This window comes from Capronia epimyces (assembly GCF_000585565.1).
Source record: "Capronia epimyces CBS 606.96 chromosome Unknown aczIQ-supercont1.6, whole genome shotgun sequence".
NCBI classification, from domain to species: Eukaryota; Fungi; Ascomycota; class Eurotiomycetes; order Chaetothyriales; family Herpotrichiellaceae; genus Capronia; species Capronia epimyces.
The window spans coordinates 1,902,368-1,969,201 of record NW_006912909.1 but is presented as its reverse complement, the minus strand read 5'-3'; the positions used below and the strand labels follow the sequence as shown (position 1 = coordinate 1,969,201).

The following is a 66,834-nucleotide window of genomic DNA, read 5'->3' as shown; positions in this document are numbered from 1 at the left end:
ACAACCTGCGCCGTTGTTTCCGGTGGCGCTGTCGTATTGGCAATTGTTGCCGTTGGAAGAACCTGTCATCTGGAATGAGCTCTGGGAGACTACGCAGGTGTTTCCCGTGTGCGCAGCGGGGAGATCTTTGGCTTGGTTGTTCGCGCCCTCTAATATATCGATCTCGCCATGATATGGCCAAGTTCCATCACCGAGAGTCCAAAAAGCAGGCCAAGTACCACAGCCTTGAGTTGTGAGCGTGCTGGGCATGTGCTTGATGTCGGCTATGAAGAGACCGTGGGTCCATTTGGCCGCGCTCTCAATCCTCACACTTGGTCGACCGACACCGTTGATCAGCCAGTAGTTTGCATCGCCGTTATACAAGTTGGTCGAATCGACTCTCATTTGAACAGAGCCACCATCGAAGGTAACAAGACCCGAGTTTACCGCAGTCGATTCACCCACATAACTATGTAAGAGTTAGACCTGCCATGGCGGGGGTAGTAGGTATCAAATGAGGTAGGTGATGGACGTACGTGACGAAACCATGGCTATAGTCGGCTCCCTACAAGTCATGTCAGCCATCAATCCAGCCTTTGAGAGCGCCACCTTGCACCCACGCTGTAGAAGTTGAATCCGTCGAAGAACGATGTGCCGGAATATTCGGTGTCCAAAGCATAGTAGGTATTAGAAGCCGCAGAAACAGATGCAGAAAACAAAGACAGGGCAGAAACGAGTGTGGCGCTCGACCTCAGAAAGAGTGATGAGGACGGCATGTTGAACGAGTGACTGGGGCGAGCGAAGTAAAGAGCGACGACGGCGACGACAAGCACGAGACAGAAAGGAACGGGACCAAGACAGAGCAGAACATGTTGACTATATCCGACTCAGATAGGGCGTTGCCACCATGCCCATGTGGGAGATTCTCTCTCATCTAGAGGGTCCCAAGAACGGCGCGCTCATAGTCCCGGCATCAAACGCGCGCCTTTCGGTCGAGGGACTCATAAATTTCGTGTAGGGAGATGAGCTGGCTCAGGCAGCGTCAACACTGGCGATTGGGACCAATACCGTGTAAAGCCAGTGTGCAGCCAGACACAAGTCTGGCTAGACTGGCAAAAACTGACACCTGCCTCCCGCCGTCAGTCAAACCCGTCGAAAATCGATCAGATGGTCGAGGCCATCGACGCCGCAATGGGGAACCAGGAAAATCGAGCAAGCAATAGTAAATCGTAGCGTACCCCACCAAAGGCTGAAGCTAAGCGAGAAGCCTTAACAGCGAGCTGTTCACGTGGGCTAGAGACACGCGGCGAGAGAGATGCTGCAAGGGGCCAGGGGAAAGGAGGCACCGATATACGGATATATTGTTATTACTGTCGTCTTTAATGTTACAATTAGGTTAAGGCTTAAGCGGCAGGATCCTGCGCTAATCCTCAAAAGGCCCCAAGCCGTCTCCTAACTAAGGGGCTGACCAATGGAAATGTCACCTTGCACCTAGTTGCTGCGCTAATTCCGAAAGCGGAAGCATTCTCATTTCCACCACGCTTACTGACAGGTCTGTCTCTCAACCGGGTGCGGATTTCTTTGGTCTGTGGCGCAGCTGGGCCTTGTCCAGGTCCATCTCGCAAATTCTGGTAGCGAACCGAGCATCGCTAAGGATGGTTTTTCTGGTATTAGTGATCCCAGGTGTCTGCAACACAACGGCCGTCAACGCAGTTGGCCCACAGTTCGTTCCAACGGTCAGCCAGCCTTCAAGCTCGGCATCTCCGGGTTACGGGTCCTCGACAATTTTCACTCCAAACGGCAAAGGCATACGTAAGCTGGTACAAGTAAGAATTACTGTATCCGTACACCGTATGCCAGAATGTTTACAATGTGAGGTGTTGACTAGGCTGCTATGAGGCGTCTTGCCGTCGGCGGCGCTTTTCTTTCGACTTGACGTCTACAGAGTCAGTAACTGTCTCAAGGCAAGCCGCGCAAGCAAACGTCGCTGGTCATCAGCAACCACAAGCGCCAAACCCACCAGCACCGGCACAGACCCCGAGATTGAAGACCGACGCCCCATCCATCGATTGGCTAGTCGGACTGGTCCTTCCACCCCATCTTACCACGAGGAACCGTACAACCTATTAGAGCTGCAGAAAGCTGCATGAGAATCGCAAGACCGTACACATCATCCTCATCCTCAGAAACAGCGTTCTTTCAACGCGAGACATAGACACGTGGCTGGAGAGATCTGGCTCTCCCCAGGCGGTCAGCATCTGTCTACTTCTGCCATAATCACTGACCTGAATGTGGTCGACGACAGGAACAAGAATTGGATTGGGAGGAATACACGCCCCAGCGTGTGATACTTGGCTCTGCAAATTCGACTGTTGGGGAAGTCCCGTCTACTCGATTTCCACAGTGCAGGATCTAGAGTACAATGCCATGATGTTCAGAGTAGATAAAGCCAGAGCGGGATTGGTTCAACCTGAGGCATGAGTCGATGCCTTCTACTCCCGCCATTAATGTGCCTTCGTTGTGCAATGTCTCCCACGTTGCCCTTCTGAACTTTGACACTCTAGGAGGGGTTTTTATAACACCCCTCCAATAAGAGATATTGATAGGGTCGTGAAGCAGGAGGAGACAGTGGGTGAGGTGGGCGCATCTCAAAAGTAAAGGATTGATAATAATGTTGCATCCAATTCATCATGTCGCTATCCTCAGAGTCGAGATTTGGAAGGAGTGTCTTCATGTACTGATGCTTGATGGACCCAACAACACCAGTCATTTTCGAACCACAGAGTAAAGGCGATAACCGCGGATTCCTAGTAGCTCGGGTACCAACCGGCGTTCTGCAATCTATGAGGACAGTCTCTTCCGCCCTTATTAGATTCACAATATTCTTCCAGTGTAAGTCCCCGTACGTTAGGACGGGCGGCTATCTGCGCAAAGTCTTGGGGAGGGCCCATCAATAGAGATCGGCCTAGCCTCCAAAGCCTCAGACATACTGCATTTCTTGACAATGAGTTTGTCAAGGAACGCTTCGGTGTCGGATCGGACGTCACAATCGCACAAAGGACTCGCGGAGATCGGATCGGGAGGTGGTTGGCTATTTAGACTGCAGAATAGACCAGGTAACTTTATTCCGCGAAGTTCTTGTAGGGATCCCTTTAGTTGCTTCTAGGTCTTTGGAGAGGAGAGGAAGCCACTTCAAGCTGAAGGTATCGAGACGAGTGCATTCATCAAGCAGACCACTCTGCCTAGACAAAAGCTAGAGCATCCATGTACTGGAGACAGTGTTGCAGAACGCAGTCTATGAGACTGGCCAAGAACAAAAAGAAAATGGTGCTTACCCGATTGATCTCTCACGGAGCCAGGAGATAGGACGTCTCACGGGGCCGCGTCTCCGGAGCTTTCAACTTCCAATAATTGCCCTCTCAGATGAACCTCTCATTATTGTTTGAAACCCAGTGTCTAACTGGGAGGGTACGGTAGGTACCTGAAGGTAGGATGTGTACTCCGTAAACGCTGAAACAGTGATGTCGCAGGCCAACGTTGCCGCTAGCTGTAATAGTACTAGAGGTAGTTGCCCCTCCTTCCGTCATTACCAGACACCGAAGCACAGAAGCGCTTCCATACAACACGCAGCTGCAGCTGCGCCCGTTGCAAGCCAAAAAGTTGAGGTTGGGCGCAGTTTCATGGCCCCCAGCCCCCAAGTACAAGCACATGATGTGTTGGGAGCACTCATGCAGTACTTTGACCTTTCGGGGGTCGTTTCGCTCCAAGCCCAGGCTTCCCCCATCTGATCTTGGACCACATGTGTCTTCGGGTTCCATGGCAAAAGCACCAGTTTTGCACTCTGCTTTGTTGTCCTATCTTTCTGCCTTGGATTGACTTGGGGGCAAACCTGGACTAGCCCAGTCAAGCCTCAAATCCCTACGGACCATCTTCAACATACAAGGCAAGGCGTCATTGTCATTGGCTACGCTGTCCAATCCTTCTGTTGGATCCTCTCTCCCTGCTGCGATTGCCCGAAGCCCACTGCATATGCGCCCCATGCCAGGCACCAGCAAGCCTCAGCCTGGTAGGTCAAACCTGATTCCAAGGCTTCAACCCGAACCACACCCTGCGCGCCATGTCACTAGATTAGGTCACATTTCGGCTCTCCGCGCTGAGCCTCGTCGAAGCGAAAGGTTGTCAAGCGCCAGCTCGCTCCCTACATATCTCTCTATGCCTATACCTCATCCTACTCGAGTCCTCTCAAGCTAAGCCGATCCGACCGGCGATAGACAATGCCGCCATACAGGGCCACGCTTCTAGGAAGAAGCCCAGGCTGGCGTCGTGATGAGAAGAACCGTCTGATTTTGTTGAGAATACCACCGCAGGTTAGTAAGATAGTTACCGGCGCAGATATCGCGATAACAGATATTTTCCTGACGCTGGATCGCCCGGCAGGTGAACTTGAACCCCACTCCTTTGGACGACGACAAGGCCAATGATGCTTGTCTCGACGGTGGTGAACCCACTGATATAAAGACTGCTATCATCCCTCTTCCAAAACCAGTCAGCTTGGTGGATCTACCTACCGAGATAATCCATGAGATCGCGAAGAAGCTCCATCCTGTTGATCGTGTGTGTCTCGCCTTGACATGCAAGCGTCTCGCCCTAGCAATCGTGTCTGCCCCTCGCCTCAGCCCAGCAACCTGGTCCCTCTTTTCCGATCAGCGCTTCGGATGGCTGCCCCCCGAATCATTCAGTCTCATTCTCCGTCTCGCACACGGTTGGATCCCAAAGGACAAGCTGCGGTATTGTTGGAAATGCCACAAGATCATGCCGCGCGAGGAAGCCTTCTTCCGCAGAAGGCTGACATACAAAAAAAACCCCAAGTGGAGCGTCAAGGTCAACCTTCCGAAACATGAGTGGGATCAGATGAGGAAGAAGGATAGATACAAGCACCTCGTCCAGACGTGGTGCACCTCTCCGGCCGAGGATAGCAGCTGTCTGTACTGTGATGTATGCCGCAACATGCATCTCGAAGCCAGTAACGCTCAACTTCCCCACCCGGTCGAGTGCCCAACGTGCCTTGAGAGAGAGTTGACATACGTGTGGCGGCCTAAGCGCAAACAATTGCTTCGGAGGTGCATGTGTGATCTTGTCAGTTTATGCTGCGGCCCGATCAAGTGGGTTATCGAGCGGATTGCAATCTACCTGCTTTCGGGCTGCTCTGCGGTTGTCAGAATGGTGTACAACCAAGGCTGTAGATGTTGGAGGGCGATCTACTGAGTCGGAAATCCCAGAATCCCGCTTCCGTGAGGGCCAGAGTCCTGCAGCCTCATGACAGAGTCGAGGCGAGGTCTTTTGTCTTTCTTGTGACAGCAGATAGAAGGTAGAAACATCCGTGGTGGGCACAGATGGACGAACCTGACATGACATTTGAGTTAGAACTACAATGAAATGACCCCTATGTATCACGTATCGTTTGTTTCCACTATCTCTATCGCCACATGACAAGGGTATCAACCGTATGGCGACCATCCGTGGCCCGCGCAGCTGCGAGCTGAGAGGAAACAGTTCATCTCTCTTGCCCCTGTCCGCCCGCTTCAAGGGCTCACACAAGGCTCACCTCACCTCACCTCACCTCATCAGGTGCAACGCTCTCTGATTCGTCATTATGGACTCGATGATTGTGCCCTGTTGTGGCGGCGTCATAGTATTTGGTATGTCCTCCTCCAGTGCCACTGCGAGGAGCTCCAGAGTCTTGATCAAGGGTCGAGTGGCTACTGGTAGCATTGTCGCTGAGGCCGGTGCTGCCAAAGCTCTCAGGTGGCACCTCGGGTTTGCTTTCGATCGGAGCGAGCTTATCACCGTGATAGCCGCTGTGTGAGGCCATAGCTGCCACGACGTCCGGGGCTACAGCCGAGCTGCGACGTCGAGTGGCTGCGTCGGACGCTCCGCTTGCAACTCCAGACACCGATCGTCGGTGGCGGCCGGCAACTAGGTCGAAAGGATCACCTGAGAGCTGGAAGAGCGATTGCTTCCGTTCGCGAACCTCGAACTGCTCGGCAGGGGTCATGCCAGTCTCGCCGACCCCAGTAATCTCGGCTTCTGCAACCGTTGCTCAGCTCAGTCCCCAAACCATGCGAAGAGGCAATATTTACTTGACACCCGTTTCCGTGAATAGTATGGGTCGTCTTGAGGCTCCAAGCCTCCCTTCCTGCTTGTGCTGAACTTTCTGACATCCACGCCGTTGACGCTGTACTTCCGTTGTCGGTTCTGGTACTCCTCATCTTGTGTTAGACCGGTCTGTCCGACACCCTCAATCTCAGCCTCTGGCAGAGAAGACAGTTAGTGTATGGGGCGATGTCTGCAACGGATAAACCCACTTGACAGCCGCTTCCGACTATAGTACGGATCGTGAAGTGGTTCCAGACCACCCTTTTGGCTGCTGCTGAAGCGCCTCACATCTGCTCCATTAAGACTGTATTTTCGTTCACGATTCCAGTACTCGTCTTGCGGCGCGAGACCAGTGAGACCGACGTCTTTGATCAGGTCATCTAGTTGGAAGATAATCAGCACTTGCAGACTTGACATCTGAACCTCGTATGTCAGACTCACCAGGGATGGGCTTGCGGTTATAATATGGATCTGCCGTTCCGACCATTTTGTAAGCTGGAAAGTGAGATTCTGGGAAGACCAAAATATCGAGGAGGATATGGAGCAGAACAGGAAAGGGAGATATTTATGAAGGTTCGAGCCAGGAAGTCACCCAGCTGAATGTTTGAGGGGCCTTAAGCCTAGCCTTCTGCTGGAGCGAGTCATCGAAACCACTGCAAAAGGCAGCTTGCCTACTAGTAGGGAGGCAACTTGGGGTATCCATGGCGAGAGTCGATTCGCAAACGCCAGGTAGGTAGGCAGGTAGGTTCTGTGAACGCGTTCTCCGGCACATCGATCGGCTGACCCTGGCTGATCTCAACATCGACCCCGCCCGTGGTCCTGAACAGGACGGGCGCTGGGCCAGGGATTTGGGCGCAGGAGCTGATGAAGGGACCTTAGCCTGGAGGTGAAAGGGCCAAGAAAGCCTGGGTTATTTTGGCGACGAGCCAAATGACGTAGCTGGGGAAAAGGTGGGTACGTGCAGTGGCAGGTGGCACCGGGCATCGCCCAATAGGGAACGGGCAATAGGCATACTCCTCCGTACATTTCCCATGCTCCCCGCACTTTCCTCGATTCGGCTGTCCTACTCTAGCTGCTGGTCGTCCTCGACCCCAGATGGAGGATGGAGTATCCGTACAGAGTACGGAGTAAGGTAATACACTTCATGGTCTTTTCCGTCCGTACTTGTCTCTTACTTTACAAGCCAGATGGCATCGAATGTTCTCAGCTCTCGATCAGCCTAACTTGGCCCCTTAGGTCGCGGCAGAGAGCTGAGAGAACAGGGAACCCTCGAGTCTCGCCCAAGTTTTCGGCCAAACTACGATACGATGCTCGGACCAGGGCATCCGCTAGAAAGGGCCGATTGGGATCACCAGCCAGGGTCTACGGGCCACCACCTAGGCCAGCAAACTCCTGGTTGGCTGACTGTTCTAATCGCGCAGTTTTCAGCGTCGACTTTCCTGGCCTGCAAGCCACGGCAAGCCCGATTGAGGAGCAAGGCCGGAAGGGTCAGTTACAAGAGAAGCAGATAACGATAAAGTTTGGGGTGTTCGTGGGTCAGTTGCAAAGAACAGCTTAGAGAAGAGAAGGTGGTAGACTCTAATTACTTGATTCAAACTTGAGAATGGAAACCTACTAAAATAATTATTATTATCACTTCCTCTGAGACCAACCCCCCTGTAACTGAACTCGAGATAAGTACGGAGTACTGCTCTTCATCTAGTAGACTTCTATATCTGCAGATAAATGGTCTATAGTCTTACTTAGAAAGTAAGCCCCTGCAAGCTTTAACGTAGAAGTACGGTTGAGTCTAATTAACAGAGTTGACTACCATGTCACCTCTGCATTCATCATAGATATATATATTCAACGTCCTCGTCATCAAATTCCACCTCCGAGTTCTCCAGGGGCCTAGATCTCGTCACCACACAGTCGCTGATTAAAACAGTTCTGTTGTCGTTCGAGTGTGAAACACCTTTTCCCTCTTGGCTTGTGTACTACCTACATGTACGTTACCCTTTTATTCTTATTCCGAGTCAACTAATGACATTTATTGAAGGTTGGCTTTAAATCAAAAGGGCACCTCTGGCCCGTCGAACCTGGGACAGGGCGCAGATCAAAGAAACATTTACGCAGGAGCTGAGCTAGGCTTGCATTGATTGATTGACAGACATTTAATTGAATGGGTATCTTGCCCCTTGGTTTTCCCTTGCAAGGACGCAAAAGGAAAGCAAATCTAAGGCAGACCTCGCATACACGCCTCGAGTCGTGCCCGCACATAAGCTAAGGTCTTGCTCGATAAGCATTGCGAAAAGGCCCTAAAGCCCCAGCCGAGCCCTCTCTTTATGGAGGCTCCGAAGAACAAGCTCTACCTGTTTGGCCAGATTCCCCATGGCTTAGTGATCACAAATTCGTTTGACTCCTCCATACCTTCTGAACCAGTTTGATCACTTCCATATCCACCCGAAGACATCTTTTTGGTGGGATTCGACAGTGAATCCACGGAAACGTCGGCATTCCGACCGACCGGATTTGATACAACCCTCCTGACTGGATTAGGGAACGCTGCGAATACCCTCGTTTCCATGGTTTTGACAAATAGTTTCATGCTGAACAGGACGCTTGCAATGCAAAAAAGAATTCACAACCCATGTGATAGAACACGGTGGTGACAGACGATGACCAGGTATCGTGTATTGAGGGGACAATCAACATTTGACGTGCAATAGTCATGACTACTCCCTGGGTAACAAGTCGCCTCAATAGGTTTCACCGCTCCATTGCTGGATCGTAGCCGGGTATTGTGAGGAATATTGATGACTCACTGTGTTGGGTGTGGGCGTGGGAGGGACGTATTGGTTTGGTGCGTTGAAGGTCTTTTGAGTGACTCCGAACATCTCTCCTTCAGGGGTGATCGGGGGTGTGTACAGACCATGCTGGACCACCGAAGGGAATTGGGGCTTCTGGGGCGTAGCATATGTCCGGAAATATGCCGGTCCTGCAGGCTTAGCCGCTGCGGAGGGTGGAGTGAGCTCGTACGTCGGTGTGATCGGTGTGTGAGCTGAGGCAGACATGGCAGCCTTCTGAGCAAGATAGTTGCTCAAAACTCGAGAGACTCCAGAGTACCGAACCGATGCATATTTACGGGACAAAATTTTGGAGGGTTCTCCGACCTTCTGCAACAATTCCAGGACGGTCGTACTGCAATAGCGGGAGCTGAACTCGGTTGCGCGTGACTGTGGTCGGCCGAGTATATGTCGTGCAAGGGCAAGGGCCGAGAGGGCAAGAGTGGATGCTTGCTTGGACACGAAGTCCCGATGGTACAGGGCGATTTCGAGGATGTAGAGGGTCAAACTCTCCGTCTCGGGATCATACACGTTGTCCTTAACAGCCAGGCGCATGAAGGAATCAACAGTGGGATGGCCAACAGTCCAGCCCAGGGTAGACAGAACGTGCCACTCCATCTGCAGGAACATGTCATCGTCGTAAAGTGAGCAACACATTGACTTCAACTCCTTGATTGTCGGGACCTTCTCTTTCTTGTCACCATACTTTGCCGCGATGAGGAGGGCGGCGCAGCCAACAAGTTGATAATGGCGCTTGTAGACGACTCTCTTGGAACAGTAACGGTCGAGAAGATTGATGGTCAGGAATAAAGTCTCGGGCAAGAGTTGAAAGGCCGAGTGTGCTTCGACTAGGAAATCGAGCAGATATGGTCTCATGAACCACTGGATTTCTGTTTGAATGTCAATTGCATCGACATCAGGCATGGTTTCAATCTGCAAACGTGTGTCAATTCGAGTTCCATGTGCGGTGGGAGGCTAGGCACATACGTCCATCTTCAGCATGTGCTCAAGCATGTCCTGCTGATATTCCTCTGCATCTCTCCTCGACAACTCAGAAGCCATGAGGTGTTGTCGATGTCTTGCAATCTCCTTCGAATGATCGGCAGTCTTGATGGCGGGGCCTGGTTCGTCGAAAACCTCGACGATACCACTATCGTAGCCGCTGTCGTCGGAGCCGAAGGAGGGGATTCTGTTGCCAGCCATGTTGTAGGATATTGAGAGGGGTTTCAAACGCAAGCTGGATTCGAGTGGAAGAGAAGATGTTCGGTTGACAGTAAGGGGAAGAACGACGGATAAAAGTGAGTGACAGTCGTAAAATGATTCAACTTGAAAAGGAGTGAAAGTAATTGATGCAATCAAGCGTTGCACAAGACTGGAGGTGGCCAGGAACCAGAAAGTCAGGAGTCTTCTTCTAGACTGGGTGACTGGAGCGTGCGCAGGATGGTCAGCCCAAGATGATAGGAGGAGGACCTGCCAAACTTACCGAAAGGGAGGAGATCGCACGACGATTGCACAATCCTTGTTACTAGGGATTACCACGACTGCTTCATCTGGTAAAATATTGGAATGGCAATCAGATTGGCTGCTCGTGCGTAGATGCAGCAAAGGTCGAATGAACGCCTCCGCTTGCCTGAACTTGGAGCCCGGGTCTGGAATGTGGCCAGAGGAAGACCACAAGAAGCCACCAGCTTCTGCACTCTGAATCTGCATCGACGTCAGCTAGGCTGTAACACAGGGATAGCAAGAAGCTCTGACCTTGGAATCTCAGAGGCACGTTGACTATTCTAGACTTCGTTGACCTTGTGGTGATGGGGCGAGGCTAGCTAGAGCTTGCCAAAAGACGTGAATCTGTCAGAGGTGTCGGTCAGTCATAGTCAACCAGAAAGTGATTGTAAGCAAGAGGCAGTAGAGGGTATAGTGCGAAGGTCTGAGTATGGGGTAGGACTGGTCCATCCATGCCCAAGATTGTCTGCAGATGTCCTCGTTCGTCCGTCAGCCAGGAGGTCCAGTAATTCCACATTCCTTCTGATGTCGCGTTGTCTGAGGCCGTGTCATCCCTTCTCTTCTTGCATAAGTGCCGAGGATTGTCATCGTCCTGACCGTAGATCGGTAGATTCCTCCTCTTTCCACCGGAGAGCATGACATCGCCGCAATACTATCCCTTCCCTCAACAGGATTCCATGGCACCACTGAGAATGATCTGAGCCTCCTCTTCACTTCCTAAACCCCCATGTTTCATGTTACAACAGTTCAAGTCTCGGTGAGGTGGTCGTGGTCGTGGTCGAAGGGTCCAGAATGACTGCGGGTGTCCCAAAGACACCGTGGAGGCAGGAGGCATGAGGCCAGGATGATGTGAAGTGGACTATTGTTGAAGACCACGGCGACGAAGTGAAGTCCAGAAGATCGACAAGCTCAAAGCTTTGGTTCGTTGAAGGCCAGATGTCGTTGTCATGCAAGAGTAGAGGATGTGTGCAGGCACACTTCCCCGGATATACACAGAGTAGGGATTCATCTTACCTTTTTCTTGGTATGAGAAAGATCGACGACTCTTTTCTGCTTCCGATAACCCAAGGCAGGACGCTATCCAGAACGTTCTGCAAAACGAGTGCAGGTTGTCGAGCAGGGGCAGGCTCAGGTGGACCTCGGACAAGGCTTAGGAGGATTAGGTGAGAGCTGGAAGGGGTAGGAGGAGAGTCGAGGACATGCAAGATACTCAGGCTGATCGTGAAGTATCTGATTGTCCTACGACAGAGAAGGGGGAGGGGGAGGATAAAAGGACGAGGTCAAGGCCTCATGGGATTGAAGAAAGACAGTGGAGGAGGAGAAAGGAACAGGAGATGGCTCTGCAAGTCGAGATGAATGATTGAATGAACGGGAGTGAGAGACGAGTGGAGAGTGGAGTGTGCGAGAGGTTGACAGCTCTTCACGCTGGTGATTGGGCATAGGACCAGCCCAGACGCTTGCAGGGGTGACAGGCAGGGGACAGACGGCGGCGACGACGACGACGTGCAGCAGAGCGACAGCCAGCCTGTGAGCCAGACGCCCTCCCCAGCAAGCCCCAGCCAACACTGCAGCCAAGTGGGAAGACAAGAACACGCCCGCCACGCACCAGGCGGAGCTATACACGGCACACGTAAAATGATGGTCGAGGTGTATCAAACCGTCTCAGCATCAAGCCTCGAACTCGGGGGCCATTCTGCAGCCTGTTCCCGTCTCGTATTGCTGGGTTAGACACCTCCGGTCTCAATTGGTTGCTCGAGGCCTCCTTAGCCCTGGGTCTCACTGGCCGCCCGGTCCCCTAGGCACCGGGTGCTGGGCACCGGCTAGGGCCTTAGGCTCTTCGCACGGTGGTTTTCAGGCACACCACCGCAGCCTAGAAGGCTGTCTCCTGGGGGAGCTACGGGGCAGCTACGGGGGGTGCTTGACGTGCAGGCCACCTAATCAGCGAACCTAATGTACCACCTCCTATTATTATGGTGCTTACCGTACTCTGTCAGTGTCCGGTGTAAGGATCAGTAACAGTAGTACCGTGATCATCCCTTCCTCATTCATCTACTGTACACACCATTTAGGTTCGCCCGGTCATACCTCAAACAGCTGTCAAAGACGACAGTTCAAAGTCGATGATCAATCTCGCTTGGTCCCTTTCTGCTGCTAGACAACGTCTACCTGAACTGTATTGCAGTCTGGTTTCCGGTCCACGGCACCAGGGCACCAGGGCTCCAGGCCAGTAATGATAATACTGGAATTATCCAACGGCCCTCCCCTTGTAACTGTTACAGCGCATCAGCACTGGCCGCTGGTCGCGCGGCTGGTGGTTTGAGCAGAAGCGCGTCATGTCGCGTCGATTGGTCCGGTTGCTGAACAGGTTCCTGTTTTTCACCTGGCCTAATGCAAGCCCACATCGTGCCAGCTGCTCGGGGCCAAACTTGGCTGGAAGGCTTGAGCGAATGTCATTGCGAGGACAGAAACATCATTGACAAGCTCTACCCCTGCAACTTGACGTGAGTTTATTCCTGTATGGCGACCCGTCCACAGTCTAGCCAGCACGGCCCTGAGTCGGCTTCAAGGTGCTGGGGACCCTCCCGCTCCTTTCGGCTGGCGCTGACTCTCTTCCACAAAGCAATGGATAGCTACGTCTATACGTTATCAAACGCCATGCTGCAAGACGGATGACCACAGACGCTGACGCCGTGCTCCATGACCCCTCTGCTGTGTTGCATCAACAATGGGCGCTCTTGAGAAGGGTGCAACTGTAACAGCATCCGCAGGGGTTGGCCGTGGCAAATGCCCCCCTGCCAGTGGCCAGTGTTCGGCTGCACCATGATGAGATCCAGAGATCTGCCCTATCTGATCTAGGGTAGTGGTGTCCCCTAAGCTAAATGGGACAGTACTATCTCCAGCCTCTTTGCGATGGCTCCAACTCTACAAGCGAATCTGCTGGGAGGGGAGGCCCAGCCAGTACGGGTACATACTCCGTCCGGAGACTCCGTACCTAGTGAGCAGAGTCCAGGCACCAAGCTCTGTCAATCTGCACGCGGGTGCTGCTGCTTCTGGCGTGCTCATCTTATTTTACATACATAACGACAGCACGTCGGCCGCAGCCTCTCATAGCAAAGCCAATAGCCGGGGTCCCTCCATCTTGTGACATGTATCAGTTCTATCAGCCAAGGTGTTCCGTTTGCCTTCGATCAACATCCGACAAGATAAAACAAATCTGGTACAGAGCCGGTCACCCACCATTGAGTTTCCGGTGGCTCAATACGCTGTACACTGAGTGACTGTACACTGCCTGCTGTACACTACAGATACTCCATATCTCCATACCTCCATCCACACAACGGTTACCGTACATGTCCCGTGTAACCTGGCCGTCCATAATACGATGTCTTCGTTACTCTTGGTGATCCGAAGAGATCCACTGCCTCTGCTTTGACATCACTACGCATGATACTAAACGGCCGCCGGTCAGATGGAACCATTGAACCGGAGAGCATCACCTGCAGTCACCATTAAGTAACAACAGTATAAGTCGTGTGCAGACGATGGGACGAAAAATGGCTCTGGATGGGTTGGTAAACAACACATCGATCCACGCACGCGACCAGGCAGTCCAAAGTGAAGAAAATTTTCTAACAACGCGTTCGACGGAGATGAAGCTGAGACACGAAACTAGATCGACAAGCCGGTCGCCGACAGCAAACTCGTCCGGCTCTGTGAGAAGGCCGTACACTTGCTGTTGCAGGACCTGTGTTGATGAAAGATATTGTACAATCTAAATGTATAGATATTAGAGTATGCATTCACAGTACTAGGTAGCTATCCTGGCCAACTGGATTTTCGGTTTGCTAGGGCTCGAGCATGTCAACGGTTAATGACATACAATGTACATACATAGTACAGGGTACGGATACACACCAGCTGATGCGAGAAGAGCCCCAGGGCCCCGTACAATAACGGACAGAATGGTATCAGCCCAAGACGAAGACCGGGCCAGTTCCACCCCGGGCCTACAGCACCAACAGTATTTTTCAGAGCTTATGCAAGAGAAGTCCCCAGAAGGGTGGAAGTGGTCGGAGATATCAGAGCCACTTCAATTAATAGCCACATGTGCAAACACACGAGACGCGCAGCACAATTGATCTGACTATTGACACGCGACTCGGCTTGAGATTGCAGGCAAATTTTGCCATGCCAAAGTGATTGCAGCTGAACTGAACGCGTGGAAGAGTCGTCCGCGGGTTCCCGATACGGTCAGCAGAGCAGGGATGTTTCGATCCGTCATGCACGCCATCAGCTTTTGCTTGTCCCCGCCTTTACTGGAACCGGGAATTGCAGTGCTGGGCTTAGAGGGCTTCCTTCCCCCTGCTTTTTCATCCTTACTCTCGATGACATCGACGACTCGAACGTGAGGCCTCGACCTGGCAGGCCGACAGCGTTCAAGAGTCGGGTGTCTTGCATCCCCAACCTTCACCCCAGCTCGGGCAGCAATGTTACCAATGGGCAGGCGTAAGGAGCCATGATGTCTCCATAAAAGCAGGCTGGTCGCCCACCCATCAGGCCAGGAGGAGATCAGCACCTCAGTGGGACATGCACAATCGACAATCGACAGCCTTTCTGATTTCATGCCAAACCAGGTCGACGTCCGTCGTCCGCAGTGAGCAAGATTTATCGCGGAGATCTTGGACTCGTCTGGAAGTCATCAACCCTCTCGACTCTCCGACGGCTGGAGGGTTCGCGTCTCGAGGTGCGGACACTGCACGGACAGGCTTGAATGATTGCTCCTACCAACGGCGGTAGCCCGTGCCTCTTTTCAAATACTAGTATGCAATGCAGGTATGCAGTTTCTCTTGGTAACCGTCCATCCGTTCCTTTCGACCGTGAGCATGTTGATCCATCGCCAGCATTGTCTGGGCCATCTCGACACTCGGGTCCACCGAAATCTCCCCCATGCATCTGACAGACGAGGCTAGATCTCGCGTTACGATGACCAAATTTCCTGCCTCTGCTGCTCGAGAACTTGGACCCTGCTTTTCCGTCTCAAGGCAAGCCGACTCCTGGCATGTCAAGATACAGTGGACAGTGGACTCGTCCAGCTGTATTGGACATCACGAAACAGCGCGGCGGCAGAGAAGAGATATTCCACAAGCAGATCTCGGGGGATCATCACTGCCCGTGCCTGTGCCCCGTGCCCGTAGGGTAAGCTTGTTTCTTCGAAGCCGGTGCTATATCGATCGACGCGATGATCTTTGAAATTTGGATCTGGGCACTGTCCACGTCCGGTATTGACGACAATTTGATTACCTCCGCCTCCTCCCTTGTCGTCGCCCTTGGGGACCATGAGTTATCGTCGACGCCGTCACTGCAGAGCTTGTCTAGACCCAAGACCCATGCCGCAATCATGGTACCGGACTCTTTGTTTACACATAGGACCCAATGGTTCTTATCTTTCCTCTGCATCAATTTCCACGACCAGAAATTTGCGACCCTGATACAGACACTGATCTGTTTCAGCCCCGAAATCTTGTCCGAGCCGCTCTGCTGGCGGGACCAAAGTTCAACGTCTTGTCTTGCTAGGAGCACTGTCAACCTTCAAGAGTCTCTCCCGAAACACAACAAAATCACAATCTTTGGAAGTTGAAGGCCAGGCTGCTCTGAACGACCACCTGCAGGGAAATGACAAGGTCCCCGACGTCCCACGCTCCATTGGGACACGAAGAGCCTGAACTTCCATCTTCCTTCATTGTTGACCCGGCTTCGTCGACCTGTCCCGCTGCAGGCCCAACTGGTCCGTTGCCCTATGCAAGATGGGCTCCTGACGCCCGTCGGTGCGAACCCATTTTCTATTCTTGTCCTCCTTGCAGAACTCTCGACTGGTGTCCCCAACGCTCCCCAGCCTGCGACTGATCGGGCTTGAAAGCACGCCACCTCGCCCTGGTTCCTGGAGAAGCTGCGTCAGGTCGCATGCATTCCTGCATGGTCTGCAAGGTACGCAGTACATACGTAGGTTTGTCTCTGCCTCTGTCATGGCACCTTGGCAGCCCGATTGCAGTTCTCACCCTCGTAATGATGTGTGATAGACAGGTCTGGATACGCTGGCGCCCTTAAACCTAGTTAGAAGCTCGCCATGGGGCGCCGTATGTATGGAGGGTTCTGTACAAACAGCCATCACGTGGGCCTCATCTACGGGAATATCGTAGAACAGGGAAATGCAAGGTCCACGATTTGTAAGTCTGAATATTGGAAAGGAAAGAATCGATTATTGGCCAGAGAGTCTTTTTCTTTTTCAGGCGCACTTGAACGGAACTGTCCCCTGGACGGAGCGTGAAATAAGCAATTGTGATATCTCAACCCCTTCTGCGGCCGCTACTGCTGCCTGGTCTTGCCGTCGTCGTCGCAGAATCAGCTTTCAACTTGCTCTCTTCCGTGGCCAATGCAGCATTTCCCTTCTGGCCCACGCCCTGGAGACCCTTCTTGTTATCCAACTCCTTTCCATGTCCCGCGGTTGTCGGGCTATTCCAGTAGTAGACCACCTGCGCAGCCAGGACCGCATTGAGAACGAACCCAGCCACGAACCCGTACAAGATGAGCTTGTCATCCACCTCTTGCAGAGTAGTGTAGATCCGGCTCAAGCTTCCAACAAGGTAATTGAAGACGGCAAACGCCGACAGTTGGCCCGTTCCACCCTGGCGATAGATGGTGAGAATTTGGGGGATTTTGCTGGCGATGCTGAGTGCTCCTGCGCCCGCCTGCAAGCTGGTCATCTGGCTGGCGCTGACAAGTGTATCCGAGATCATGAGCGCATAGACGGCACTGCCCACTGCCGCGACAAACGCGCCCGCCTGCGCCGTCTTGTGCGAGTACACCAGGATCAAGACGCTGATAACCACGTCTTGAATGGCGATCAGGCTTGTCTCGCCGTACGTGCTGAACGGGAACCCGTTGCGGACGTTGTATGCCAGGCTGATGACGAAGCTGGCTGTTTCCAGCAGATAGCTCGTGAAGGACAGGCCCTCTGCTGACTGCGACTTGACCAGTTTGATGATCTGAGGCACCTTGACAATGGATGCCGCAGTGATGATGGCGATCCCCAATGCCTTGGAAATCGCCAGCGACATGCATTCCGGGTGAGAGATGACGTCGACGTCGAGCAGGAGCGCGCTGTGGCAGCGCTCACCTAGGAGGCCGATGATCACATCGTTGACCTGGTCGGGGAGGTTTGTGGTGATGGGTACCAGGTACGGCTTGAGTGGATTGAGGACAAGTTGCTGGATTTGGTCCATGGTTAGGTGTAGGAGTGTTGTGGTCAGGGGGTCGAAGATGAAGAAAGAATCGCTCGTTGGCAGTGTCCTTGGTTTGGGAACAAATACCACTTCCTTGCAATTATTAGACTCGAGAGTTTTAGCCGTCAGGCCAGAGTGGCGTAAAGGACAACGGGACAACAATGACAACAAGAAAGAGGATCATAACATACCCGGGACAAAATTACACGGAGTTAGGACGTGCTGGACGGAGGAAGTCGGGAGCACGTGACGCAGCTCGTCTTGGCACTGGCCAGCGATTCAGATTCAGATTCGGCAGATTCAGGGGATTCAGCCTCGGAGCAGTTTTGGTTGTTGAGACGAACAACTGCGTGCTTACTGTCGTAGGAATGAGCGCTCAGGCCCAGACCAAGAATTAGGAGTACGGTGTAGGCAAGAGAAATTGTGGACTTCGCCTTTATGCCCTAGACCTACACAAAAAATATATTTTGAATGAAGAGTCCAACTATGCCCAGTATTCTCGAGGCTCCAGAATCTGCTCCATCCTACGCCTTGAGTGAGATGGGGGGACGGACGTCGCCAACAGTGCTGTCTACAACAGCAAGGTGATAGGTCGCAAGTTGGTCTTCTGTCAGCTCAGAAGGCGAGCCGACAAAACGATCTTGGCCATCAGTGTGCTTTGGGAAGGCAATGACATCCCGGACACTGGCTCTGTCCGTTAGGATCGCCACCAATCGATCGAAGCCGAGCGCAAAACCTGCGTGGGGAGGACATCCACTCCTCAAGGCATTTAGGAGATGCCTGAAATCTTCCAGACGCTCCGGCCTCATTGCTAGGACATCTCTGAAGATGAGCTCTTGCATTTCCGTAATGTGGATACGCCGGGAGCCACCACCGATTTCCACCCCATTGATAACTAGATCATAGTGATCCCCAATAACGGCCAATGGATCTGACAGTAACAGTGACAAGTCTTGACCCGGCTTAGGAGCCGTGAAAGGGTGGTGAGTTGAGCATATTCCCGCCAGTCCGCCCTGTCCTGGCTCAGATTGTTCTGTGGGCGAAAAAAGTGGAAAGTCGGTAACCCAAAGAGCCGAAAATCCGGTCGGTGCAGGTGTCAGACCTTGAGAGATTGCGCTTTGATAGATATCTCGACGTAGATTACCTAGAACTGTTGAACCACCGCTAAATGGTCTGCGGGCGCGAGCTTGCATAATGAAGATGTCTCCCGGCTCGGGTTGAAAGTGTTCTTCGACCCTCGATGCCCCGTCGTGGCCAAAGCTAGCAAGTCCGCTCAACGGCTTACCCTGATCATAGACAGACACACCAGGTATCCCATCTGGGTTGTTCACGTAAACTGACGCGGAGGATGCGTCCAGGAAAGACGTGATAAATTGACCGCTCTCGGACGGACTACATCCACGCATGTCAATCTTGATCATTTCCACGATCGGATCATCTAGGGAGGTAAGCATTCCCTTGACATTGGGCGGCAGCCAATCGTCAATTCGACAAATCTCTGAGCCAAACCGCGTGTCAGGCTTGTCCGAGCCATAGCGAGCCATAACCTCATTGTATGTCAGTTGTGGAAAGGCCAAATCGCCCTGTTCCAGGCCACTGGTCGATATCACAGCGTTGTCCTCTGATATGGCTTTCTGTAAGGTAGAGATATCTGGTACGCTTGGCCACACAGCCTTCAAGATGATATCTTCCACAGTCCTCATGACCTGTGTGGCCCCAGCGAATGACATTTCTAGATCGAGCTAGAGACGATTGAATCAGTGACCAATCATGAGGGCATTTCTGTAGAACGAGTCTTACCTGAGTGAACTCTGGTTGCCTATCTGCTCTGAGATCTTCATCCCGAAAACATCTGGCAAATTGGAAGTACTTTGGTATTCCAGATGCCATGAGTACCTGTTTATATTGCTGCGGACTTTGTGGAAGCGCGTATGCCATTCCTTTTTTCCTGGTTGGCACTATGAATTCTCGGGCCCCTTCCGGGGTAGACTTGAACAGTAAAGGTGTTTCAATCTCATCGAAGCCTAAGGTCTGCATGTGCTGACGTATGTTTGCAGCTATCACTGACCGTAACCGTATGCGGCGGCGGAGTTCATGGTCTGTTCTAAATTGCAGGTGGCGCATCTCTGGTGGGAATACCGTATCACACGCTGCAATTGTATCTGAGGGAAAGGCGTTTAACGCTGTAATAGAATCTGCGCGTATCTCCACGTGCGAAATCAGGTCGACCAAGCCAACAAGAGGATCGAGCTTTTGAACGGTATATTGTTCACTCTTCTCTTGTGCCTCAGGTCCTTCCAGGGACACTGCTGCTCGGTTAGGGCCGTTGGCCTGTTTGGGAGGCGCTCTTCGCCCGACAAGGGAACCGATTACTTGAACGGGAGTGTGGCCTTGGAGACCTTTGGAAATCTTGACCTTCTTGTCTGAAGCATCGCCGGGTGCGGATTTGTTCGACCTTTGAGAAGCAGACTCGGGGCTGTCCTCAGACAAGACGATCTTGGGTGTGTTCGAGGTTGTGGTAGGGAGGACGACTTGGATTGCAAGCTCTAAACGTGGATCGACGAGTTGAAAGAACTCGCACTGTTTCGCAGATCGTTGTGAGGTAATATAGCCCAAGACTGCGATACGTTCTCCACTAAAACCATTCGTGGAAGCGCCAGCACCTAGTTTCGTCTTCAGAAGGCTTTCCCACGTGGTTGAGACGGTAGGAGTGAGACCTACATCGTCAGTCAGTCACGCTATAAGCTTGAGGATGTGGGATCTCCTACTGCTTCGCTCAAACCGCTCCAGACATTCATGTTGTTCCTTCGACAAAATTGCGCCTCGGTTAGCTTCAAGATCCTTTGTGTGATTTCTACGCCAATCCGTAGCATCTATGCTCGATTCCTTTATGTCTTTCGGTAGATTCGTACTTGCATATCGCTTGCAAAGAAAGGATCGCGCAGGGACATTCCTTGGTCCAGGCTGGTGGATAGGTAGTTGGGAGCGGACATATTTTGAAATCTCAATGTAGCTTTCCCGTAGACGATGTATTCGCGCAGCAGGCACATGGAGAGTCATCTTTTCAGCGAACCCTCAGAATTGAAGCTGCGCGAACTGACATGGGCAACGATGCTCAAACCTAGTAGGCGACGTCTCCGCGCAACTGGGCTTTTTTTTTGGAGAAGCGCAAGCTGCATCGGGGGTTTGACGCGGACCTCCGATTTCCATCCATATATAAATTTCTGCAGGTGCTCCCACTTTGTTTTCCTTCCTTCATCCTTCCAAGTTTTGAACAAGTGAGTCCTATGCTTTACCTCCAGTGCGAATTCTGCTGACCTCCGCATCAGATGATGAAAGCCTAGCGTGTACCGTATGATACGTCTCTGCCCGGAAACCTGCAAGCTCTCTCCTCGGAGCTTAAGTGGCCTGTTGGTTGATGGGATTTGAGACAATGATATCTGCGTTCGGCACAACCTCCTTGTTACATCGACGGACGCGATGAAGGCATCTCTGATCACAAAAGCTTGGAAGGATCATATTCTTTTATTCTCTCTAAATACTTGAACGCCTGACTCAGATGGTCGGCCACATCAGGCGCGCGCAGACTCCAGTCACGCAACATGTTCGGGCCATCTGCAGCAACTCAGTTTTGGATCGCTAGCGTTGGGACTGATTCATAACTCTCTTCCATGAACTGGCTCCAGGCTTCAAGCGCAGCCTTCAGCTCAGGTGTGGATCCGCCGAAAGCGACTCTCACATATCCTCGAAGTTTCCGGCTCTCGCCGAAACATTTTCTCGCGGGACAAATGAGAAGACTCGCTTGCTCAAGGAGTTTCGAACAGAAGGTTTCGTCATCAACAGGTTTCCCCATTTTGTGAAATTTGAGCAGTGCTGTTGTTCCCGCGAGCGGTCTGACCCAGGAACAGGCCCAGCTGTGACTGTCGATGAACTCTTGAAGTAGTTCTAGGTTTGTCTGTGTCAATCTGATATTTCTGCCTAGTAGCGCATGGATGCATCTATCGCTTACAGCCTCCACCGCAACGGCGTCGTCAAGTTTTGATGCTGACATTGAGGTGTAGCGCCTTGTTTGCTTGCAAGCGTCGATGATAGCTTTGTCCTTGGAGGCGATCCATCCAGCCCGGATTGCTGCGAGACTGTACGCCTTGCTCACTGCGCCGATTACTACGGCTTTCCTATAGCCCATGTTGATTGTCGACGGAGGGAAGTCTTCGCTGGATGGTAGAATGGAATGAAAGAGAGGTCTGAAGGTCTCATCGGCTAGGAGCAAGATACCTTTCTCTTCCGCCACCTGCACAAGAGCTTCAAGCGTTGGTCTGGGGACGATTGCCCCTGTGGGGTCACATGGGCTTTGAATTACAATCATCTTGGTGTTGTCCTTGATTAGTCGCTTCAACTCCTCAATATCAAGCTGCCACTTCTTTGCTGGTTCGGTTTCCCATAATGTAACCTCGACGCCTTGAGAGGCGGGAATCTTGTAGAGCAGTTCATCCACGGGGTGTTGGCAGATGAGGTGGTCTCCAGGCGCCAGCAAAGAATAGAACACCGTATAATGTGAAGCGGATCCGCCATTCGTGATCACAATGTCATCCTGTGAAACCCCTCCAGAAAGAGCCGAGTACAAAGCAGCCAAATTTCTGCGGAACTCGACACTGCCTGCAGAATGCTCCTTCTCGTCGAGTTTTATGCTGTTCAGGCCAACGTTATCTTCCGATTCTTTCCTGCTCTCAGAAATATCGAGGAGGTCGGCGAGTGAGATGGCTGAGACACTTGACGCTACCAGGTCATATTTGGCAGATGGGCAGTGCTTCTCATACCACTGTCCAGAATTCCATTAGCCTAAGAATTGTTGAACTCGGTAGACCTTACCTCGATCACCTCCAGCGGCGCTGATTTAGGCATTGTGGCACATATACCAAGTCCTTCTTGTTAATAGTGCCGGTGTCAACATGTATAGAAGTTTTGCAGACCTATAATGTCGGGTTGACGGGTCAAATATTCTTTTCCCTTCCAGAATCATTGATACTGGATCAAAGCCCACCATCGTGCGGAGGCAACAAGAACTTCCCCACAGGCGAAGGTGCGCTGGAACTGGCAGCTCGTATCTCGTATCAGCTTCAACTTGCAACGTAGGATAGATGGGCCATGTGCCGAGTGGTACTAAGCAACCGCTCCTAGGTAGGTACCTACGTAGTAATTAGTATGGAGTACGGATATTTGGACCGTATCAGATGCGATGTCTATGCCATAGCTTGATCCAGCCCGGTCTCGGGATAAACCAACCCCCGCCTGCGCATGTGCCTGCGCCTGCAGCTTGCGCATCTCTTTGCTACGACATTATTGTTGACTTCGATACTTCTCCTAGGTTTGGTCTGCTATGGTGTGATTTCTGTTCCGCCTTGCTTCAAGTGCAATCGCCGACACATTTGTGTCCTTTCACTTCAGGTCTACCTCGACTTGTCCCCTGTTCGCCCTCCCATCATAGCTTGTGGGCGAGCTACCCTACCACTTGTAGGCACCAGCTACAGCAACTGACGGCTCTGGACGCACAGAACCAGACCGGCCTCCCTCAATGCGCCTTCATGGCTTCCCCCCAGCCGTTCTCATTGTCGGCTCGGCATTGCTAGCGGCGGCGACGGCTTATCTCAACGAGACCTCATCATCACTAATGCGAGACCCTTTCTACGAGCTTACCGACGGTTGCCCTCCTTGCCCTCGGTGCTTCGATTGCCACTATGACGAGTTCCAGTGCCAACAGTTTGCGGACTGCGGCAGCGCAAACGGAAAATGTGTCTGTCCTCCTGGCTTTGGTGGTGACGACTGCTCTCTGCCGTTGTGCGGATCTCTAGCAGATGGAAAAAACAGATCTCCACGGAAAGGCGACCGGTGTGAGTGCAAAGATGGATGGGAGGGTATCAACTGCAATGTCTGCGCCTCTGACAATGCTTGTAATGCTATGATGCCCCTGGGCGAGGGTGGGCGATGCTATCGGGACGGCCTGGCCGTACATGAGATGTACCAGGTCTGCAACGTTACGAATAAAGCAATCTTGGATCAAATTGACCCTAGACTGCCAGAGGTCACCTTCTCCTGCAACGCCGAGCACGCAACCTGCAATTTTCAGTTCTGGGTTGATCAAAAAGAATCTTTCTATTGCGCCTTGGACAACTGCACGTCGGAGGCAAAGAGCACCAATGTCCGCAACTCAACAAAATACCAATGCGAAAACATAAAATGCTCCTGCATAGAGGATCGATTTTTGTGTGGTGAGGATGGCTCTGTGAACATCGACGAATTTCTTGCCGAGGAGATCAAAGGCCCTGCGTCTTTCTACACGCAGAACACCTACGGTGGAAGTTCTAAGGATGGCAGCAGGTTCGAAGAACCAGCCATGAACAACTTAATCTCAATGATCTTCGGCGATGAATACATATCTCTTCAATGTCGCGCGGGGGAATGCCTGTACGAAACCGAGGTGCCTGGATACACCCGACCCATCAAGGAGATCAACACGCCTCTCATTGCAGGAGTCATTGCGGGATGTGCTCTCTTGGTTGTTGCCATTTCCCTGATCGCATGGTATCTCTCTCGGAGAGCCGCATACAAGAAATGGGGTGCCATCCGGCTGGGCGAGGGCGCAGAGGATGACGCTGCTAAAGCCTTGATTAACAATATCCCGATGGCCCTACAATTTGAGAGTGTCTCTTATAACCTCAAAGGCAAAGAGATCATCTCGGGCATATCAGGCATCGCTCATCCTGGGCAGATCACAGCGATAATGGGTGCCTCCGGAGCAGGCAAATCTACGTTTTTGGACATCTTAGCCCGCAAGAACAAACGGGGAATCGTCTCTGGGCACATGTATGTGAATGGTGAAAACATCCTTGATGGAGAATATCGCAACGTCATTGGCTACGTCGACCAAGAAGATACTCTACTGCCGACCCTGACAGTTCATGAGACCATCCTTACAAGCGCTCTTTTGAGACTCCCTGCTGACATGGGTCTCTCGGTCAAAGAGCAAAGGGTCATAGAAGTGATGCAGCAGCTTGGTATCCATCACATCAAAGACCAAATGATTGGGTCGGAAGAAGGCAACGGCCGAGGCATCTCAGGTGGTGAGAAACGACGGGTTGGCATTGCTTGTGAACTTGTGACGAGCCCGAGTATTCTCTTTCTGGATGAACCGACTAGTGGGCTCGACGCATTCAACGCTTTCAATGTGGTTGAGTGTCTGGTCACCTTGGCCAAGACATACAACCGCACTGTTATCTTCACAATCCATCAGCCTCGCTCAAACATTGTCGCACTTTTCGATCAACTCATTCTTCTCGCCAAAGGCGAAACTGTCTACTCTGGTCCATTCTCAAGTTGTCAAGCATATTTTGACCATATTGGATATTCCTGTCCACCCGGATTCAACATTGCTGATTATTTGGTGGATCTCACCATGCATGCAAGCCTTCCACGTTCGCCTATATTCGACGATGTTCCAAGAGAGTTCCCGGAGCGCGACGGTTTACGGACAGAATCAAGCAGTACAAGAGCGGTCAAATCCATTGCCAGTGCGTCTAATGTCAGCGTAGAGAGTCCCAGCGATCCATCACTTCGCGCTAAACCGAAGCGGCGACTTTCATTGAAACAAAAGCAGGACCGCCAGCTATTTACTCGCAGGAAGAGCGGAGATGATACTCCGCCGACGCCAAAGACTGATGATGAGGACACCTTATTCAACAAAGCCACTGGGAGCGCACGGAGCTGGTTGCAGCTGGCCAGACGGGACGGATCGAATCCACCACCGCTGTTGGAAGATCCGGACGATTTGCCACCAGATGCTAACACCGACTTAGACATGCTCGTCTCGAGCTTCAAGAACTCGGATGTAGCTCAAACCATCCACGACGAAATTGCTGCTTCCATCCAGGCGGCATCTTCAGCGAACGGTCACGGCGTGGAGGGCAGTACCACCGAAGCTGTTACAGGTTCAATTAAAGGCTATCGGCGCGTCAGCCTTCCCAGACAATTCCTGATTCTCTCACAACGGACATGGCGAAACCTCTACCGCAATCCCATCCTTATGCTGACACATTATGCTGTTGCCATTCTGCTAGCTGTTCTATCAGGCTGGCTCTTTTATGGCGTGACAGACGATATCGGCGGGTTCCAGAACAGACTGGGTCTATTCTTTTTCCTGCTCGCACTCTTCGGCTTCAGCACGCTCACTAGTTTGAATACCTTCAGCTCCGAGAGGCTGATTTTTGTCCGAGAAAGGGCAAATGGCTATTATGCGCCAGTCACATATTTTGCGGCCAAGGTTGTATTCGACATCGTCCCACTGAGGCTGCTCCCGCCGATAATCATGGGGATGATCGTCTACCCAATGGTAGGCCTGCTGCCACAGTGGGGCACGTTCTTCACGTTCATTTTGATATTGGTGCTGTTCAATCTTGCCGCGGCGGCCATTTGCTTGACGATTGGAATTATATTCAGAGACGGGGCGGTCGCCAATCTGATTGGTAGCTTGGTGATGCTGTTCAGCTTGTTGTTCGCAGGTCTCTTGCTCAATCTCAACCATGACTCTACGCAGACGGCGGCCCACTGGTTGCAAAAGGTGAAAAACTTCTTCTCTGTCGGCTGCATGTCATTTGTACTAACCGAGGGCATAGCTATCGATATTTCACTATGGCTACGAAGCATTGATTGTCAACGAGGTTGCTAAACTGCGCCTGAAAGATCACCGGTACGGACTTGACATTGAGGTTCCAGGAGCCAGCATTCTCAGTGCTTTCGGATTTGACAATCTGGCCTTGTGGCCGGACGTGATTGGACTGGCGGTGTTTGGCGGTGCCTTTATCATTATTGCATATGTGGCGATGCATTTCCTCCTTGTGGAGAAGAGATAGCTAGGCCGATGACTGGTGGTGTTCTGAAGCACAATCGTCGGATGGGTTATTTGCGCATTGCATCTGGGGAGTACAACTACATATATAGGCAGCCGTCTCATGGGCAACAGTTCGACTTGGCATATATCTAATAGACTAGCCCAAGAGCCTTTGACTCTGTTTTCTCCTTTAGCTGGAATTGCATAGCAAGTAGTCCAGCGACCGGGTATTGGCGGCAAGGTCTTTTCACGGAGGCTCATCTCGGAACGAGCTTTCTCGGAAGGGAGGGTATGAACACACGACCCCGATCTCGGAGGTCGGCTGTTTGCGGGGAACTCGGAGCAGACGTAGTCCTCGGTGGACACCACCCAGATATATCCGTATACTCTCTCGACCTCCCCTTTCCGGTGAGAAGGCTTGCACTGCGGGCGCATGTATATTGCAAGGTCGAGATAATATCGATTCGGCTTACGCCATACATGTTCCAAGCCTACTTCACCAGTTATTCAGTACCGTGCCACAATGACTACCCTGGTCAAGAGGTGGCCTCGTTGTCGAGACTCTAGGAGCATCGCCAGTCTTGGGCTAGCCACCAGCCGGAGTTTCTCATCCTCGCCCAAAGGTCTGTCCTCCGCCGACGCTCAATCGGTAGCAGAGGCTTTTCTAGACAAGTTCTCTAAGGGGCAGACTTTCGTCCGCAAACAGCTCCTGGATGCCAATCAGCTGCGACTCTTTTCCCTCACACTGGATCGACCACACATATGGCCTCGCTCGGCCCTGCTATCCAAAACTCTAGAGGAGACAGAGCCTCTTCCTGGCACGCCAATCCCTGCCGGATACCACCTTATCTACTTTACACCTGCCCAATTGCCCGGAATCTTAGGACAAGACGGCACAGATGCATCGTTTAACCCAGACTCTCCATTTACCCGACGCATGTGGGCCGGGGGGTCGTGTCATTGGCCAGGAGCTGATCCCAATAGCAGCCGGCAGGCCCTGTTGAGGGTGGGCGACACTGTCACAGAGGTGACTAAGGTGTTAAGCTGCGAGCCAAAGATCATTCGCAAAACTGGCGAGAGTATGCTGGTGGTGGGAATTGAAAAGGAGTTTAGGAACAGCAAGGACGAGCTTTGCGTGCTAGACCAACGAAGTTGGGTGTTCAGGGCAGCCTTTGACGCCTCCAAGCCAGTCCCTGTTGTGCCCAGACCGCCCGAATTGTCTCAGGCGGAACTTGAGGAAGCAGCCAAAGGCAAGATCGTACGGGAATACAGTCGCAGCGAGGCGACGCTATTCCGCTTCTCAGCCCTGACGTTCAACGCCCATCGAATTCACTACGACAAGCCGTGGGCGACCGAAGTGGAAGGACATCGGGGTGTGGTTGTCCACGGACCAATGAATCTGCTTGCCATGCTGGACCTGTGGCGCGATGAGACTGTCAACCAGGGAGTCGGTACAGCTCGGGATGATGTTGTGTACCCTCAGAAGATCACCTACCGAGCTACTAGTCCGGTATACGCAAGAGAACCATATCGAGTCATGATGAACGCGGATGCCGTCGACGCAGTGGAAGCGGAAGTGACAGTGGTCAGCAACGATGGCACGACTTGTGTGAAGGGGACGGTAACCGACTGGTCATGAGGACATCAGAGGCGGGTTTGACAACACCTCCGTGGAGGGTAGGCTTCAACGAACTGGGCCCGAATGTAGCTAAATGCTGGAACAGCTAGGCATCAGACTGGAGCGGCTGCTCTTCTGCCGGGATCTGTTGGATTTAAAAACGAGAGGCATCTATTGTACGGAGTACAGCAGTATGTATGTACATAAAAACGATAACTGAGCCATTAGAAAGTCAGGCACCCCCCGCCTCAGCATGTGAGTTTTCAAAGGCTAAGGGGCCCTTAGGCTCCTTAGGCCTAAAGAGCGGGGAGTAAGGCTCCTAAGGCTGAGGCTTAGGAGCCCCTAAGCTGAGATACTGTAAACAGGACTACCTGTGAGAGGCCTAAGGCTCGGCTTTGTTAGTAGTAATAGCCAGCGGCAGCGTTACAAGGTACGTAGTGAATTTGCTGCAGGTGGCTTTTCCCCATACTGTATCTCAAGCCTCTGATCTGCTGTCTTTCTCTTCACCCCCTCAAAGGCCCTTACACTCCTTAGGCCGCTCCCAGGTTCCACCTGAGCGCGCGCCAGGCCGGCTTAGGCTGGGAGAGAGACCCGAGGAACCCTAAGCCACCGTCCCCATCCTTCTCACGTTCCCCAGATTCCAAGCCGCAGATCTCGACGAAGACTCCTACTGTGCTCCTCTCCCTCTCGTTTCGCGTCCCACCCTCTCTCCGGTCGTCCCCTCCTTTTACTCGACTTGACGGCACTCGCAATGTGCGCTGTGCTACTATCAGCGGCGCCATGATCCCCCAGACTCCTTCTTTGACTGTCCCGCCCGACAGTTCAGCTCAACAGCTCCTTCGCCTAGGCAAACCGTTTGTCGAGTTTCCAAGATTCAGCATCCTCACGCTGCAGGAAGAGAAGGACCCCGACGGCCAGCCCCTCACCTTTTCCGAGTGGTTGACTAAACGTCTACAACTCGGCCAACCCTTTGTCATTGCCGATTTCGACAAACTCGACACCTGGCCTAGCACAGATCCTCGCGATGGGAGTCAACCCGGCTTCGGGATCGAGAGGTTGATCGAGCTGAGCACAAAGAAAAATATACCCATTCGGAATTGCAGCACGGGGCGAGATCTCTCATTTACACTCAAGAAGTTTGCAGACAGCGCAAGGCAGTCCTTTCCAGAATTCCAGAATCTATACGCCCGGGACCTGCAGTGTCCCCAGGAATGGCTGGAACAGTGTCGCAAACTACTGCCCACCGAGGTGCAATGGGGCGGCCGCTTGGACCTGTTTCAATGGCTACCACAGTGTGCGAGGAGCGAGGTCATGATGGCCTATGTCGGGAGCGAAGGCAGCAGCTCGGGATTCCATCGATGCTTCTCTAGTACAGTTGCACTGAACCTCCTGATCGACTCGGATGATCGTCCGGTCGTCTGCATCGGTACAGACTTCGCGTCGCAGAAGAAGTACGATTCCTTTATGTCCGCCCGGGGTGTCTCGCCTCACCTGGACTGGCTCAACCTGGGGACGGAAGAGCTCCTCAAGGCAGACTTCCCCCTCTATGCCTACGACCAGCGACTTGGCGATCTTGTTGTCTTCCCTCCCGCGACCGCCCATCAAGTCTGGAATCCGTCGACTCTGTCGGCCAAGCTTGTCTGGAACATCCTTCACCCGCTGTCTCTTGAGGTGGGGTTTGAATATGTGCAGGCCCCATTCAACCGGTTGTGCCATCCTGACGTCGCCCGAACCAATCTATCTCTTGCTTGCGCCATGCTGTCCCTACTGCAAGACAATCAAAATGTGACAAATTCGTCTCTGCCACTACCTCCAGATCTTCCCCTGCTCTCTCGGCTGTTCCGACAGATGGTTCACGACGAGTCTATCGAGCCGCAACCGGCTACCGCGATAAGCCTGGTACCGATCCAACCTGGTACCATTGCAACGTGTAACTTCTGCAGCACCGCCATATGGAACCGACACGTGCGATGCACCCAATGCGTAGATTTCGACCTTTGTTTGCTCTGCTACCTGAACGGCCGATCTTGTGAGCATTTCCAGTCTTATGCCTGGGCCGAGCTTGTACCAGCAGAGCAGTGCACCAGAGTCCTCAATCGTGCTCGAGAAATCCTCGGATTCCAGCCTGAAGAGCCACGCGCACTGGACCGCCGCAAGACTCTCGGCACGGCAGTTAACGAACTTATGCGGTCTAAAACCTCATCCATTACCAGGCTGTGTCATCTGTGTCGCATCGACCATCAGGAGTGGAAGGGCCGTCGATGCGACAAGTGCGCCGCCTTCTTCTGTTATCGAGGCTTGTTTCGGCATTTCGACCAGTACCCACCGGATGTTCTACGACAAAAAGGCATCTGGGTCTGCCCCAAGTGCGAAGAAACATGCAACTGTCGCTGCTGCCACTTTGCCGCGGCATACGTGAGAAGCGAGAAGCCTGCCAGCAAACGCAGGGTCAAAGCGTGCGATCCCAGGGGCAAGTTGATGGGCTTTGCCGATAACGTATTTGACCAAAAAAGAGGACGCCGTGAGAGCCATCCCAATGGCACCACAAGCACGACGTCTTTACACGGAGTGGCGCAAATCACTGGCAAGAAACGAGCCATCTCCTCCTCCGCTGAGCCTACACCTGCCACCCCAATGAGGAAGATCGAGTTGCCCACTCCAGAGCCCGACCTCTCGGTCAATGGAAAACTGGGCATCTCTAGAGATAGCTCGGAGCTCATGATAGAATCACCCTTTGCGGGAATCCATGGAAATTTGCCGACACTGCTTCCCAGTCTGAAAAGGTTCACTGAAGGGCCTGACCTTATTGTGAGCCCTGTCGATGAGAGGCATTCCAGGGTGAGCAGGTCTCCTGGGAGGGCCACGCTTGCACCCACAGTGGCGTCGCAAGGGCGCTTTTCCACCAATGCCCATTACAGCGAGAACAACACGCTACCGCCGATGCTCGGACATACCGTACCGAACGGTATATTTCTGCCGCAGCCTAGTTCTAGTGGCAGTCTGAGCACTCCAGGATCCGCTTCACTTGCGTCTTCCTCCAAGTCTGGAGATCCGAGTGATACGAAGGCTCCCGCGGCCGCCCTTGACGCGTCAATCACAGAACTCGAAGCTCGAGTGCGGAGCTTGAAGAAATATGAAGAAGAATTCATCGCATTGGACCTCGATGACAGCAGGAAGATGCTTGCGTCCCAAGTGGCAGAGTTGGAGAGCCAGATCAAGGCGAAGAAAAGGGAGAAGAGCCTCTTACTGATTGAAAGGCTGAAAAGGGAAGGATTTGGGGGACTAGCCGCGGTGGTGGGCAAGGAGGTGGGATTGGGTATCGACACATTAGGCGCCTTTGGCTTCTGAAGTTCATGCTCACGACGGGCGACATAATGGGTGACGACCAAAATTGCAACGACGAGTATTTTACGGATACGAATGAAAGGCTAGAAAGCGTAAGGTAATCTGGAGTGCGAGCAGGATCTGAATTGTACTTGTTTGCGGGTTGGGAACACTTGGTTTGTTCCTGCTATTGCTGACCAGGCTCTCCTGCTCATGATTGAACAGCTGATCAAGAAACGTTGACCACTTGATCACTTGACCACTTTTACGCTGTAGTGCCAGGTTGCAGAGGATTGCAGTAATAGTCGTCGCTCGCTTGATGCTTGACGGCGGACTTGTGGTTTGCTCAGATTTATCTCCGTCCTCCGACCGGACGTCCTGCAATCTGCCGTATCTGTACACTCGTCTCTTCCCACCTTGTTCTCAGCGATATTCATTCATGTCTGACCTTTGATACCATTTGCGCTCTTGTTGTTGTCTTTCCCAGCAGGCCTGTCTGTCTTACTTAGAACGTCCTCGTATTCGATTTCTTGAAAGCCTGTGTTGACTTGTTGACTTGCTATCTCCACCTCGTCATGTCCGAAACTGAATCCCTCGCGACTCCCAAGTCCCCCGTCTTCCCTGACACCCTCTCGTCAGTCACCGCTCTCGCTCGGTTCGAGTTTGAACCCGGCAAAGGCAATGAAGGAACGAAAGTTATGATGGTAGAGTGGCAAGACGACGATCACACCCGCCGAAAATCCGGAAACTGGCAGGTCTCGTGGTCCGGCAAACGCACTGTCTTTTCGGCAGACGACGCTCCCTCAGACAACATTCGTCGAGTATATTTCCTCCTCCCCCCCGGTGCTATGGTTCCTCCACATATTACTCTGGCCTATCATCCTCCTGTCGATTCGCCAGGGACAGTGCCCACTCCGCTGAGAATGACCGTCAATCCACTCCCTGCTATCTTCACTCCCGAGCTAGGTGCGACTGCAAAAGCCAGCGGCAAGAAGGGAGTTCTCCACACGTTATGGGCAAAGAAGAGGCTTCAAGTTCTAGAGGAAGAGATCAAGCATGAAGAGAAACATAACCCAGAAGGTGTAGCTTTGGAAATGGCGCTCTCGGAACGCCATTGGATTGAGAGCAACTTGGGTGTGATGTCCAAACCCCCACCTCTTGATCTGAGGAACATTCCCAAGTCACAATCAGGCCCCATCAGTCCTGGCATACAAAGTCCCAAGTCTCCTTCTGGCACAAGGCTCAGTGAGAAGTTGAAAGGCCTTAGCATCGGCACCAGCGAGAAGGATCTGGCCGGCCGTGGACTTAACACGCCCACCCAGGAGGTCCATCCACTTTCACCGGAGACTTCTGACATGGCGTACTCCTCATTCAGTGCTTTCCGTAACGACCCTATGCCAGCCTTGGTGAAGAAGGTGGTGGCTCAAGGTCCACCCGAGCATATTAAAAAACAACAAGGGGACTCGCTAGCACAGTCCCTCGATTTTCTCACTCAAAGACCCAAGGATCCACCTCAAGATGACCTTTTCGCCGTTGCTCTGAGCCCTCGATCACCGGACGGCCCCAAGAGCCCGTTCTCCGTACCGAGTTCAGAAGTCGGCGCCTTTGCAAAGATCAAGGGCGAAAGATGAAACGCGTTTCTATGTGTGCGATACCGTTTCCTACTTGAAATTGGAGTCGAACCACGGGGAAACAGATCCGGTTTACGACTTGTTATGAATTGTGAACGAGACCAGAAAGCTATTCGAGAAATGCATACATTTGCCCATTCATTCGAGATCCACCCGGATCATACAGGCAACACCTTGTATATCCAACAGTCAGCAATCAACACATCCTAACCAAGGCCCATCCACCCTCGCTCTTCGACCTGCCCCCACAACCGGTCCTCAAGACGGCACCACCAATCCACGGAACGGAACAGCATCAAATGAGTTACGCAAGCAGTGCCGCCGCAACCACAAACAGTCCCACAATTGCAACGCCAGAACTCATCTGCCTGCTCGCCTGCCCTGTATACGGCGTTGACGTGGTAGTTGAGGCTGCGGGTGCCATAGAGGACGGGGGAGCAGGTGGCACGTTTGTTCCAGCGGCCGGAGCTGTATAGTTGGAGCAGCCAGACCCGCTCCCATTGCAGCCGGGAGCTACTGTTGGAACTGGTGCCATGGCGGTCTTGGTGCATCCGCAAGAATCGTCCCACCAGGTATACTGAGTGCCGGGCAGGTTGGTGGCGGTCGCTGCAGAGACCGCAGAAGTCTTGGTGCATCCGCATTCGTGGTCCCAGTACGTGACGGTCACAGTGGGCTCTGCACTTGCCGAGACAAGAGTTGCATTCGGCATTGGTGTAGGTGCCGGTGTGGTCGATGGCATTGCTGAGGGCGTGGTTGACGAAGCGGCAGCTGAAAAGGCAATGCTGAACAAGGGCGAATAATCCATGCCATCGCTTTGGATCAGGACCAAGCCATAGTTTCCGGCGACGAATCCATCGGGGACAGTCACGGTCCAGTTGAACTCGGGCGGATTTGCAGGTTGGGCTGCTATAAAATCGTCAGCAGCAGCACTCTCTGAAAAAAGGGCCTGTCCTGAGTACTCACTGAAGACGGCACTATTCCAGCTCGTATTTCCAAGGATCAGATCGACAGGGCTACCATCCCCAACAGTCCAATGAATCGGCCAGACTTGTCCTACAGTGACGGGATCCCAGGTCATGCCGTCAAATGTAGCGGTTTGAGCCATGGCCCGGTAGGCAGAGATGCCGATGGCGAGAATAGAGAGAGAACGCATGATGTGGAATCTTCCTTGAATATAGTCAACAACACTGTTCAGGCTGTCGAATGATTCTTTGCTTAAGGAGAGAGGAAACAAGACGTTCAGACAAGGGGCACCAGACTAAAGGAATGACTTGAAGTGAGGAGGGACGGTAAAGAAAAGAAATCTCAGAGATGGTCGGACTCGAGCAGCGAAGCGCGCGTAAATGAAGGTGGCAGGCCAGGCAGGTGAGGCCACATTTGTTTGTTATGGCCCTTCCCTTTGGCCCGCGCTGTGCTGGACTGGTGGAAAATATGGTGCATTCCGAGCATTGAATTGCCTGTGGGCCGGGCCATGCCATCTCGACTCTGCGGCCGTCGAAACATACAGCTGCTCGCACACCAGCTGCGCACGGCACACATTCCTGAGACAAAGCCGATGCATGGGAGATGCGCAGATCAGCACATATCTCAACGAGCCCCCAATCAACAGTTGCAATGCCGCCGCATGAGGCTGGACCAGTCGCCAAAGCTTGTGGTCTGCTTGGAAATCTCTGATCTTCCACGCCATCCCGAATACATAGCACTCTCTGGACTCTGCAACGGCCTCTCCCATGTCCAAGCTTGGAATGTTGAGGCAATGGCCTCCTAAGCCCTATCTCCTGTGCATCCTGATTGCAACTCGACTTGGCCCAACCAGCCGCGCAAGCCACCGTCCCATGCTTATCCCTTCGCTAATGGGACTGATGACTTGCCGAAGAATACTCAGACACTGGTCACACCTACCCTCAGCTTGATGTGGATTGCCTTGGGTTGAGGAGACGGATCTATCTTACACATTGGGGCCTTGGCCTTGCATAGCCATGGGATACAGTCTGCCTTGCTTCGTGCATTGGCGTTTATGAGGCTTAAGTGGCCAATGCTATAGTGACTCCTTTGTTGGGGTTTCACCCGGTGGGAAGCATCAGATGCCCATGTCAAAGGAGAATCATACTTAAAAGTCAAGAGTAGAGGCTAGGATAATGCAATAATGGCAGTTGCCATTGCCTCTAAAGATCTAATTTCGCATGACTCGTCTACGTGTAGAAGTGAGAAGTCATGTTAAAACGACGGACAAGAAGATATTGTAGACAGGACATGCAAAAAGAAATGTATTTTTTTTTGGAATCCTCGGATTCTGGAGCTTGTGTTCCTACACAAATCTCCCTAGTGGGAAGCTTTCTTCTTCTGTAGAAGACTTCCAAAAAGCCCGCTCGTGAGAGTCGGTTTAGAAAGGTCACGAATTCACCGGTTTTTGATGGGCAGTGATCCAAGCATTTCCCGGCATTTTCAGTTTTGTACCCGATATCAGAGACAGACCTTGCAGGGCCCTGATCCTTGATCCTTGAACATGATGCAGTGGGATTTCGATTTCGATTTCGATTTCGATGCCCAGATATGATCCGCCCCTGCCCTGTGTCGTTCCTAGCGTCCGGACTTTCTTTCCCACTGCCAGGAGAGATCTTGTCGAGATCTTGGTTCAAGATGCGGGCCTAAGCCACCTCTGCTTTACAGTATAGCAGCCAGTCCTAGCATCACGGCCCCGACGGCACCCATGGCGGGCAAAACGACACGATCGACGCCACTGTCGGTGTTGGTGGCACTGGTGGCAGCGGCGGTTGCTGTGGCGGAAGCGGTAGCGGCAGTGGTGGCGGCAGCGGTGGCGGCGTTGCTGGCAGTAGTACCCAACGCACCCGTCGTAGCGGCAGCCGAGGAGGGTTCGCTGGTCAAACTCCCTACAGCGCTGGTGGCGGCGGCGAGGTCGGAGTCCAATTCTGACAGGTAGGACGAGTACGCGGCCAGATCGGAGCCGGTCAGCTGGCTCGTGGCGCTGGCCAGGGCCGACGCGGCGCTCGAGAGAATGGATTGGTATGCGCTGTCGGTGCCGGCGAGGGACGAGGCTTCGGAGAGCAGGGAGGAGAGGTCCTGTGCAGATACGGCGGTGACGGTGGCCACGATGGCAGAGATGAGATGGATGAAGCGCATGATTGGGCTTTGTTTGATTTTGATCTTGGTCTTGATCTTGGTCTTGATCCTGGTCCTGGTCTGAGAGGGAAAAGGGGAAGGGGAGGGAACACGAGAGTTTCGAGTAGAGTAGAGTAGAGCTGACTGCTTGACTGTTTTGTGTATTTGGGCTGGAGGCAAGGAGTGACACGAGCAAGCACAAAAGTACGTAGGTAGAGACGCAAAGAAGTGACAGTGAGGAACGGTGTAGTGACGAAGGGGGTGGTCAGTAATTAATATCCGTACGAAGTACTCCGTACTGTAATTAAGACAACACCGAGTCAGAAAACACCTAATTAATCAAGTCTTGAATCATTTCATCCTGCTCGACCAGATTGCAACGTCAGCGATGTGATGCTTCTGCAATACTCCTTAGTATCCGTATAGATGGAGACGCCAGGTTTCAAGCTGGGCCATGTCCAGAGTCCAGACTCCATTGCCCAACGGGGACACGAGCGAGAGGGAGTGGGTTTCTGGCCCGATCAGAAACAACAACAGGGCTTAGGCTAAGGCCCCCAGTGACTGCCCACTGCCCAGTCAAGCAGAACAGATGTGGATTCGTGGAATCCTGGTGTCGAATTCCTTCTCGAGCGTTGCACTACTGGAGAGTCAGACGGAGTCTCCCCGTAATTAAGGTGAGGCTGTGTTTGATGTGCCCACTCAAGGGGCGAAGGATGAAATTAGGTTTTGCTAAGCCTCCTAAGCCCCTAAGCCATCCAATAATACGGAGGAGTATGCGGCGCTCCGCCCGGTGATGCGACGGTGGAGTATTACAACCATGTGGCACATGCTGACGGAATGGTTGGTGCCTGTTCTGTGTCTTCCTCCTCGCCCCTGAAGCACTATAACTCCGTTTAAAGCAATAATGAAAGCGTATACGGCTAATACTCCATAGTGTCATGAACATCTGAAACTCGTATCGAGGGAAACAGTGCACATAGTAAATGCGATTTCATATCTTGAACCCAAATGTAAAGGCCGCAACCCCCAAGAGCCTATTTTCAGCATTGCTTCCTCTCCTCCCTCCTCCGCCTTCACGACAACTTCCTTCAGGCCCACTAGATCATCTAGTCCCCGGGTGAGCATCATGGCGTTCCTTCCGAAGTCGTCGACGTTTCCTCCGAGTCCCGTCTAGACTCGTCACTTGACTCTTCGGAATATCGACTAAATTGCACAGAAGGACGCCTACTATCTGACGAAGAGATCAGGCCCTGCTTCCTTCGCTTCTCCCACCTTGCAGCCTTGTTTTGATTCCGATCATTCTCCTTCTTGTCCCGTATCTTCCTCTCCACCGCCGCGATGGCGGCTTCGAGGTCGTATCCTCTCGGTCTTGCTTTGGCTGCTCTATTATTTTCAAGGTTTCTGTAACCGTTGCGTGCCCCAGCACCGTACTTTCCTCGCTGATCGAGCTCCATCAGCCGATCAATGAGGTAGCTCTTTCCATAGCGTTTGGGCAAGTCCCTGAAGCCCCGTACGTCACGCAACTCTCGCTCCAGTTCGTCTTTAAACATCATTTCGTACTCTTCCCGCGTGGGCAAAGTTCGGGGGCTAGGTGGGCGGTACTCGGCCAGTCTTTGCCTTTCGTCATCGGAGAGAGTCGACTCACTGTCTGTGGTGTACTCGGCCGACACGTCATGCTCGTAGAAACTTCGATGGTATTCACCAAAGAGCTGTGACAACTCTCGAAGGGAACGAATGTAACGGCATAAAACGTGACGGAATCCTAGGTTTGCATAGTATCGGCCCACATCCATCATGTCGTCAAGGCGTTTCTGCTGAAGTTTTAACTCGAAGAAACTTCTTCGACAAAGGTTCGGCGTTGATGGCAAGTCTGGATTGCGTCGCAACTTCTCGGTCGGGGGGACTTCTTCCACAAACACTGGCACTCTTTTGTTAAGACCAGCTATGTATGACTCTCTAATGCTGCTCGTCTGGTTTCGAAGTTTTGAAAGCAAGTTTTTGACGTCGAATCTTGCATCTTCTTCCGTTACCCATAGCGATAGATTCTCATTGTTAAAGAGAACTTCAAGCTGCTTGATTATCTTTCCAGCTTCAGTTAGCTCATGGTAGAGCTCATTTCCCGGGGGAAACAAGCTGCGCATCAACCTCGCATCATCTGGATGGGGCTGCTCTCGTCTCTGGTGTGGTCTGCGGCGATGCGGTCTGCGACCATCCTTGTCCTGAGCTTCTTCCTGTTCAGCATGGTCCTCTGCGTGGTCTGATCCCGTGATATCGAACCGACATCGACAATTGTGGTGGTATTCACCTGGATACTGCGGGCATGGATGGCAAGGCCCATCGACGACGTGACTCGCCGAAGAACCCGCCGGCGTCGGTGCACGGTTCTCCTGGTTCGACCCAGCGCCCCTGGTCTCGTTCTCAATGCTTTCGTTGCTTTGGCTCCCTTCAGAAGCTTCAAGCATTCCTCGAAGTTCACCGAGTGGTTGCCGCTGAGGCCGAGAAGTTGCTGCCGCATTGCTGTTCTGTCTGTCTGATTGAGAGGGGCCATGCATACCAGCATGATCAACCCTTTGTTGTCTGTATAACTCTACAGCAAGGTCAAGATCATACGCGACTTGTTCCAGAAAGTGTAGAATGTCCTCATCTTCAAGATCGTCTACCTCATCTCGATTGTCGCCTTGGTCGCATAACGTATCTTTAAAGCGCTCAATATGTTCTCTTCGGAACTGCTCTCGGTCCATGCGTGTACGACCAGACGGTACAGCTCTCGGTTGCAGAGGCTTCCGGAAGGGATCCCGGGCCATACCGCCACCGCCTCGGAGTTTGGGAGCTGATGCCGGTGTTGCGCCTTTATGAATTCTTGCATTCGAGTCCATAATAGCGGGCTTTGCCTTTGGAGATGATGGTTTTTGTTGATCCTCTGACATCGGAAGGCCAAGTGCCCCTGTGTTCGCAACTTTTTGGCGGCGACGCTGGGAAGCATGTTTTTGAAGGATTAGCCCTATCCAGCCGAGGAGGCCGATTCTCCGCTTTGACGTGAACCTTGTAATATCTGCTGGATTTCGGGCGTGTCGTGGTGGCCGATTGACCAGAAATGCCGCTCGTGGCCCATCTGAATGGACCCCTGGTTCTGCCATTTCTCTGGTGATCTGCTCATTCTGAGCCACTTCATGGGCTCGCGTCTCTGGAAACGGATACCAAACATGGTCGAAAGCACTCTTCCTATTGATGCCTTCGGGGTGTGGAAATGAACCCCGAGATTCTTGCCCGGAAAGATTCAATGCTTGACTTGCCTTCTCTAGCCTTTTTTCAGATCTGTTGCTTGAGACCGGAGCCGGCTGCTCGAGGAAACGAAGTCCTGACCGGGTAGACGAGGTTCCTACAGGCGGAGACTCAGACTGAAAAGCACAGGCTTCCCAACCTTGGCTAGGCGCATCTTCATTCCATCTTCTCAAGATTTTGGGACCGGCGGTTATAGCATTCAGCCGAATTACTGCGAAATGCAGTTTCGAGAGAGTACTGGTCTCGACTCCTCCCGTCTCGATGAATTTCTTGAGAGAAGCCAGGACATGAATTTTCAGTGGATAATCGCGTAGCTGACGCAAATGTGAAGTCTCGTTGTCCGGCTTCGCACGGCAATCGGCAATGTAGCGACAATATCGTCCCACCATGTCCTCAATTTTCCTCGGGTTGGCTGCATCGGGTGTATTTATCAAACGTCGAAACCTATCCTCCACCCTGGTGTCCTTGAAGAATGAGAGGTCCACAAACGAGTTGGGCGGAAATGCCCTAGATCCCTTTTCGTGGTAGGCCATGTACGCTGTTTTGAGGCTCTTCCAAACAAGCAACCACAAAAGCTTGGGCTCGGTTGTGTAAGTGATGTTCTGGAAGCGATGGTGTAACTCCTCACAGAGTAATGTCGCGTCTCTGGCATCGTCTCGAGATAACAGGGCCGGCATGTTTCCCCCAGATTCTGCCCGCGGTCCGAAAGCAGGCCGTTCCGAAATGGCTCGGATATCTGACAAGAGTGTCGTGAAACTTGACTCTTTGAGAAGGTCAATTGAACCACTGACCGAAGTGTTCAATGTCGAGAGCTTATTAGACAATTCTCGACGAGCAGCTTTAGCCCACACGGAGGTAAAACGATCGTACATGTTCTCGCACGTGACGAGACGCCGAGAGACGATGTTAGATGATCTGACATGCAGCGGCAAGCATGAAAAATTCTCCATCCGATCAATGATCACACTCAGATCTTCGAAAAAGCTGGCTGGGCCGACAAGTCGGTCATGAGATAACCATTGTCTGAAATAGTCGATCACGGCGTCGAGGAAATCACAGGCATCCTCAGGAGTGCTGTGCTCTCTGACTGGAGGCAAGTTTAGAATCCACTCCGGACCTGTCAGAGTACGTTGATCGGAGACATCGCTCGGGGCATCGTGGCTCAACCTTTCCAAAATACCATCTTGAGGCGTCTCGGCTGAGAGGCGTATAGAAGCCGTGGTGTCGCTGGCTCCATTTGTCTGGTAAGTGTGAATTTCCGATATGCCATCACGGTATATGATAGTGCTCGTCCTTGCTATCGGGCGTGAGAATGCAGGGTTGTTCTTCTTTTCTACTCTGGGCGAGACAGTTTCCAGGCGTTTAGAGGGTCGTAGATTCAACTTCTTGATTTGCCTTCTGGGCGCCATTTTGCGGAGTGCTTCAGGAATGAAGAAAGGGGCAAAAGAGAACCGCGAGACTGAACAAGAAGGAAATAAATAAAGCTTACCACGAACTGGGCGCAACAAAGACCGGCACACACATTGCTTTGGAGTGACGGGCGCATCAAGAAGATCCAACAACCGCATTCAGACATTGATAAAGAGCACATTGGGTCGTTTAGACGCATTCACCTTCATTGCCTGCTTCAGGCTAGCGCGGAATAGGGAGTCCCTTTGTGTGACATTCCAGTTGAAGGAGATGCTCTCGAAGGTTACTTAGGCCTTCCGCAGGGACCAATGGACAGGATCTCCGTGACTTCGGGAAGAGGTGCGCAATGGATTCTTCTCGTACAATTTTCAGGCGGCACTGAAATGCATACACACGAAGCTTGTGTTCCGCCAGAAGCCGGTTCTGACTCTCGACACTGTTATGCCTCCTCTTGTGGTGCTGTGCGTAAACAAAGGATTTGCAGCCGACATTTGAGAAGAGGTCATTCGACAGCCTGTCGTGTACGATGCTTATCTCCGCCGTCATCCGAGTCAATACCGACCGTATTTCGTAAAGTCAGTCTGTACGCGTGATATGCATTGGGGTCAAGTTTCGCTTCATGCAACCGTTGAGGTTACGGAAGGTGCGGACGAGGGAGTCGGAGCAGAGATCAGCGTGTCACGGTGGTCAAGGAGGAGGTGCCCCGTGTCGGTAGGCAGCCACTGGGCGAATGAAGACACCTGTGAGTCGAGTGTAGCATGGCAACTCGGAGACGCAAAGAGGTAGGTCGCATGCGGAGGTGGGAGGTGGACTGTTCGTGAAAACAATACGGGCGGTGGGCGGTGGGCGGCGTGCTGGGCAGGTGGGTAGCGGGTACTGGTTGCAGTTAGGCGTCTCTCCAGGGTCGAGCGCGCGTCTCTAGGCTCTAGGCTTTTCGGGGTTAGGCTTGACTTACCCCACACTGCACCAAGGGAGGATCGTACATCAACCTTGCCGCATGTTTCCACCTGGACAGTCCGTCCTAAAAGATCAGTCGCAGGAACCTCCTGTATCGACGAGCATCGCTGACCTTGGACACGATGAAGCTGGATCAGAGAAGGGTGTGGACGAGAGTCATAGCTTTCGAGGCACGAGCGGGGTTCTATCCTATCTCAATGATTCCTTCCGACCCCTCTATCTGCATCCGATCATGTAGGTTTGTGTTACAAGGGCCTGGCAGAGCCCTGGCCAACGGGCGGCCAAGGGGCATGGATAGGGCATGGATAGTACCTGATGTTCATGGGAAAAGCGGACCTCAAGGAAGAGCTGGACCTGGGGACTTCACGCTGACTGGCGCCTAATGCATGATTCCCTGCAGCTTGACTTGATACGTATCCCACCCAGCCTGCGCCCGCGCCCTCGCCCGCGCCCTTTACAGACCGTGTCACCTATGTGTACGGAGTACGGACTCCGTATTGTCTATTCGTCCTGGGTAGCCCTGTTACTACTGGTCACCACCTCTCCCCTTACTTTCTTCTTTTCAATTCGACTCCCAACAGCTGACTATCTCGTCTTCCTCCCTCCTTTTCTGCGTTTCAGAGCCTTCCGCGAGTGGACCTGCAGTGGGCTTTGATCGTCTGGCCGCCCAAACGCACTTTCAACATCTACGTATCTCCGTTGTCAGTCCACATCTCACCCAATCGACTCCTCTGTACATACACCAAGCCCGCCTGCGCTCGCACCACCCACCATGACGTGACCCTGAACCCTGAACCTCCTTTGTCCGGTCCTCAAACAACAAAATAACCCGCGTCCACTCCATTCCCTTTACTTTCTGTACCGAGTTACAAGACCTACCTCCCTTATCCTTTCGAAACCAGAATACTCAAATTAAAACAATCAGAACTTGCTCCTCGATATGTCCAGCCGTGACCCTCCTCCATCCCCGCCTCTTCAACACCGCCGACGGTCCTCCTTCATTGACATGTTCACTCCTCGAATCCATCCAACCACCCACGTTTCGTCTTCTCCCCCTTCCGCAACGGTCCCGACCACTCCTGGCGTTCCGCAACATCGAAGAGGCACTTCAATCACTGCTCTCGGCATCAGCACAAGCACGGGCAACCAGCCATCTCCCTTTGCTGCCTTCCAGAACCAAAGACGGGCAAGCATTGCAACTTCCTCGGCCGCGAGCTCTCCCGAGTTCAAGAACAGCTTTGGAGATGAACCAGCGGTCATTGAAGAGGACGACCCGGCTAGAGCTACCATACATCCTCCGGGTTCACCTTCTTCTGCAAGACAGGTTAGTTTCGGGGCACAAGCGCTACGAGAGTCCTCCAGACTAGCAGGAAGCCCGAGCACTTCTGTCGGTGGTAGGCGACCCCCTTCCCTGTTCCCTCTGGAAGAGAACCCTGTGAATGCCACTCCATCACGTCGAGCTACGTCGGGGACGGCCAAGACTGCAGGTAAGAGTCGAGGCCTGTCCTTGTCATCTTTCCCATCAAGTTTCTCATCTTCTGTGGCTTGTACCATGTCCGATCCTCAATAGCTGTGTCACATCAAACTGACGGATTCAGGAGAAGGTTTCAACTGGTCCGAGGCCATCCGCGATAGATCGAGACGCTCCCCATCCTTTTCTTCGGGTAATCCCTTCGCACATGGCCCGTCACGACCTCGTGCAGCAAGCATTTCCCACACTGAACCACCAAAGGAAATCGTCAAACCCGTCGAGACAACTCCACAGAGACTGAAGAAGCCGGATCATCTAGGAGAAAGAATGCTGCGTGGCGATTTCATGATGGACTGATGACACCGGGGACAACCGGCAACTTTTCTCCCTGTTTTGAGATGGTCAAGGACTTCTCGGGTTGAATTGTATATCCTATTCATATCATGTATAAGTGGATCGCTGTTTCTAGCGGGTTGCTGAGGATGGTCGGGACGGCGCTTTGCATCGTTGTTTCTTCTTGTACCGAGAATCCGCGTCTTTGACGACAGAAAAAGGGAGGATTGGCAAGATCTGTTCCGACCCGGTTGCACTGTCAGATGAACAAGCAGCGGGCGAAGAGAGGGCAGAGGCCATACGCAGGAATTGCTGCTTCACAATCGTTCAAGGTATTTTTGTTTCAAGCCGAACATTGTCAGGGATCGGATGGATCCATGCAGCATGTAGCAGGGGGAATGCCACGTATGCTTGACGTTACAGCAGCTCAGGTTTGAGGAAATGGAAAGGCGATAAAACGAAAGGAAACGAAACGATGAGATGAAATGAACACTGTTGAATGTATCCGTACATACTATTCCTACCTATACCTTCGTTTTTCCTTTTTTTCCTTGGTCCACCTTTGGTAAATGCAACCGGCTCCTCGCCACTATAGAACAAATGTATACTCTCACACACACACACACACACACACACACACACGAGATGTGATTCCCCTCGAAGTGGATGCTCCTAAAGGAAGGCTACTCATGGCCAGGTGCGCAGTAGGTTCGTTCCATCCCTAATGCGCTCTTTAGTTGTTGTGCTCCGTATCCGTCTCGAACTAACTGAATTCACACTGAACACTGAACACTGAACACTGAACAGTGAACAGTGAACACTGAACAGTGAACAGTGAACACTGAACACTGATGACGAGATCCTCACTCCGTAGGCAGTTTGGCGGACCCGCTGAGCTGAAACCGTGATCTCATCGATCATAGTGGCAGTGGCAGTGGCAGTGGCAGTGCCATTGGCATCTAGAATTTGCCTTTCTATAGAAGTCCGATCGAATCTCTGACAATCACAATCCTTGCGTTAGGCGTCTCGACAAATTCAACGCCAGCGCAGGTGTTGGTATGCAAGTGGAGGGCGGCCGCACCGTAGGGGAGAATAGTATGAGTAGTTGTTATCCTAATCGGGATATCTCTGTACCAGGTCCTGGAGCGGCTGTTCCTACTCTCCCTTGGTTTCCAGTGCCGTTATGCTGGTACATGGCCCTGAAGCTGTTCGGACTGGCACAATGGCTTAGCTGTGAGTCCTTTTTGAGATCTGCTAGATGCCGAAACGAGGACCTAAGTAGAAGCAGAAGCGGAAGAAAATGGCTTGCGTCCCTCCAATGCCCGCTCACGCTGCTGCAATATCGCCTGTTTTGATTGGAAGTGGCTTGAGAACCAGTTGTTTGGCACCAGTCATCTCACTCAGCATCCCAAGTCATGAGGCCCGGTGAAGCTCGGCACAGTCTGTCTGTCCTCAGCGCCAACAAGAGCACAGCAACATGCAACAACATGGCCACGCCGGCCTTCCACAGTCGCACATCTGCCATGGAGAACTCCAGGAGCGCAGTACAGATGAGGGGATAGACAACAACGGCGTTCATACCAACGGCCAAACAAGGCTGCAAGGTGCTCAGCAGTTTGAGGCCGAGGATGACAAGTTTCAAAGTCGGCGAGGTCATGGGTTGATACAAGAAAGCGAGGAGAATATTAATTGATCGGACCGAGGTAGCTGCATTGTCCTGCTGTGCGGCCTCGAGAAGTAGCTGCTGTCGTACCGGCGAGCCCTCACGAGGAGACTGCTTAGATATCGGGGAGGCTGCAGATGCCGAAACAGGTATGGAGCGGAGGACGATGGTGTTGTTGGCCCTCAGAGAGGAGCGTCTCTGGTTGCCGGACCGAGAATCGATCAGTGGGGAAAGCGCACGATCCGCCTCACTGTCACTCGAGTAGCCGGTTTCCGTGTGAACATCTTCGGCCTTAGCATCCCCTCGAGATTCAGACCTGGTTTGTCGTAGGCGTCTGGACCTAGTACTAATGCCAAAGTCCCGTCCCAGGCCGCTGTGAGGAGACGTGGCCTTTTCGGGACTGTCCAGCTTTTGCACTCGTCGACCGGGAGTGAGTTCTTCGGGCTCCATCGAGTTCCGTCTTCTCGCCGATGGGATGTCGTCAAGCCTACCAGAAGAGACGACCTGGAGAACGTCATCTGCGCTTGGCCGCTCCTCAGGGTTGAGGGAAAGGAGTCGTTTGAGGAAGGCGTATAAAGCAGCCGGGAGTTCGGGGCGAATCTTGCGCTGGTCGTCAAACCCTTCCCACCCCATAATCTCGGCTCTTAACTCATCGATATCTTCACGCTCCTCGTGTAAGACGTTGGCCTGGCGGTAAGGAAGAGTGGCAAAGCACAAGAAATGGAGGATCATTCCTAGCGAAAAGATGTCCGATTTCGATGTGAAGTTCTGAAATGGGCCACCAGGAGAGATGCGTCTGAGAACTTCTGGGGCACAGTATGAGATTGTACCAGTTGCACCAGTGGATTTGCGCGTTGTATATTCGTACTGGACTTCACCAAAGTCGCTAACTAGAACTCTTGTCTCGCCGCCACTGGTATGTAGGAGACAATTGCTCGGTTTCAAATCCCGGTGAATGAAATTGTTGTGGTGCAGGAATCTCAGCCCGGAAGTGATATCTCGAAAGAAGCTGTAGATTTCGTCGAAGTGCAATCTCTTCGGCTCGTTTGGGCGTCGAGGAAGCTCTGTTTCTCCTTTGGATCGCCGACGAATGCGTTCCTTGAGTTCCTGAGTGGTGGTTGTCGTCTGTGCTGACCCAAGGACATAATTATGCATGTCACCTCCGTTGCAGTACTGTTGCAGGATGAAAGCACATGGGACGCTGGGTCCAAATGTGCTGATTTGGTAGTCCTCGAGCCACACGTGCCGGTAGGAGACCAGGTTCTGATGTGACAGGCCTTGTAACAGTTGCACTTCAATGAGCACCTTTTCCAACCATGCGTGATCATCTCCGATAGGTACACGCTTGCATGCGAAATGCCCGAGCGTGACACCATCCAGGACATGCTTAACCAGGAGGACGACGCCCCTTCCACCTCTGCCGAGTTCTCTCTCTTCGACAAAGAATTTCTCAAAGTAATTGGGAGAAAATGCGGTTTCTGAGATGCCATGGGCCCGGTTTGGCGGTGCCGGTATACTCGCCACAAACTCGGCATCCGGTGGCGGGCTTGGGGTAGCGGAGGTTGGACGAGGGCGTAGACGTGAGCGCACTGGCTGTGCGATACGACGCCTTGGGGACGGCGGCGCCGAGGTCTCACTTGAGCCGGGAAGGCTCCGGGCTAGCATCTCAAAGTAGTCATGGGTGATGAAACTGGGCTGTTCTTCAATAGGACTGGACCCAGAGTCCTGGGTTGCAGAGCCATGAGAATGCCAGGGTCGACCACATGTGGGACAGTCGGTCGACCGTCTTTCCACCGCCTGGTTGCGGTGGAAAGGCACCAGCTGGTTTGTTCGTGGGTCTCTGTAGACAATGGTATCTGCATGGCGACTGGCCTCGCACGTTCAGTAGTGATCCTATGGTGAGAGAACTCCTGCCATGTTTGACTTACAGCACGACGTCCCGATTCGTGTCGTAGGGTATGATGGAGAGATTCGGGCTGTCGCCTGCACCCTCGTCTTCCATCGTTGGAAAGGATCGCTCCGGTTAGAAGGATGACAAGCAGCAGAACTGAGACCCGAGACTGAGCCTGTCTATCCGACCTCAGGAGGTCTTTCACGAAGAACGGGGAGAATCACAGCAGCTTCTGCCGGTCGAGGTTCAGGTTGTCGGTTAGCAAATAACCGGCGAGGCAAATTGCGGCAAAGTGAATGGAATTGAATAGGTCCGGCAACAACCATCACCCCTGCGGGGCATTCCCATCAATCCAACGGATACTCAGCACGCGCATGTTGTGTCCAGGAAGCCGTTCTCTATGATTGGCAGCATAGTATGGAAGAAACAAACGCTGGATGCGGAACTGGCTGTTTCCTACTATTTCATGCAAGTGCCACAATCGAGTTCCTCGCCAAGCGGTGGCGGTGGCGGTGGTGGCACTTTCACGTTCGCTGTGGTGTACTACCAACTGCTACCAACTGCTAACATTACTGTCTGGCGCTATATCATGCTCGTCTTTCGCAAGACATCAGACCTCAACGCACACGGCTGGAAGAACATTACACATAGAGTTGCGAGGGGCAATTACGTTTACTTAGGCTTGTCTCACCCGCACCGAATCCGAATCCGCAACAAACATTATACTATCATGCTGTAGTCTCAGCTGTGTCCCGGCCTAGGGAAGACCGGCACCGTGTCCACATGATTCACATCAAATCCAGCAAGCGTACCCTGGGTACTATGCTGCCAACCTTGTCCTGTTTGTTGGTTCACAAAAGCACTTTGCCGGAATGGATTCGTGCTGCCTGTGACATTGGTTGTCACAGCACCTGCAGCAGTGGTGGGCCGCTGTTTTGCGAAGGGGTTGGTTCCAGTGCGTTGCGGCTGGAGAGCTGGAGGTGAGTTGAGAAACGAAGGGTCAGAGGGAAAGGTCGGCTGCGGTGAGATCTGAGTATGGGGGAACGTCTGATCAAGCCCCGTTGGCCCATTGTTTGGCATAGCTCCAGTAATGTGTTTTGCAAACGGGTTGGTAGATTGCCGTTGAGCCTCAGGACTCACTGGAGAGAGTTGTGATGTTCCTGTCGATATCATTGATTGTCGGAACGGATTGGTGGAGGTCGGCTGTGGCTGTATTGCCATTTGCTGAGCCGGCGCAAGAGCCTGTGATTGGAAGTTGGCCACACCATTCTGCGGGATTGGAGACAGAGTGGAATGGAACTGAAAGCCCTGCGAAAGTGGCTGTTGCTGAGGTTGCGGACCATACCCTCCAAAACCTGCACCTGTAAAGTCGGTCTGCAGGGTCGGGTGCTGCGGCGGGTTCTGACTCGGAAAAGCCATTTGCTGCTGGAAGAAGGGATTGTATCCAGTCTGCTGAGGCATTTGCACCTGTTGGTACGGCTGGGCCTGTGGCATTCCCGGCTGATATGGCGCTTGTGCATTATTATTGGGTTGGGCCATGGACTGCTGGTTTTGTTCAATGGATCCGAAGAAGTCGATGAGGTCGGGAGCTGGTCCCTTGGGTGGAGATTGCGCAACTTGTGGTCTAGATTGTGTCGCTGTTGTTTTGGCCGGCGATTTGGATAATGGAGCTGAGGAAGAGCCTGAACGTACTCGCTTCCCGTTCCTCTTTGCCTCCTGTTGCGCAAGGTACTGCCTTCGGTTGATGTCGAAGTCCGGGTCGTTTAGATACTCCTCTAACGAGGCAGTCAAAGTGGTCGGCGCATGCTTCAGCTTTGGAACTTCCAGCCGCGTAGACATCTCGTATTGTCTGGCGAGACTCAAGTACTGGACCACCTGCTCGGTCTGTCTCCCAAACGTCTTGTAAATCTGCAATGCCCGTTCCGCATCGGGCCGAGACATCTCGAAATAATGTTCTGTCACTTCGTCAGCCCAGTATCTAAGCATCAACATTTCACCTACCTAGAACATTGATAGTGCCCTCATTCATCGCCTTGTATAGTTCCAGTAGATCCAAAATCAGAAGGCGAAAAGCAGTTAGTGTGATCTCGTTGTCGGGATCTTGGTTCCCAAGAAGCTGCAAAGGTCAGCGGGACATAGGAGCCAGTGGTGGTTCTTGAAGCTCACATCACACCGCACCAATGCTTGGATTTGATCCTGCACTATCTCGGTCTGTCTCAACAACCCTTTATCGACAGTCAACTGTCGCATGTTGCCCGCTCCCGATCTGACATAGTCTGTCTTGGTGTCGCGAAAGGCCCGCACTCTTTCCAGCAAATACTCGTAATACCGTCGTATGTTAACACCCTGAGTTTGAACTATACGCCGTTAGAAGCCAACTCCGATTTCCGGTTTCCTCTAACCCTGATCATTGTACATGCCTTCGGTGAAGCTACTGATCGCTAGTCTTTTGGGCGATTCTGCAATGTACCTGAGCGTCACTTCAGGTCGTCCTTCTCTGATCATTAAATGAACAACGATCAGAGACTTGAAAACGATTGTCCATGTCGAATCTCTCAAACGAAGCTGTAGAGTGCGGAACACTTCGGCAACGCCGGACTCGCCGCCATTTGTTGCCGATAAAATAGGCTCGATGTATTTGGACTTGGGCGCAGCCAACTGTCAACCACGGTCAGCCTCGATGAGGAACCTGTTTGCTCCGAATCTCACTTTTATTTTTGTAGCACCTTTCACAAGCTTTTCCATGACGGGCTGGCTTTCGCGAGACCGCGAGGCGAGGCCTCAACAAGAGCAAAGCAGGCAGACAGACGACCGGCGGCGGTCGGGTTTGGAATGTTGGCACCGTTCGACGAGAGGAGTGTCGGCCGTGGGGTCGAGGATCAAAGCAAGGCAGGAAGTCGCAGTCGCTAGGTGACCATGTTTTCACGACCCCATGTTGGACGATATCGCAGCGGTAATCACAGCCAGGACTATGCTGGCGACGCAGCTTATTTATTAAGGCAGATGTGGTGGTCGGTCGGCCGGGGAGGGTATGGTTGCACAGACGTGGGAGACTTAACGGACGGTCGACTGCTGATTCTCTAGCAAGGCGACGGACGAATCGAGGCGAGGAGCATATACAGACAAGGAGCTGCTGGATGGGTCGGGCATGCGCGCTGCGGCTACACCTTTGATAACAGTGCTATAGGAGGGAAACTGTGGTTGGAATAGCTGTATAGAATGCTCTCGGACTCGATGTACGGAGTATAAGCCTCTCAACTTGTTGGTTCATCTGGTTGCCCCGGCTAAGGGACCACTCAACTAGTACTACGGAGTACGGATACTCGTATGAGAAGTAGCGGAGTGGCGCAGGCTGTGCGGCGTGCGGCCGATCGATGCCTGAGGCCAAGCTCACCCGATCGGGACGAGGGTGCGGCCGCCCTGTGTTCTGTCAAACTTAGGCGGCATTCCCAGCCTTGTCCTTTAACCAGAAGGCTGGTTTAGGCTATACTCTACACTATATAGCCTGCGCTCTCCCTGCGACCCGTTGATAGAGAACATGGAACATTTCAGCCTTCATTTGACATGCTCACCCCCGGCTCACCCGTCGTGGGGGCCAAATGGCCTCCTTGGCCGGGCACCTTGGCGCCGAGGGTGCGACGCCGGCCTTGCGCGCTCCCTGTCCGATGGCCGCGGGCCCTGTTGGCAACTTCACACGATGAGTCCAGTCATTCTACGAAGTACTCCGTAAAGTGTGCCGCGCACCTTAAAAAGCGGCGTCACTGGACTCATCAATTCTCCGGGCGTGATCGCGACGTACGGAGTACTTAACCGCCTTCCACTTTACGACGATTCTGCCGTGCTTTCTCAAGGCTGAGCGTGTCACCTGACCGCGCCACCGATATGAACCCCGACACTGCCAACGAAGAGTGTGAAGTATTCCAACTCTAGCACACTACCTATATTCATTTCGCCTTCCGGGATACGTGCCAAGGGTTGCGAGTCTGTTTCCAGGGTGGGCTGAAGTTCTCGATTGACCCTCCGCCTCCAGGCCATCTGAATGCGGGAAGCAAGTACCCCGTATTCCTGCCCACTCTGCTAATGACCGGGTCCCAGCACGTGGTGGTCCAAAGAATGCGATCGCCTTAGTACCGGACAGGGCGGATTTCAGATGAGCCTTTGGGACTGTCCTTGGTCCTTGGACAGTAGGAGAGCCAAGATGATAGATGATGATGATGATGATGATGATGGGCGCAGTCAGGGACGATCCTCAAATGAAGCATTTGCGTCTTCGCAGACAAGGCCACCCATACTGTGAACATCCAACATGAGTGTGCCTTGTTGACGACTCGGCTGGACTTGGAAGAGGCGGACCCCCGCATAATACTCGTACTCGACATGTTCTTCAAGTCGTCGAGTCGCTGTACAACCTATACCTATAGTGAACAAGACATAGCAACCATTGAAGCTTAGAGACGGTTTCCCATTGACCCCATCTACCTATCCCACGAGGGCCCCTAGGCCTCTCACCGGTTCCGCTCAATAAAGAGAATCGATATGTACGGCTTTGTCACCAAGCAGGACCCTCAAAGGCGTGTCGAAGTTGACCCAGCCGAGCCCCGGCTTGACCATATCGTATCCCAGAATCTTGAGCGTGTCGATATCGTACATGTCGACTATTTTCTGCGTATCATTGGCCAGGTATTGGTTCTCTTCCTATTTTGGGGGCGTTAGAATGGCACGATGTGCGAGCGGCGATGGGTGGAACGGGAATTTTACCTGTTTCAGAAGACCTTTGGCCATAAAACAACTATACACCAGTCGTTCCTCATCCACCGTGGTGTTGGCCGAGCCGCCGTGATAGGCCGACGACAACATGATGAAGGCGTCACCGGGCTCCAGCTCGGCATAAACACATAGACTCTCGTCGGGTTGCGGTTCCAGCGGACCCCAAAGATGCGAGCCGGGAATGAATCTCGTGGCCCCGTTGGCTTTGGTCGTTTGCTTGCCGGCGATAAAATATCCAATGCCGACGTCCCGGCCGATCTTGTACTCGCTAGCCGTGATGGGGGGGAGGTGATTGTGATGAATGATGTCGTCGCGATGAAGACCCTGGTCGCCCGCTCCCGGCCCGATGGAAAAGACCACGGTGTTGTTCAACTGCGGTCTCGCGACTGACGTGACCTTTTTGTCTCCGTTCCACATGGTAAAGGTACTGCTCAGGAGGACGGCGGAGACGTCCTGCAGCAGCCGGTTGCAGATGACCGTCTCGGTGAACGCCTTGGATTTGCCGGCCAGGCCACAGACACGGCGCGTCTGCTCGGGAAAGCCTTCTCCTTTCCACGGGAGATCCTCCTCGATCCACGGACGAGTGTCGGCCTCGATCGCGGCCAACTGGTCCGGCGTGGCCGCATGTCGCAGTATGCAACCGCCCGCAACGATCAAGGCTTGTACAACCTCGTCGGTCGTGACTGTGCGGCTGTCCAAGTCTGGGACTTTCGGAAGACCTTTGGCTTTTCTGGGAATGGGAACCGGGTCCAGCGCCGAGGGAGCCATGACTGATTTGACCACGAGGCTGCTGAATCGACTGGTCAGATCGGTGGAGGATGAGCCTTGGACGATTCCTTCGCACGCCTGGCAATGTAGACTGACGGACACTTTATACGACCCGTCACCCCCGGCGGCGTAGTCAACTTGGACATGCGGGCGTCGAGGGCGCTTTGCGGGACAAGAACCATGGTCCCGCGCTTATCAGCCTCACGATCCAATGTTTGGTATTGAGTGGGCTGTTCACCATGGCCGAATTGCGATGGCCGCGGGCGTTCCGCACGTCCGCCGTCCGGTGTTCCTCTGCCAGAAAGACCGCCCGAGACGATGACTCCCTTTCCCTTTCGATGAGCAGGATGCGACCCGAGAGTGAATGTTTATCCCCCACTGCAGAGGAGTTGTCCCCTGGCGCCGGCACCTTTTCGCTGTTGCGGACGACAGGCATGATTCATATGAATTCCGCGCTTATCGCAAGGTCCGGACGGGGGGCTCTTCAAGCTGATTGGAAGCAGGTACGGAGTAGAGATAAGTAACATGTCAGCCGGCCTCATCGAGCGTAGGTCAACCCTAGAACGGATCTAGCGCTCGGTGACATACTTGTCCCTGCAAACACTGATAAGGGGTCGGCGCGAGGCTGGCAAAGCCTTAGGAGCCCCTGATAAGCCTTAAGCCCTGATAAGCGCGGGCGAGGCTTGCCATTTATCATCAGTCCCGGATATTGAACGCTTTCTGGTGACTTTGAAGTTTGCACATCATCGTCTCTTCCCATCAGCTGCGGGCCTGCTCAGAGCTCGGCGGTCTGCGGGTATTTGTCGTCCATGGCATCATCAGGCAACCGCGGTACGCGACCCAACGGAGGAACCGCACCCTCAACACACTCCGCGTCCAATGAAATCCCTCGCAGACCGACGGCGTCTGTGATGATCGCTCGTGGACGAAGACGCGCGAAGTATTCTCGCGCCGGGTGTATTTCCTGCAAATTTCGAAAGAAGAGGTGCGATGAGCGGAAGCCCGTCTGTGAGGCCTGCGAGCGCAACATCCTCATCTGCAAATGGCCCGACCTGGCAGACAACTCACCGACCCCGGGCCCGGGCCCGGTGACTGAGCGGGCAGAGCAAGCCAGGCAAAGGCAGAAGGGGACGCCGTTGGACTTGAGCCACGTCGGCGGCGGTGGTGGTGATGGTGATGTCGCAGGCCCGGCGACATCACCATCTCGATCCTCGTGGCACGGTTCCGTGTCAGGTAAGTCAACTGTTCAGTAACCAGCCGACCAAAGGCCCATTTCATTAAGTGAGACTGTGCCGACGATAGATCTTCCAGGGCACACAGCCACGCCCATGCTCACAATTGACCACATCTATCATCCAAACCGCTCGACGGGCGTCTTGCGAGATCCAATTTCCCACATGTTGTTTGACCATTACGTCCATGAACTTGCCAGGAACTGCGCTGCGATTCCCGACGAAGACAATCCATTCTTGACCAAAGTATTGCTCATGGCCATGTCCAACGACCTGGTGATGCAAGGCGTCCTCTATTTCAGCGGGACACACCATCCCAACCAGTCCCCGTCGACTCGCGAGACGACGTTGACGCACTACGCTCAGGCCGTCCGCGGGCTGAAATACGGGCTCACGGCCATGGACTCGGGCGGCGGAGGCGGCGGCAACGACACGGACGACGTGGTGGCTTTGCTGTTGACGGCATATTTCTTACTCAGCACCGAGGTTCGTGCCCCCTATACCCTCAACAAAGGACTCGGGGGTTGGAGGCTCAATTTAGTGTGGTGCCCCCTTTAGATCACGAATGGAAACGCCGCGGTTGAGTCTTTTCATCATCTGAAAGCCATCCAAACGTTCCTCACCCGCGTCCAGAAGACGAAGCAGCCGCTGGATGACTCGGTCTACGGCTTCCTGGTGGAAGCGTACGCCTACATTGCCGTCATCGCCGACTTTTCCATGACCATCTACGCGGAAGAGTGGCGGTGTGAAGATTCCACCATCCTGTATTCGACTCGGCTGCCCGGGATGCATTGCGGATGTGCCGCCTCCCTCTTCGCCTTGATCCCGTCCATCACCACCCTGGCCAGCAATTTGGCGTGGGAGCGAAAGAATCGGTCTTTTCTCGACGTCTTGCACACAGAAGGAGGAGGAGGAGGAGGAGGAGGAGATGAAGAAGAAGAAGAAGAAGAAGAAGAAGAAGAAGAAGAAGAAGAAGAAGAAGAAGAAGAAGAAGAGGCGTACACGCCGCTCACCACCCGTTTCTACCATTCGCTCCACCGACAAATCTCGAACTGGACGGTACCTCGACACATCACCGACCCGGCATCGATAGCCTTCGGCCGGATCTACCAGGAAGCCATGCTGCTCTGTCTCCAGATCACGTTTTACCAATACCGCCGCGGTCGACGACGGGCCGAATTGTCGACGATGGTCCAGGCCCACGTCGACCACATCATCGCCCTGTTCGAGCACTACATCCCCGCGCACTCGACCGTCAACACCACCATCTGCTGGCCGCTCGCCATTCTCGGATCCTGCGTGACCACGGCGCCGGATCGAGCTTTCGTCACCCGCCGCCTGGACGACATGTACGCCCGCTTCCACTTCGGCAACCTGCTCGAGACGAGGAACTTTCTCCACACCCTGTGGGACCAGAGGGACCAGAGCGATCGAGAAGCCTCCTCCTCCTCCTCAGGCTCCTCAGGCTCCAACATGTTCATGAGCCCGATCGATATCCAACACGCCATTTGGACCCAGAACAGGACCATAGTTTTTGTATGAAAAAACCACCCTGAACATTTGCAGCGACTTTTTCCCCTCGCCTCGCAGCGACGCGGTCTCTTTTTACATATTTATATATTGTTCACGGTCTCTCCCTACATATTTCTATGTTGTTCACGGGTATGGGGGCGTCGTGTAATGTATCTTGGAACAGAACTGATATACCAATACACACAGCCCCAAATAAATCCTGGCCACGTGGCCATTCCAAGCATAAGTTGGAGGGCACCAAAACACAGAATCTCTGTGTGAGCCCTCCTCTTCGCACGCGACATGGTAGTCAAATCTGGACCGTGGTTGTAGCCAGCACAATGCCAGACGTAGGGGGGAGGGAGGCAATTGCGGGAAGAGAATGAACAAAGTTGAATCTGTTTCTCTATCTTGTGCAATCCGCATTTCGCATTTTCTCTCTCATGGCCGTATGATAATCATAACTGGCAGTGCAACAAGCGTACTGCATCAATCCCCCTACGCGGCAATGCAATCCTCTTTCGGGACGACGGCGGTCTTCTCGTCCCGGTCGGCCGCCAGATCGTCGCCGATGACGGCCACACTTTCAATCACCTCCAGATGCCCGTTGTGAATCAACGTTGCTTGCCCATGATGGTGGAGCGTCTCGTTGCGCGCTTCCTTGAACAAGCTGACGTTGACCTGGGGTCCTTTGAAGACGTGCCTCTGCGAGAGATACCACGCGGACAGAGCATAGATGGACAAGCCCACCACCATTACACTATGCCAGCCGCGGTGAGTAGTCAGCAGCCGTTGTTGACAGACTAACAAAAAAGAAAAGGAGGCTCTCAAAAAGAAAATGGGATGGGTTAGGACAGGACGAGGACGACACGACGTACCTGATCCAGTTCATATTGGTCTTCGTGACCGGCATCATGGTCGGGAAGCAGTAGATGATATCGATGAACAAAACCCAGACACAGGACAGCACGTTGAGCGGATATCCGAACCGACCCAGGTCAAAGGTCCGTTCGGGTAGGACCTTCTGGCGGCCTCGCCATGCGGCGATCCCTTGGGGAATGACATACGATGTGGTCATAAAGACGATACAGGCCCCGGCCATGGACGAAAAGGCCGATGACGAGCCCAAGAAGATCAGGCCGTATAGCTTGATGGAACCCTCGATTAGCAAAAGACGGCGGCGGCCCATGGAGAGAGATGGGTGAGTGTGTACGCACCGAAACAACGACCCCTTCCAGCAGTGCGGCGTTGAGGGGCATGTTAAACCGTGGCGAGACCTGTTTCCAATACCTCGAGAATGGAAAGCAGTCGTCGCGTGAGGCCGACCACAGTTGACGACTCGTACTGGTGACGTTGCCCGAGCAACTCGCAAAGAAACACAAAGCAAAGGCCACCATCAACACCGTGCTGCCGGCCTTGCTCCCCGTCGCTTGGTAGTAGACTTCAATCAAAGGAAGCCCGGTTGGGGTATTCAACACGGCGTCCAGGTCGGTGATCACATACATACAAGCGATGGCGTAGGTAAAGGCTGAGTGATCACGTTAGATGATTGCTGTTGGAAAGATGGGAGAGGTCGACTCACTCGTCACAAAACCTAGCAAGACCGGGTAGATCTTCAGGTGTGTCAGGATGACCCGGTGTACATGACCTTGGGGTAAAACTTACGATCACTTTGGGAACATTGACGGTTGGGTTGGGGATCTCTTCGCAGAGATGGGCACCGGCATCTAGGCCCAGGTAGCCATATAGCGCATTCATGGTGCAGAAGATGAATGCCAATCCGTTGTTATCCCAACCCGTCGAATTCGTCGTGTCCGAGAAAACCCAGGTCCCCGATCGAAAGTTCGGCGCGGCGCAGGCCAGGATCGTGACGATGGTGACAACATAGGTGGTCAGAGAAAAGTACACTTTCGGCATTGGATCAGCACTGCGATGCAGATTTGGATGTGGTGCAGAGCCCCGACTTACTGACGAAGGCATTGAATTTGGGTATCCAGCGCGCGAAAAACACATTGATCCCAATCACACTCCAGATGATGGCCACGTACACCAGCCATGTGTGCCAATGCTGAGGTGTATAACCCTCCTGGCACAAGGACACGATGGCCAGAATCATGGCCGCGACGAAATTGGCCGCACTTCCCAACCCGAGCCACCAACCGAGCGTGCTGATGGTCGCCGAACTGTGAGGGGTGGAAACGTGAGCGAGCTGGACGAGCGGACCGCGGAGGGATATGGCCCTACTAATAGGAGGCAAACGGTGCCCATTCCGGAGAAGAAACGACAAAGGACCAGTAGTACTGCGCTCCCGCCACCGGATATGCCGACGACAGCTCAGCCATGCCCAGGGACACGACGGCCGTCATGACGCCCGCAATCGTCAGTGTCCAGATGGCGCCGCCCGAAGAAGCCTGGGTCAGACTGGTCCCCAGTGCGCTGCCGAAACTGTTCCACGTCGCGGTGAGCGAGTATGCAAAGGCCAACAACGTCCAGGTGGAGAAGCGCCGTGGCATGGCTCGTTTGTAGCCTGAAGCCTCCAGTTCGATATCGTCCACATTCATCGGCATCAGCTTTTCGTCGGCCGTGCCAGCCATGGTTGTTTGATAGAGGGCAGAGCTCGGTCGCGAGGAAAGAGTTGCTGCGAGGAGATTCCAGCTCGTGTAGAATGCTGGCGGAAACCCACCGCCATGATCGGTCTTCATCAGCCATTGTTATATACATTGTCGGTGGACTCTTTGCCGGCTGGAGGTTCGTTCCAGGCTCCTTCGCCAGCTCAAACTTAGACCCGCCCTGAGATGACAATCCCGCGCTTATCTTGCCCAACTTGCTGGTCGTCACAGATAAGCGCGGGGCAAGATCTCTGAAGGCTATGCTAGCAAGCCGGATCAGTCGGCCCTAACTAATGGTATTGTCGTAGGCCATACTGACCGATCAGGTGGCCCGAGAGGGAGGTAAGACGCTGGCTGAGGACGCCACAACAGGGAAACAGGTCGACTCGACCGTGCTCTTGAGCGTTCCTCCGGCGGACAAGGCCGTCCATGGTGGTGAGGCGGCCCAGGCGGTCAGCTCAAGTCTCGGGCATGCAGCGAAGAACTGGAAAGGACGCAGCGAATCCCATTGCACCGAGGAGATATGATTACCAGAGGCTCTGTTCGAGAGCGACACTAGTAGTGGCGATTCTGGGACGGACTGCTCCTACACATAACATGGTGTAGTATCTTGTCTTGGCATACCACTTCACCATACCGAGTACACAGAATTGGGCATTACTATAATCGCCAAATCTGAATGAAGAGGTCCTTGCAGCAGTCAAAGCGTGCCAGGACAGTAGGTGGCTCTTTGAATTCCTGCAAGTCTTGGTTGATGACCAGGGATGGCATCGACCCGAACGAGGCCGCATGGTCGATGTGTCCAATCTAGTCCTGAATCAGCCCCTTTCAACTTCACCTAATTATACCATTTCGATGACAAAATCTCTAGCCCGGCTAACGTCTACAAATACAACAATCTCAGCGACTTGAGCTTAGATCTCAACCCAGTCAGCCAACACACGTAGTAGCTGAACAGCTCTGCAACCCATAACCAGACCGAATCCTGTCACCCTTGTTGATTCATATGACTCGGCAGATTCCAATCAGCGTAATCCGCATGCACAAACGCCCTGTCCACAAACGGCACACTTTCCAGCACGTACTGCAAGCTCTCCCCAAGGTCGTGGCTGTCCCGTAGACTCATGTTCTCGTCGAGGACGATGTCGACTTCGACATTCAACTTGTCGCCGGCGTGGTAGGCCTGGAGCCCCTGGATATACCGAATTGTCTTTGCAAAGCGCATAGTGAGGTAGAGAAGTACATTGCGCTGATCAGCGGTGGCCGCAGCTCCGCATAAGTTTCGAACATGCTCACTGCTAGTCTTGGACCAATTGAAAATGACGTACAGTGACAATAGCAGACCGCCCAGAGCGTCCAGCCACCAGATTTGGGCATAGTAGCCAACCAAGGGGAACACAATCGAGAACAGGTTGAAAACGACGTCGGTTGCGGCATCCTGAGCCAGCGCTTGCACGGAGCTATTCTTCACCAGCCGACACCAAAACCAACAAAAGCCTTTGATGCCTATGGTGCTCAGCATGATGACAATCGCAGGAATTCCCAGCTGCACAACAGTGTGGTCCGGTGAAAGCAGGCGGTTCAGGCACTGCAGACTGACTTGGAAGAACGAGGTGATCATGACAATGCTGAAGGCCAGAACTCCGACAGGCTCGAGACGCCGTCTCCCGATAGGGTACGCGTACTGGTCTTGCTGGGAAATGAGCTTCGTGGTAGTCCAGACTATGGCGGTCGACAGGAAATCCAGCGCCGCATCAACGAGAGACGCGAGGACGGAAAGTGAGGACGTCAGCACTATAACGACAAGTTTTCCGGCAAGCAGAATAATGTTGGCCACAAGGTTGAGGTAGATGGCCACCGTTACGATCGGATCATCCGAGTCGACATTATCGTCCATATCCTCCAGATTGATGTCCGGATGGGACACATTGGGAGGTTCGTCGCTATCGGGCAACAGAGGCGTGGTCTCACTGGGGAGCTTGTATAGATTTTTTGGTGTGCGCTTCAACTTCAACTCTGCTGCCGTTGTAGCGTTGCTGGATTGAGTACCCGTCGGTGTAGTCGCGTTGGCGGCTGCTCCGGAAGGCTCTTCGTTGATGGTCTTCATATTGGTATTGAGGGTGGACCCATTTGAGAATTGGTTGTACTCTTGAATAAGATTGTGAGGGAGTGACGAGTCCAGAAGCCTGTCAATGTACATGTACTGGGCAATCAGGAAGTTATTACGCTCATAGTATTTTCGTATAGGCTTCTTCATCTTGTTCAGCTCTTCCTCCGTCTTGTAGTACTGGTGCCAGCGATACCGAGGGTTGCTGTTTCCGATCAGGCGCATGCTGCGCATTTGAGGGGTCATGAGAATCTCTGGACCCAGACTCATTCGTCTCGCATCGACCTCCATGGTTACGGTGCGGCGTCTGTGTAAAGGCTCCATCTCATCTCGAGGACCCTGCTCCTCGTCTTCAGCCGAATGATGGCTGTTAAAAGAGTCTCGTCGTGTCTGCGGCCGCTTCGGCAGGGTAAATAGCGACGTGCTCGATCGACTTTGGATCAGACCTGGGAGCCGTTGGCCTCTAGTCGACACGGCTGAGATCTCTTCGTTGAGCGGAATGAAGGAGGAGAGCCCGCCATGTCGATACGGCGATCGTTGGGGAGTGGTTGACAGATCCATCACGCCGGCTGTCGAACCAGCCTGTGGGATTATGGCTTGCCAGCAAGCAGTCTAGAGCATGCTGTCACCTCTCGCTGATGTCAGTCAAAGCTGTCTGGGCGGGACTTGTTGCGCGATGATTCTCCAGAGGTGAAGGGTGAGGTGTTGCAGGCTTCTGAGCTACTGCAGTCATCAGCATGAACTCGGTGGAGAATCAAGTTACAAAAATCTGGGGGGTGATCAGTTTTGGTGGTTAGAAGGAGCTACTAGTGGCTTAGTGCCACCACTATCCACTATCGGAGAATCGTACTCCGTAGTATGATCTGCTCCGCCGCCCGTCCATGAATGAATGAACAAGTCTGAGTATATATGTGTGTGTCGACCCCAAGGCATCGACGACCAGTGGAGGTATATTATTATTCATTAGGGATCTTAAGGTCTAGCCATAGCCTGGTATCCGCTTCCAAAATGTCCCAATCAAGGAATGTCCTTTGCCTTGTAGTCTCTGTATGTGCATATGCGACCAATTTGCACACCGAAAACACCCAAAGCAACCCGTCATACCCACAATCACTGACTGGGCTCCGCATAGAGGAGAACTCCCGGCGTCATTCTCCGAGTCCCATCAACGCTGTCTATCATGTATGTTCATAAAATGATGGCACCAACTTATACCCAGAGTAAATAGACCCCGGTCAGGAATGCCGACGAGAGGGTTCCCAAAAACATTGCAGAGAGAGCTGACACGCCATTCGTGCTGCTTGACCGTGCACTGCTGACAGTTCTCGAGGCAGCGTTGGTATGAGTTGACGATGCACTATTCGCAGTGCTGGTGCCGATGGGAGTCGAAACCGGTTTGGCATCGGGCGTACTCGCAGCCAGCGCCTGGCAAGCGCTGTGGTTGGGGGCTAGTTGACCTACTGGAGAACCGATGTTGGCAATAACGGCTTGACTGTCTCGCACGGTGACATTGACCAGCCCTCCATGGCCGATGGTGACCGTCTGGACGGTATCGTTCACTGCAGTAGGCGTCCCATCGCCACTCTTTTCGTAGCTGATACCGTTCCAGGTTGTCCCATGCTTCGCATCGGCACCATCATTGGTGAGATAAGCCAGGTACAGGTCCTGTCCCGCAAACTGGGTCGGCAATGTCAACTCAAAAGTCAGGCTCGGTTTGTTGGGTTCCGAAACGTTTGCCGGGTTTGAGTTGATTAGAACCACTGAGGCTAGAGTGTCATCTTGATACACAGAGTACGCAGCACACCGGCCACCATAAGGGTCGCTCATATCGCGAAGGGTATAGCCACTGACTTGAGCCTGACATGTTGGGCCTATCGTCTGGTCGAAGGCGGCGAACGCATAGTAGTTGGGTCGGACAAACGGCTGGTTGCCGTAGTGTTCAATCGGCTGCCAGGCACTTGCATTGCTGTTATCCGTCATGTGCATCTGGACCGAAGAGATGTTGAGGGATGCCGCATAAAAAAGGAAGTTGAGGGTCCATAAAGAAGCACCGAAAACGTCCGTTATATCCTCCATCCCGATAGGACCGACCACACCCATCTCACGTAGAGCATACGGATAGCCCGTATTCATAGCCTGGGTGATCTGTTCCTCCCAGGCAGCAAATTGGTCATTCGTCGTGGACAACGTCATGAACTTATACTGAGTAAGGGGGTATGTCGACACTCCAATGTAGTAGTAGTAGTCATGCTGATTCCAGCTGGCTACGTAGGGCTTGGTTGAGCCATTGGCGTGAGCCGTGATCCCGAAGCTATCCAAATCATCGATCTGGAACGTTGTGCCGATAGTGGAGGCAGTGGCGCCTGGTTCGAAGAAATTGCTTGGGAGACCTTTGGGCTTAAGCACCTGCTCCCATACAGCGCCTGCGCGATCCAACCACTGTTGAGCGTAGACCTGACCGCCCCATGAACCTGTTCGAAATCCGTTTTCCAAATACAAGTCCGGTTCATTGCCGATCTCCAAGGACACCAGGTTAACATTGGTTAATCGCTCCACGGCCTGGGTTGCCATGGCTGTGATCTGATCAATGTAATCCGTTTCATCGTAGGCCAGATTCAATCCAAAAGTGATTGGCGTATTGCCCGGAAATCGATCGATGACCTCGAAGTATCGCGGTCCGACAATCATGGAGTCCGAGGCGTAGACCCCCTGGCCAACACTGTGAGAGTTGGGCTCGCAAGCATAGTCAGTCTGAGACTCGTCCCAAACAAAGTAATCCTGAGTGTTTCCTCCGATGCGTAGATGCGGCGGAGTGCCGGTATAGTTTGCCAGATTCTCCAATAGGTTTTTGGTCAGTTGGTTCTCGCTACTGCCGCCGGTGAAGGAGAAAAGGTTCGAGGGTTCAATGCCAAAGCCGGCGAAGGAGGGACTGATGATGCCTGATGCACCTGAGCTGGGCTGAGCGGTGATAGCAAGAGGCACGGTATTCTGGGCAGCTGCGAGGACGAGAGAGGAAGCCCCAACGAGTGGCAGATAACGAAAGGACATGGCTTCTTCCGAGACGTTGAACGATAGATCTAGTAACGATATAGACAATGGCAGCAGCTCGGCCAACACACCGACAACCACACACCTCCAACAACCAAAACCAAACAGGAGCGGTGCAAAGGAGCAGAGTGAACAAACGACCAAAAACTTTGAACAACAAGCAAGAGAACAGGGGGACTTGGGCGTACGGAGTAGTAGCGCAGGCTGACCTGAAGGCTACCTCATGGCGGTCGGGGAATTGCCCAATCGCTATGAGAACGCAGATGGCATGTTGATCGAGGACGGGATATCGGGGCCGTTGTTGCCTTAGTGCGGTCATGTCGTCATGGTTGAGGAGAAACTGGGCGATAAGTGGGAATGGTGGGCATAGTGTGCCACTGTGCTCCGGTGTGGGAGGAGCCCAGACTGGTTCCTGCCAACCACGGAGAGTCCAACGCTCTTGCCCTGCTCCATCATCATGTTGTTATTATTGTACGGTTGCTCCATACCTTACTACAGTACACAGGGACGGGGCTAGATGGGTTCATGGTTCTCTCCACCGATCTTGTCCTTTATACAGAGTACGTAGTTACGCAGGTCGGGTGGCTTGGTGGTTGGTGGAGCTCTCAGGTGGTGGGATGGGGCAGTGAGGGTACGATGATGAATCCCTATCTACCTTACGGGGTCAGAGATAGCCAGATACAGTCTTCGGTGTCTTAGACACCTTTACGCATATCAGCCTACGGGAGTACAAACCATACAAATTGCCTTATTGATCTGACCAGCTGGCGGATCGATGGACTTGCCAGCCGACATGTTGTTGGACGAACACACGGCTGCCATCACCAACCTTGTTCCCAACGAGGCACTATGCCATGTCCTCCGTAATCGGTATTGGCCCTCGGAATCCCATGTCCGTGGCAGCTAGGGATTGGGTGTTCAAAATAGATGGCAGATTACAAGGCGGTTCCCCCATTCATTCAGTAAGGTAACTAAACAACCCGATCTCTAGATATAGGTAATAAGAGCAGATATCAACTCTCGGGAGAGGATATCTAATACCATAGGAGGATATTTCCCCGGTAGAGCTAGAGATTTCCTTGTCGGGTGAACCGCCATGGATTATGGCAACCACCCTAATCCCATATCCGCGGCGGGAGCCAATGGACACCTAGGGAACACTGCAGTGCCATACTAACGCTACATCCCAGGATTAGAGTGCAGAGATACTCGGGATGGTGGTCTCACGACGTGTAATACACCTCTCTGCGGGGCTAGATTAGTCCGTTCTTGCCGGTTAACGACCCTAGTAGGCAGCAACCTGACCAGTACGTATTACATTTGGGGGGAAGATCCGGCTGCCAATGCGTTTCAGACACCGGTGTTCGGGTCTCACGGAACACGAGTCGGGAATCGGGGAAGAAATATTATGCATAAGGATGCAAAGGGTCGCAGATAGGGTATTGTCCCCTGCAAGAATTGGCATCCAACCCTGGCCTTCAAGGCTCGTCGTCTAAAGAGCCTCGTTGGGTTCTCAAGTAGAAGTAGTAGTATACACGGAAGTGAAGGCCCCCGTAGGGCCACCACAAAGCAGAGGTAGAGACCGATATTCCTCCGCAAATAAATGGTGCAATCCTCTGGGCACTGACTGATGGTACAGGTGTTCAGTATTTGTAATGTTGGTACATGTGTATTCGGGGGAAACAATTCATAGGTCACTCCGTGTAGGCGTAGATGCGTACAGGGAGGGGGGATGCCCAAGCTGGTCTCGAAGATGGTCGAGCTATTTCGCTCCTAACAGCAAAGCGTGATAATTTGACGCGACCTGACGAATAAAGGGACCGGGGTGTTGATTAGGTTGCTGAATGGCGAAGGGATGATGCTGTGCCCGGGAAAGGGCGGACTTCTTCGTGTTGGAAATGCTGTAGAGAACCGGAAAGCGAAGTGTTGAAACATGGTGATTAGCTTGCTTGCTGCAAGAGTGTCGTGCTTATGACTGTGGAGCTGCCAGCGCATCGCTTCATGCAGTATTAGATACAGGTAGATAACCTCATCCTCATCCCTGTATACTCCCGTGCCAAGACGACTTTTCGCCCCTGCACCGTTAAAGCCAGGAGACTTGGTGCGGATATTTGCCAACTCATGAGTCTCGTGGTTGAAGTATAGGCTTTAAAAGTGCATCTAGTTCAAACAAGCATGTCATGTGAACATCTGGAAAGCACGGTTGGTGCAGAGGTGACGATCCCGAGGGTAGCAGCCCGCCCATTGACACGAGTCGGCCTCCGTTGATGGTAGGCATTGTGAAGTCGCCCGCATTAAGCGGCATGTTTCTTGGGAATGGCCGGAAGAGGTCGGTTGGGAGGTGGTCCCGGGCAGGGAGGATACTTGGATCCGGCTGGCATTGCGAGGCTGGTGTTGAAGTGTCAACCACAAGGCGAGAAGAGATGAGGTGTGAGCTGCTGGGCCGTGCGAGTTGGCGGGATGAAGTGTTCGAAGGATAGTAGAAGTGTCCTCGTAAGATGGAGTGGTCCGCTGGACTTTGAACTGTGAATCATTGAAGGGTCGGGCGAGCCAGGTGCTGGAATGCTGGTGGAATGCTGGGAAAGTGGTTTCACTTGGTGCAAGGGGGATCGAGTCAAATATTTATTTTCCCACCCCAGACAGCCTCAGGGCGCCCGGCAGACCCGAAAGTTGTTCCAGAAGTGGATGACGCAGGCCACTCCATCCGTGGGCCCTGGAGGGCTCCCACTCATCCTGACCGATATTATGATTTTAGCACGCGTGTTGCGCTTGCCTGACCGGTGGGTGGTAGCTAAGGTGGTGGAGCCCGCCTGAGGTTTGCGGTGTGACATGGCCGTGAGGGTGAGGGTTCAGGGTTGTAGGTGACAGGCAAGATTCAGCTGATCCGCTGGTTCAGGAGAACAGCAGCCGCAACCTCCATGCTCCATGGCTGCTGGCATCCTGGCTTGCGCTCGCCTGATCCGGGATGGTCGGCCCTAGGCTAAGGAGGCTGCCTGCGCTCTCTAGGCTGTTTCTTCGGCTGGGCCGCTAGGACGCTGCGGCGTATAAAAATGCTCCTTAGGCTAACGAGGTTCCAGCTGACCGGGTCTGCCTGGGGTTCGAAGAAAATAATTACTATTATCGTGCGTACTACGTACTAGTTCGCAGCTGATCCGTGCACAGGAAAAGGAGGAGATTGTTGTCAGGACTCAGCTGTCGTTTGCCGGAGCCTTTCAATCTGGCCTCTTGCCTCTTGCCCCTTCTCGTGGATGTGTTAGTGGGATGCGGAGTTGCTGGTTTCGACAGCGGAATCAAAAGATCATCCACGTGTACTCCGTCCGCATCCTGTAACAAGTTTCCACTCTGCGATGCGACAAAACCAGCGGTGTGTCAGGTCCGGATGGTTGAGCATCTTCTCACGGCGAGTCGCTACGAGTATTATTGGTTCTCTGACACCTTTCTGGTTTTCATTTGCGCATGATTCTTGT

General features: G+C 53.0%; 22 protein-coding genes across 22 annotated transcripts in view; 7 read left to right on the top strand and 15 right to left on the bottom strand.

Annotated features, from left to right (window-relative positions):
* Positions 1-755, bottom strand: part of A1O3_07597 (uncharacterized protein) — a gene marked incomplete at both ends in the record, with an annotated part of 2,465 nt that extends 1,710 nt beyond the window's left edge. The window contains 3 exons of the mRNA XM_007737705.1: positions 1-448; positions 516-544; positions 600-755. The exon at positions 1-448 is cut by the window's left edge and continues 1,021 nt beyond it. Coding sequence (XP_007735895.1) covers positions 1-448; positions 516-544; positions 600-755 — 633 coding nt within the window. The remainder of the gene's footprint in view (positions 449-515; positions 545-599) is intronic.
* A 3,649-nt stretch (positions 756-4,404) lies between these two features.
* Positions 4,405-5,238, top strand: A1O3_07596 (uncharacterized protein; the record flags this gene model as incomplete). Its single annotated transcript, XM_007737704.1, has 1 exon — positions 4,405-5,238. A coding segment is annotated over one exon (834 nt), but the record flags the coding sequence as incomplete, so codon positions are not given.
* Positions 5,239-5,590: 352 nt separating this feature from the next.
* A1O3_07595 (uncharacterized protein) lies at positions 5,591-6,622 on the bottom strand (the record flags this gene model as incomplete). The annotated part of the gene is made up of 4 exons (XM_007737703.1): positions 5,591-6,066; positions 6,120-6,290; positions 6,345-6,515; positions 6,577-6,622. The coding sequence occupies 4 exons, from the start codon at positions 6,620-6,622 to the stop codon at positions 5,591-5,593; spliced, it is 864 nt and encodes a 287-aa protein (XP_007735893.1).
* Positions 6,623-8,873: 2,251 nt separating this feature from the next.
* Positions 8,874-10,163, bottom strand: A1O3_07594 (uncharacterized protein; the record flags this gene model as incomplete). Its single annotated transcript, XM_007737702.1, has 2 exons — positions 8,874-9,893; positions 9,948-10,163. 2 exons carry the CDS (start codon positions 10,161-10,163, stop codon positions 8,874-8,876), a joined length of 1,236 nt encoding a protein of 411 aa, XP_007735892.1.
* Positions 10,164-16,807: 6,644 nt separating this feature from the next.
* On the bottom strand, positions 16,808-17,743 carry A1O3_07593 (mannose-P-dolichol utilization defect 1; the record flags this gene model as incomplete). The annotated part of the gene is made up of 1 exon (XM_007737701.1): positions 16,808-17,743. One exon carries the CDS (start codon positions 17,741-17,743, stop codon positions 16,808-16,810), a length of 936 nt encoding a protein of 311 aa, XP_007735891.1.
* A 524-nt stretch (positions 17,744-18,267) lies between these two features.
* A1O3_07592 (aspartyl-tRNA synthetase) lies at positions 18,268-20,541 on the bottom strand (the record flags this gene model as incomplete). The annotated part of the gene is made up of 3 exons (XM_007737700.1): positions 18,268-19,485; positions 19,544-20,460; positions 20,526-20,541. 3 exons carry the CDS (start codon positions 20,539-20,541, stop codon positions 18,268-18,270), a joined length of 2,151 nt encoding a protein of 716 aa, XP_007735890.1.
* An 827-nt stretch (positions 20,542-21,368) lies between these two features.
* On the bottom strand, positions 21,369-22,645 carry A1O3_07591 (uncharacterized protein; the record flags this gene model as incomplete). The annotated part of the gene is made up of 2 exons (XM_007737699.1): positions 21,369-22,562; positions 22,613-22,645. 2 exons carry the CDS (start codon positions 22,643-22,645, stop codon positions 21,369-21,371), a joined length of 1,227 nt encoding a protein of 408 aa, XP_007735889.1.
* A 670-nt stretch (positions 22,646-23,315) lies between these two features.
* Positions 23,316-26,646, top strand: A1O3_07590 (ATP-binding cassette, subfamily G (WHITE), member 2; the record flags this gene model as incomplete). The annotated part of the gene is made up of 2 exons (XM_007737698.1): positions 23,316-26,354; positions 26,410-26,646. The coding sequence occupies 2 exons, from the start codon at positions 23,316-23,318 to the stop codon at positions 26,644-26,646; spliced, it is 3,276 nt and encodes a 1,091-aa protein (XP_007735888.1).
* Positions 26,647-27,147: 501 nt separating this feature from the next.
* A1O3_07589 (uncharacterized protein) lies at positions 27,148-28,263 on the top strand (the record flags this gene model as incomplete). Its single annotated transcript, XM_007737697.1, has 1 exon — positions 27,148-28,263. The coding sequence occupies one exon, from the start codon at positions 27,148-27,150 to the stop codon at positions 28,261-28,263; it is 1,116 nt and encodes a 371-aa protein (XP_007735887.1).
* A 759-nt stretch (positions 28,264-29,022) lies between these two features.
* Positions 29,023-31,590, top strand: A1O3_07588 (uncharacterized protein; the record flags this gene model as incomplete). The annotated part of the gene is made up of 1 exon (XM_007737696.1): positions 29,023-31,590. The coding sequence occupies one exon, from the start codon at positions 29,023-29,025 to the stop codon at positions 31,588-31,590; it is 2,568 nt and encodes an 855-aa protein (XP_007735886.1).
* Positions 31,591-32,141: 551 nt separating this feature from the next.
* A1O3_07587 (uncharacterized protein) lies at positions 32,142-33,197 on the top strand (the record flags this gene model as incomplete). Its single annotated transcript, XM_007737695.1, has 1 exon — positions 32,142-33,197. One exon carries the CDS (start codon positions 32,142-32,144, stop codon positions 33,195-33,197), a length of 1,056 nt encoding a protein of 351 aa, XP_007735885.1.
* Positions 33,198-33,501: 304 nt separating this feature from the next.
* On the bottom strand, positions 33,502-34,350 carry A1O3_07586 (uncharacterized protein; the record flags this gene model as incomplete). The annotated part of the gene is made up of 2 exons (XM_007737694.1): positions 33,502-34,103; positions 34,161-34,350. The coding sequence occupies 2 exons, from the start codon at positions 34,348-34,350 to the stop codon at positions 33,502-33,504; spliced, it is 792 nt and encodes a 263-aa protein (XP_007735884.1).
* A 1,511-nt stretch (positions 34,351-35,861) lies between these two features.
* A1O3_07585 (uncharacterized protein) lies at positions 35,862-36,338 on the bottom strand (the record flags this gene model as incomplete). The annotated part of the gene is made up of 1 exon (XM_007737693.1): positions 35,862-36,338. The coding sequence occupies one exon, from the start codon at positions 36,336-36,338 to the stop codon at positions 35,862-35,864; it is 477 nt and encodes a 158-aa protein (XP_007735883.1).
* A 1,103-nt stretch (positions 36,339-37,441) lies between these two features.
* On the bottom strand, positions 37,442-41,008 carry A1O3_07584 (uncharacterized protein; the record flags this gene model as incomplete). Its single annotated transcript, XM_007737692.1, has 1 exon — positions 37,442-41,008. One exon carries the CDS (start codon positions 41,006-41,008, stop codon positions 37,442-37,444), a length of 3,567 nt encoding a protein of 1,188 aa, XP_007735882.1.
* A 1,898-nt stretch (positions 41,009-42,906) lies between these two features.
* Positions 42,907-43,794, top strand: A1O3_07583 (uncharacterized protein; the record flags this gene model as incomplete). The annotated part of the gene is made up of 2 exons (XM_007737691.1): positions 42,907-43,453; positions 43,565-43,794. The coding sequence occupies 2 exons, from the start codon at positions 42,907-42,909 to the stop codon at positions 43,792-43,794; spliced, it is 777 nt and encodes a 258-aa protein (XP_007735881.1).
* Positions 43,795-45,166: 1,372 nt separating this feature from the next.
* A1O3_07582 (IKS protein kinase) lies at positions 45,167-47,435 on the bottom strand (the record flags this gene model as incomplete). The annotated part of the gene is made up of 2 exons (XM_007737690.1): positions 45,167-47,300; positions 47,362-47,435. 2 exons carry the CDS (start codon positions 47,433-47,435, stop codon positions 45,167-45,169), a joined length of 2,208 nt encoding a protein of 735 aa, XP_007735880.1.
* A 630-nt stretch (positions 47,436-48,065) lies between these two features.
* A1O3_07581 (uncharacterized protein) lies at positions 48,066-50,069 on the bottom strand (the record flags this gene model as incomplete). The annotated part of the gene is made up of 5 exons (XM_007737689.1): positions 48,066-49,279; positions 49,326-49,440; positions 49,491-49,681; positions 49,727-49,982; positions 50,034-50,069. The coding sequence occupies 5 exons, from the start codon at positions 50,067-50,069 to the stop codon at positions 48,066-48,068; spliced, it is 1,812 nt and encodes a 603-aa protein (XP_007735879.1).
* Positions 50,070-51,842: 1,773 nt separating this feature from the next.
* A1O3_07580 (uncharacterized protein) lies at positions 51,843-52,859 on the bottom strand (the record flags this gene model as incomplete). Its single annotated transcript, XM_007737688.1, has 2 exons — positions 51,843-52,019; positions 52,083-52,859. The coding sequence occupies 2 exons, from the start codon at positions 52,857-52,859 to the stop codon at positions 51,843-51,845; spliced, it is 954 nt and encodes a 317-aa protein (XP_007735878.1).
* An 809-nt stretch (positions 52,860-53,668) lies between these two features.
* Positions 53,669-55,633, top strand: A1O3_07579 (uncharacterized protein; the record flags this gene model as incomplete). The annotated part of the gene is made up of 3 exons (XM_007737687.1): positions 53,669-54,092; positions 54,117-54,577; positions 54,650-55,633. 3 exons carry the CDS (start codon positions 53,669-53,671, stop codon positions 55,631-55,633), a joined length of 1,869 nt encoding a protein of 622 aa, XP_007735877.1.
* A 468-nt stretch (positions 55,634-56,101) lies between these two features.
* Positions 56,102-58,197, bottom strand: A1O3_07578 (uncharacterized protein; the record flags this gene model as incomplete). Its single annotated transcript, XM_007737686.1, has 6 exons — positions 56,102-56,363; positions 56,482-56,750; positions 56,821-57,131; positions 57,238-57,510; positions 57,572-57,786; positions 57,848-58,197. 6 exons carry the CDS (start codon positions 58,195-58,197, stop codon positions 56,102-56,104), a joined length of 1,680 nt encoding a protein of 559 aa, XP_007735876.1.
* A 1,003-nt stretch (positions 58,198-59,200) lies between these two features.
* On the bottom strand, positions 59,201-60,880 carry A1O3_07577 (uncharacterized protein; the record flags this gene model as incomplete). The annotated part of the gene is made up of 1 exon (XM_007737685.1): positions 59,201-60,880. The coding sequence occupies one exon, from the start codon at positions 60,878-60,880 to the stop codon at positions 59,201-59,203; it is 1,680 nt and encodes a 559-aa protein (XP_007735875.1).
* A 648-nt stretch (positions 60,881-61,528) lies between these two features.
* A1O3_07576 (uncharacterized protein) lies at positions 61,529-63,367 on the bottom strand (the record flags this gene model as incomplete). Its single annotated transcript, XM_007737684.1, has 1 exon — positions 61,529-63,367. One exon carries the CDS (start codon positions 63,365-63,367, stop codon positions 61,529-61,531), a length of 1,839 nt encoding a protein of 612 aa, XP_007735874.1.
* Positions 63,368-66,834: the final 3,467 nt, after the last annotated feature.